Source organism: Amblyomma maculatum, chromosome 9, assembly GCF_055883805.1.
Source record: "Amblyomma maculatum isolate TAMU_Amacu chromosome 9, ASM5588380v1, whole genome shotgun sequence".
In the NCBI taxonomy this organism is placed as follows: domain Eukaryota; kingdom Metazoa; phylum Arthropoda; class Arachnida; order Ixodida; family Ixodidae; genus Amblyomma; species Amblyomma maculatum.
This window is the reverse complement of record NC_139352.1, coordinates 18,319,281-18,386,272: the sequence shown is the minus strand read 5'-3', so window position 1 is coordinate 18,386,272 and position 66,992 is coordinate 18,319,281. Positions and strand designations below refer to the sequence as shown.

At 44.5% G+C, this 66,992-nt stretch overlaps 3 protein-coding genes across 3 annotated transcripts; 1 reads left to right on the top strand and 2 right to left on the bottom strand.

The window, feature by feature from the left end:
* Window positions 1–11,218: 11,218 nt before the first annotated feature.
* LOC146178483 (uncharacterized) lies at window positions 11,219–12,471 on the bottom strand. The gene has a single exon (XM_084578304.1). It carries the CDS (start codon window positions 11,966–11,968, stop codon window positions 11,534–11,536), a length of 435 nt encoding a protein of 144 aa, XP_084434430.1. The 5' UTR covers window positions 11,969–12,471; the 3' UTR covers window positions 11,219–11,533.
* A 12,789-nt stretch (window positions 12,472–25,260) lies between these two features.
* Window positions 25,261–45,857, top strand: LOC146178482 (uncharacterized). The gene is made up of 5 exons (XM_084579980.1): window positions 25,261–25,598; window positions 40,051–40,254; window positions 42,510–42,705; window positions 44,223–44,431; window positions 45,151–45,857. Exons 1-5 carry the CDS (start codon window positions 25,261–25,263, stop codon window positions 45,509–45,511), a joined length of 1,308 nt encoding a protein of 435 aa, XP_084436106.1. The 3' UTR covers window positions 45,512–45,857.
* A 2,586-nt stretch (window positions 45,858–48,443) lies between these two features.
* Window positions 48,444–57,126, bottom strand: LOC146178481 (uncharacterized). Its single transcript, XM_084579979.1, has 6 exons — window positions 57,066–57,126; window positions 56,020–56,171; window positions 54,320–54,400; window positions 51,755–51,793; window positions 50,374–50,424; window positions 48,444–48,476 (listed from the first exon to the last, which is right to left on the bottom strand). The coding sequence occupies exons 1-6, from the start codon at window positions 57,124–57,126 to the stop codon at window positions 48,444–48,446; spliced, it is 417 nt and encodes a 138-aa protein (XP_084436105.1).
* Window positions 57,127–66,992: the final 9,866 nt, after the last annotated feature.

Here is a 66,992-nt window from a genome sequence, read left to right as displayed (position 1 = left end):
TTCAACACCTTAATATTCCAAGCTACGGCTAGGAATAATAATGGCAGCTACGCTGCTTCTCGATTGAGTTCTGTGCCATACTTCCAGTCTCGATTAGATTTATTAGTGTATTATGAAGAATGCAATGAATCCTCAAATATGAGCCGTCAATACGGTACTTTACATAAAAGTGGTGTTCTTAACCATTCTTTGATCACGCTGAAAATTGTACACCTCTGTATTGTAAACCTCACCTAAAAACGTGACCTGTACAATCCGCCTGGCCGTAGTGTGGACGGTGCCCTTTTTTGCACAGGCGTTAAGAAATTAGAGGAGAAGGCTAATTGTCGCTCATTTTTCTTTTGTCGCTCAAAGTGCACTTCTCGGCAACTCCACTGTTTTGTTTCACTTCGGCATGTTCACTTCTCCCATATATAACATGTTTAAATATGATATGCATCCAGAAGTCTAAAATGGCGATTTTCTTTTTCGCTAGAAGAAACTCTTTTCTTTACAAAAATAAGAAAAGGATTTGATTTTTCACGTTGCATTTAAGTAAGAGAGCTGTTCTTTGACGCTCAGTGTTTTATGAAATATTAGTGACATTTAGTAGAGAGTACACAGGCATACGCTAAGGGACAGCGAACGCTGTAAAATAGCGTGCTTCGTCATGCGCATGCGCCAAGCGCTATTTAGGCTCGAGCATTCACGTACAACCGCGTCACGTACGTCATTTGTCGAATTTAGCGTGAGCGCTCTTGTTCACGCGAGAAAAAATAGCGCCAACATGGCGGCGCCCAGGTCACCCGCCTCGGACAGAATTCGTCAATATTATTTAGTTTTTTTTTGTCTTATTCGGTGCCTTGAAATTAGGCAAATGACATTCGCGTTACTTCCTCTTGCCGACAGCAGAACGAATGAAGGATAAACTTGCCCTATTTTCGATTCTGTGCGACGAATCCGCCGTTCCTAACCCTAGCAGGGCGCATCGTTTTGTTGGCATGGCAACGGCATGCATGAATTTCCTTGGCTACATCCCGAGGGTGACTTGGATGGATTTGGCTTCCGAATAAAAAACCAATAAGCCCTAATGTGTTTTTTTTTTTATTTCGACTCTAGATGTTACCGATGCAGTTTGCGTACGTGTTTTAGAACGTTCTACTAAAAGCACTGATGCGACACACGGAGTGAAGTCCCGCAAATTGTTGGCGTTAATACTACGTAAGCGTTCACACACTATGCTGAAACTCTATTTTATTTAACGTTCGCTAGTCACACACCGTGATGTGCCTCTTTTCCGATTTCAGGGATGGCAAAATTCTTTTGCGGGCAAAATGTCGAGGTCATGGTAGCATGCATGCTCAGTGTTCTATGAAATATTTTCTGTAGCCTTCGCCAGTCAGCCTGTGTAATGCATATTGTTTGCGATTTGAAGGAATGTAAAATTCGCCTCAGGTGAAGACATCAGCGCCAGGTACTGCACGCCCTCATCAAAAGCTTTGAGTTCGCGATGTACACCACTGTGTACAGTGCCTCAAATGGTCAACCGTCGACCAATTAACTGGCTAGAGCCAATCTTACCGACATGAAGAAATAATAATATTTGCGGCTGTAGCACCAAATGATTACCAGGCGTAATGAGATCCTTTCTGGAAAAAATACGCTTGCGCAAGTTGGGGTACGCGCCATGGGCCTTCGTACAGGAGGAATAAGACTTCGCAACGCATTTCTACGAACAGCCATGGGCCACGGTGACGCCTGGCTGCCGACACGATCTTGCGTACGTTAAAGGCTAGGCCACACGTGCTCATTTGTATATGCGCGTCTTTTCTTCTGTTTCAGCGCTGAAGTATACGCCCCTGGCTCCCCGCCACAACACGTATACTACGCAGGGCAACGAGCGGGAAACGCGCCTGAGTTGTGTTAGAGGGGAGAGGCGTTCCCTACCCTACTCTAGCCACGCTCTCTCTCAACTCTCGCAAGTCTGGCGCATGACATCATGCAGACCCTCTGCAAAGGGAACGGCCCTCAAGCGCAGAATGCCGGAAGGAGGTCACGTGAATCCCAGCTCCCCTCTCCCTCTCTCACTCTCACTCTTTCTCACCCGCGCTCTGTTTATAGACGCGTGCCGTGCGGCAGGCTAGTCAGCCCGTCAAGGACAGACGGCTTCATTGTGCCGTGTTATGTATAAGGCGGGCCAATCTCGTCAATTTACACTTTCCCTCTCTCCGCTTACCATAACCCTGTAAGTGGAGGCAGCCGCGCACACTGTACGACGACAGGCCGACGAGGCTACTCTGGGGCTTCTGTCTCGGAACATTCCTTCGGCTTAAAGTCAGTCAGAGGAACCGTTTTTGGCCGTTGTGTATGTACGATTCAAGACAGCCGAGTGTATTTTTTTTTCTCCGGAGGCAGTCACTGCGAGGACCGTCTTAAGCAAGGTGCATCTCACTAGCGTATATTTCTTTGCATATTTCATAGAAACCTTTCGTCACCGCCTCAAGCAAGCACGACACAAGCAGCGGACGATGATGCCTACCGTTGCCCCCCCTGCTGCCTTCATCTTCATCTTTCTCCTTCTCGAAGGCGGCTTCGCCTCTAGGCCCACAAGCTCTCGTTCCAAGATGTCAACCGAGCATTGCATACCGGACCCCGAGTCTCCTAACATCGGTGACCGGGCCAGCTGCACGTTTACGCGAGTCGTAGACGTCGATCCTAACAGGTTTCCAACCAGGATACCCACCGTCAGGTGCAAGTGTCCGGGGTCTCTGTGCAGTCCGCTGGGCGACTTTCGCTGCCACGAGATTAAGGAGTCGCTGCCGGTCGTTCGTCGTGGGAGACGCGGGTCGCTCCGGAACGAGACCATGGAAGTCACGGTGTCTTGTATCTGTGCGCTCAGCCGTAGTCTTGGGGGCGACCGTGGATCCTTCAGGATTGTGAACCACACCCCGGACAGAAGGGATGAACCTAAGCTGCATCTGATTCGTTGAAGCTTGGACGATGGAACGACAGCGTCACGCATCTCTATGCGTGACTTTCTGAAAAAAAAAGCTTCAGTGTGTGCCAGTGTCATTTCGTTCCTGTGGACTCTGCCTCTTGTCTTCGCGGGCCTCTATGGAGCATCATTAGTCATGCTTCTCAGCGATTTTTTTTTCTTCTCTTTACATGTTTGATTGGTCTTTGGTCTCTGCATGTGTGCTGCGTAGTTTGCTTAGCAAATGTACCATGCGTGGCTGGGTACGCTCACCGGGACAATTCAATCACGTTGGAAGTGTTGCGGGTTGGACAAACATTTACCATCTGTTAACGAAGCCTGATGAAGTGCCACGCCCGATGCCTCTTATTCTGCGTAAATAAAGAGGTAGCCGTACTTTATACTAAAACAAAAGAGACCCAGCCTCGCGAATATTTTTAGAGATTGCATGGTATGTATTTGTGGCGCTGGTCGCAATGTGTTCTGTCGCAATTTACAAACAAGTGAGAAGCATGGATCACGACAGTCAGTAAAACCAGTCCTTGCTCTTCCTGACAGGGGTTCTTACTAGTATTAAGATTCCTTGTCTTATAGTATACTCAGCACTTTTTATGCTTAGTGCATCTGTGTTTATGAAAACTTAATCAAATGTGCATTACCCTATACTCCAGTTCTAGTCTTCATCTAAATTCTCATTACTACAAGAGTTGAGTTTTCAGAGACGCCGTAGTTGTGACGAAGGATATTTACCGAAATGCTTTGCGACTCCAGTTACTAAGGATTTCTTACAAAACACCTTGGTGCTTACTGCTGACAAAAAGTTTGGCGCAATGTCTTATTCGTGACTTTGCACCGGATATTTTGTGTTGTAGTCATTTAGGTGTTCGTGCTTGTTGGTAATAAACATTGCTTTAAATAGAGTTATATAGCGAGCTCTCAAATCAATGCTTAGTGCCGGGTCTCAATCATAAGGCTTAATATGCAAGTGCCATTTTTCCGTTAGGAATATCTTGTAGCAATCAGTCTGGGCTTAAGAAATTTACTCACATACATGCGAGAAGAGAGTATGTCGGCATAATCAGTGGGAAATGCTTGATGTCAAGCGAACGAAAACCAAATCTGTTTTTCATATCTCCGAACGTATACGCTTTAGTGTACACGCGCCACTTCTTCAGTAGTGAGAGCTGTAAAAAAGTGATAGCGAAGCGAAGTTGCAAAAGCGGCAAAAACAAAGCAGAGAGGGGACTGGCCATCTGTCCAAGTGTTCTACATCGGCTGCAGAGGTGGATGTTCGCCACCTGCTATGGACTTGTGCAGGGGCGAGGGCATCAAGGACACGGATTCTCCAGGAAGTAGGACTGTCGACGACGAGGGTGGGGGATTTCTCCAAGTGGCAAAGGAACAACACTAAAGGCAAAAGCCTTCTCCAGTTTCTTGCAGAAAACTAGTTACGTAACTTTCTATAGTATGCGTTATGGCAAGGTTACCTAATAAAAAAAAGCATGAACGGCATACAATTATGGGCTATTTACGCGAACATTTTCCACAATTTCACATTGCTTATGTGCTCACATATTAGGTGCTGTATTTGTGTCCCCCCCCCCCCCCCCCCCATGAAGAACTAATTCACTATAAACTTCGATGTTTGCGAATATTTAATTTAGATCCCATAAATGAGTTTCTCGCCTGCACTGCCTTTCTTGATGTGCGCTCACCAAGTGACGCACCACTCTGCGTTTCAGCATCAACTGTCCAAATCGTTCGGATCCTTCCTGACGTGGAATTCGGTCCTGATCAACCCCGTAAACTTTGCGGCGGTCTCGCTTCGGGTTATGGCACAGACGCAAGAGGTCGTCACGTCGATGGTCTTGTTTACGAGTTCCATCGGAGACTTGCTGCTGCGGTACGACACTTGGAGGCTGTCTTTTACCTCGACGCAACGAAAGTCGCCTTGAGAGCTGCACCGATTCCCTGGACACTTGCACTTGACGCTTGGGATGGCTGGAGGTATTCTATGGTTGTCAATGTCTACGACCTTTGTGAAGGTGCACGTTGCCCGACTGCCCACACCGAATGACTGCGGCTGTGGGGCACAGATTCCAGTGTTGTCCTTGTGCAGCGCAGCTCTCGTGTTAGCCACCAGAGGGAGAGCTACGCAGCAAACTGCGATGAGTTGAAGAGGAGTTCTTAGCGGTGGCCGATACATTGCTCTAGCTGCGATTTCGTGGAATCTGTATCGGGAGTCACACAGTGTGTTCTTGTGGAGGCCGTCCTCTTCTCTTGCACGTAACTTGATAGTTTCGATGTGTGTCTTGTCCTCGGAATTAGCAAAAGTTCCTTAATCCGTCTTCGAGAGCGAGTAGCAAACAACGTATGGTCATTATGAACATCGCTTATATGACGTAAAGCTTCAACATCGCGGGGTACGAGATGGATCCGTGAGGCAATGGAGGAAGTACGGCCAGTGGGAACGACGCTGGATAGCCTCAGTGGAATTGACGTCAAAGCGTGTCCTTTTATATGCGATCTCAAGGTCAAGCAGAGAAGCGCGGGAAAATCCAGCCACTTCTTAAGAACCTCTACTCTGCGCTCTGTCATATTCTCTGTGCGCACACGCGGAGGTGAAATTTTGCAACCAGGCGGTTAGGAGTCGGTAATGAGCTTTGCTTTCTTTTTAGCAGAGGTAAAAGCGTCGCAATACAGGGAACAGATATTACGCCACCGGAGTTCCTATTTTCTCGTGAACAGCCTCGCTGCCGGCAGAGAGCAAAGATGACCGCGTGGGTTACCGCATGCGCGTTGGCGCGGTGAATGCTGAATTCTCTTAACTAAGCTGATGGCTTAGTTAATAATCCGATGTCTTGATAAAGAATGCAGGAGATAAAAGTGAGCAGCAAATAACGAAATCAGATAGCCGCAGGATCCAGAGAAGACTCCCGTTGCGGTTGTGGCCTGCGCGAAGTGGAGGGCGACGGATTGCAGCAGGTAGAACAGCGTGCCTTCGAATTGTGGCAAGGCGATCGGAGTGATATCGGCCGACTGACTGACTCCGGCTGCTACTGGCCATCGACACAGATGTCCGCCAGGAAGCGATGTCACGCAGTGCAGAAAGCTGTGTGGAAGGGTTTAGATAGGCACATGCGAAGCGATTGATTTGTGAATATAGTGCCACCCTCGCTCGCTTGCCGTTCCTCACCATTTAACAGCATATCGTTGCATCGACGCATGTAAAATTAGTCGACTTTTGAAAGGCGCAGGAAGAGACATCATGTGCACTTGAGCGGAGGACAGAACAGGCGATACGTCATGACTGAAGGGCCCGCGTGACTGAGGTTGGTTGTTGGCATTCTCTTGAGATATCAGAACACCACCAGGTGCTAAGACGCCGAAACCGAAAGCACTCAGTGGAATAATGCAGTAATACATTATTTGCCGCATACATTGAATTTCAGATGTTGAATCACGCGTTCCGGGGCTTTACACGACTTTTGAAGCAAAGAATGAGCCAAATGAAAAAGTGGTGTTCCCACCTTTTTAAAAGAGCCGCGTCATCTCGAGCGGACCACTTTCAGTTTGCTTCAAAAAAAAAAAAAAAAAAAAAAAAACACCTTAATCTATGAGGCTTTGATATGCACTTTTGTTCTATAAAAGAAAGGAAATTTTGTCCAAAGATGCCTGGACTTCGGGGATATTACTGCTAACTTACACTGCCTTATATATCGCCGCATCGCGAGCGTTAAGTCACCTACAAGAAAATATTATCTGCTTACGTGTTGCTTCGCGTACGGTCGGAGCAGGTATGTACGGTAAACTTAGTAGAAGCTGGTAAACTTAGAAGCAGACAAACATTACTGCATTACTCAAGCGTCATGTGCGGCTTCAGTGTAAGGAAGCCAGAGGTTGAAATATGAAAATAATGTGGGACACATTTCATAGATACACTTCCTTCGTCTATCTGTACGCCTACACCTCGAAAAAAAAAATGACTATGTCAAGTGTGGGATTATCACTTCTGAGTAGCGATGGAAAGAAACTGTGAGACAAAGATGCTAAAATTATGAATAGAAAATTAGGACGATGCTTAAGCTTCGTCTTAATAGTAGACTTAGTATTACGTTTTCATTCCACGCATTTTAAAATCGGTATTTTTTTTTCCCTTAAAATATTTATGTTTTGAGTTGTTATTACTGTAACACCAGTGCATATATCCTAAACACATGCTAGTAATTCATAGTGTTCATACGCACTAAAACTCGTTCACTATGTGCCTCTCTTTACATGCTTGGTACTAGTGGTCCTTCGTGGCCTATTTTTATTTACGACTCAGTTCCCCAGTCTACCCGCCTGGCATGCAGAGAGCTCCAATGGCCACAAATTAATTTGTTAAACATTTTGAGAAATTTAATAATTAGAAGAACGTCAAAACGTTAGCTTCATTTTGGCCCTCCCTCAATTCCTTAGTTTTATTTGAAGTTAAAGCGGAAAGCAAAGATTGCTTGTTTGCACATAGGTTCTGTCTATGTTTCGACAACTCAGACAGACGAAGACAAGACGAACTGAAAAGCTGCTATTGACAACTGAAATATTTATTTGAGGAACACATTATTTATACTGCGAAGGACGACATAAAAAAAAAAAAAAGAACAACCTCCTCGCCCTTTCCCAAAGCGGCATGCGAACACTATCAGAAACATCCAAGGTGAGCATCTTGAAATGCATTTTCACTCGCTTGCAGTGGTAAGGAAGGCTTGCCCCCCACATGTTCCTTCATTTTTGATTATCAGCGATACTAGTACTAATTCCCGGCCCTCTCAAGTGTGCGGTACAGTGGGACAGCTAGAGATGCTATTCAGGGGTTGTTATACGTCGCTGGTAAAAAAAAAAAGAAAGAGAGCTTGCGCCCAAGCAATATATGACTCAATTTATGCTTTAATAAAGCCGAAAGGTTAGTGGTTTCGTCCAGTGTAGTATCGACGTAATTATAATAATGCTCAAAGGACTCCGAGGACTTGATTAATTAAAGAATTTATTTTCTCACAAAATAACACTCGTATGAAAACTTGCGGCTATTTACAATATTATCCCTGAGAACAATTCGAGTAGTGTTCTCACACAGCCCCCCCCCCCCCCCCCCCCTCTCTCTCTCTCTCCGGACTATGGCTCTAGTACGGTGGAGGCGGTTGGTGAATTAGTTGAAGCGTCGCTAATCAGCAGAAACAAAAGTGCACTAGTAGAGGCTGATCAGTTAAATCGAAAGATCAGGCATCACTATCAAATGTGCGCTGAATTATTAAAAGCATCGCTGGTCAGCAAAAACGGGGTCACGTGTGCGGCCAAGCCTTCCCTGTCACCGCAAGCGAGTAAGAAGAGCATTTCTGGAGGCTCATTTGAGATGTTCCTGAAAGTGTTCGCATGCCGCTTTGAAAGAGAGGGAGGTTCTTTTTGATGCCGACCTTCTTCGTCGTATAAATTCATATGCTCTCACGATAAAGCTTTCAACTTTCGAAGATAGTTGTGTGATGTACTTCTTTTTTCCCATATTCTGTTGGCGCTCGAAATATGCGGCGCAGGATTTATTTGAAACTTCTGAAATTTTTCCTACCACCACGGGAGAAAGACGACGCCAAATTTTCAGCAGAGCGCGCTCCTTAGCCTTCTCGTTACCCTCCACCCCCTTTTCTCCCCCAAAAGAAAGATAGCGAGAAGGAATAGAACGTCGCAGAACCGTTGACTTATTCGACGTATTTCGGGGAAACGTAAAGGAGCGGCCCAGTAGTGTGCGGAGCAGACGGTTTATATTGGTGTTCTTCGTATACAGCAGACTGCTCGCGTTCTCACGTTTCGCGCACAAGCGTACGCAGTCCACCATACGACGACAACCAAGCGACTGGAACCTTGGCCAATGGCCACTTTCTCCTAGAATATAAGCTTTCCAAAAACCTGGAGCCACACCTTTACGCACTTGGACGCATAGTTGAAGGCAAACAATTCTGAAAAGGAACAGGCGGGTAAGAAAAGTTTAAAGCCTACGAATGTACAGAACCTCACGCGGTGACCAAGAGCACACAGCTTTGAAATGTTGCAGCTTTTTTGAAGCGTCCAACAACCGCTCTTCACACCCGACGGCGAGAAAATTGAAGCAGGAATAGCCATGAGGTGTGCTCACTGATATATGACTAGGATATCTGATCCACGGATCACACGAGGAACACGTTGCTGTCAGGGAGGAAGATGTCATCAAATACTATTGTTGCTACTCTCTGTATTATTTTTTTTTTTTCAAAAAGTTTGCCACAAGGCATAAGTTGAGAAAGGGGGAATGGGATGCAGGAGATAGAAAGTTAAAAGAAGGAGTGAAGTCCAGTTGCGCTTAGGTATTCGCACAGGTTGGCAGTGTAGTGATTGTCTATTGTCCACTTCTCCTAATCACAGTCGAGGTTCCACCGTAGGCCCACCTTCATGAGTAGCCGTTGCCTAACTGTAGTCGTTGCTGGACACGTCCACAACAAGTGACGCCCATCACAGATCTCAGGTGCAGTGTAACAGTGAGGGCACCTGTCAGTCACTGGAAGATCTTTATCACGCCAACGATGTCGTACAGATGGGGTCAGAGCCGTCCCTGCCCGAATCCGGCGCACTGATACCTCCTCCTGCTGAGTAAGATTACGGGGGAGAGGGTGCGAACACGGAGGAATGAGAGCGTGTGTTCGCTGGCGCAGAACTTGAGTAACGGAAACGTGGGACAGGAACGGACCTGGGGGAAGAGGGGAAGGTGGTGGATCGCCTGATGTGTTTATGTGCGTCATAACATCCGCTTTAATATTATGTGGATCGCGAGCATGGCCGCGAATCCAGTGTATGCGAATAGGACATGGGTACTTTGAACATAGCAAATGAATGGACTCTGTTATTTGGAATGTATTAATATTAGTAGAAGACCAGCAACAGGGGGCAACATTGCAGCGCCATGGGGAGGGCGGGTTGCTTTCCTGAAACCGGAAAATGGAAGGGGGAAGTAAAAAGTGGTTCTTTCTTTTCTTATCTTACATAGTGGTTGTTCCTCCGTTCTTCTTTCTTCCAGCGAAGTACTGCTTAAGTAGGAAGTCTTGCAGGAAAGACAGGGGTCTCTTTTCGAGCACTGGTATACAGGTTTTATATACACAGCGGACTATTTATATAAAGTGCATACATGGCAGTGCCTACATGGAGTCCGCTAATCGCCTCATTACTCCTCCCTTAATCTGTTACCCTGATATCTCCTATATACTCACCGCTCAAATTCACGGTAACATCAAGTTGTTTGCAGACGACTGCATCATTTACCGAAAAATAGACAATCGTAAAGACCACATTGCGCTTTTCCCGTCGCTTGATGCAGTGGTGCACTGGAGCGAGAGATAGTAGACGACTATCAATTCTAAGAAAAGTACAGGACTGTACTTAACTTCGCTTAAGAGCTTAATACCGAAAGCTTCTATTCTGACTAGCTCTATTCTTTCCCTCTAGTTGTCTTTATATTTCCATCTGTCACATCCCAATAAACAGTTGGTAGTAGCACCTGTCTTTCTTTCATCGTTTGTGCCGCTTCTTGTGCTAGTCTAAGGTTTTGCGCAAACTTCATCTACATTATGCAGCACAAGCTGTCCCGACAACACGTACTTTAAAATAAAATACACGACTTCCCAGAACAGAACATGTTGGCGATGAAATTTTATTCATGAATGAGCAGGCATTAGGAATGGAGTTGCGTTCTGAAATACAGTTGTGTGAATGCACTGCAGTTAGATACAAAGGTAGTCATGCTTACTATATGCCAGCCTCTGCCACAGTTTGCCTAGCAGACGACGCTACTACGCAGGTGTCACCTGAGGAAGCGCTGCTGGTGTCTAAACCGGTGCAGTCCACCAGACGAAGAACGTGGGTACCGTGCGCCGATCTCTCCACCAGGAATGTTTCGTCAAGTGGCACCCGCTTGCACTTCGGCGTGGCTTGGCAAGCACTGACAGTGGTCTCGAATTTTTGGTTCAGTACATGATGCTAAAAAAAACGCATATACGTCAAGCAATGTACAGTCGTGAGTAAAAGATAGCACAAGTGACTGATGACCGCAACTCTGATATCTTAGCACGCAGCGCCGCGGTTGGCAGACATGTCTATTCGGCCACTTTCATTTTTGTAGTAAGGGGGGAGGGGGGGGGTAGCAGAAAGTCACCTTTATCAGCCTTTGTCAAAGTGCCCATCTTAAGTGGCTGTCCATGTGGCGTTTCTTTTTGACTCGGTCATCATTGCAACCATGACTCCTTTTTTTTTTTTGTTACTTCACTTATCAAAAAATGAAACAGTGGGCGAGAAAGAAAAATTAAAATTTTATGGACCGAGAAAGTTCGCTGAACCCCTTATACAGATAGATGAGAACAGCCCGGCGCTCTCGTTATCACCCTATTTGTCGACCGCAGCGCCATTCGTTGTCATTCTCCTGATCTGGTGATCCGTCACGTGGGCTAACCTTCTCCCTCGTGACTGTACATGGAAGACATACGCAAACGTTCGCTCCACGCAAACTTCTCTGATCGGGTTAAGTTACTTCGATAACGGCGGTTTTCCGAACTTTCCTAGATCTTGTGTGCGGGCGCCTCCAGTTTGGGCAATGCTGGACCTGCTGACGACGCACACGCATGAAGTGGTCAAGTCCACAGTCTTGTAGTTAAACTCTGGAATGGAGTTTCCACCACCGACGCGGTACGCCACCTTAAACGTGCTCCGCACCTCCTGGCAGCGGAAATCACCCTTATCGCTGCATATGCTTCCTGGACAGTTGCACTTCATCACAGGCAGTTCCTCAGGGATCCGGCTGGGGTCCTTGTCCATGGTCATCGTAAAAGGGCAAGTAGCACGGTCACCAATTTTGGGAGCTTGGGGCACCGGTGAGCAGGCTCCAGCCGCAGACAGTTGTAACTGAAGAAGCGGGCTCAATCCGGCGAACAAGAAAGCGAATACGATGACTACACGAGGCATCTTAAGATGATGGCTTCACCACAGTCAGACTACAGGAGTAAGTTAAACTTCTCATAAAGCAAGGTGTCGGCGTGATTATTGGAAGGAATCCAAAAGCTAAACTCGTTGTTGCAACAACAGCACGTAGCCGCAAGAAGAGAATGGCGCACGTTCAATGCAGAATAAGGTGGAAACTAAGTCTGTCAATTTGTCCTTCACGTCACCACGAACACTTCACTCTTGGTATAATTTTTCTCGGGTGTGTCTTTTGTCTTCTTGCAGCATTCAATCGCAAGTAAAACTGCACTGTGCTCACGATGATCTTTATGTCCTGTCTTTGCACTGGAAATGTACGTAAACTGGCACTGGTGCGAGAATGAACGGCCCGCTTACACGTTGGTGAGAGCAGCGCATGTTAGTCTGCCGAGAAGCTTTCGTGGGCACGTTCTTTTGACGCCCGCCCCTAGCAACACGGGAAAGATTGTGCATATTTTACGAGCGAGCAACCTTGCTGACGGAATGGCTACACCTGACCGGTTTACGCCGGGGAAAAACAGTTAAGATGGAAAGAGAAACAGGGCAGGGAGCGGTTGCGCTGTATGGGCATGGATGCCGCGCAATGCTGCGCACGTGCAACCTTGTTCTCGCTCTCGCTGTTCGGCTGTTAGTTTTACGTGCATAAAAAGCCAAGCTGATCAGATATGCAGAAAACCCGTCATGCCTGACACCCTTTGTTTTCGTGGTCACCGCAGAGAATTTTAAGCGGAACGTAAATAACGTATTGCAGGCATATATTGACACAAAGTGTTATATGTGCGGGAAGCATATTCATTCTGCAGATGCGGACTGTAAGAACTAAGGTCCAAGTATGTAGATAAGCATTGCAATCTCACACCTTCAGTTTTCAGCTTTGATAACCTATTCGGTTGACTTTTTTCTTATGTTTAGCCAGATCCAATGGTCGAACACAGGTAGGATGAGCTTCAGAATCAAAATGTCGTGCTGCACGCGTGATATTCTTTTATCCGCCAACTGCTGGCGCTGCAGCGGTGGCAGGAATGAAACTCGCCAACGCTTTCACTAGCGATAAGCATTATGCGCTGAGGAAGCCTTTGCATAGCGGCGGAAAAATATCCGTATTTGACGATTTCCCTTAAACATTCAATACCCATAACGATGAGCTATAAAATTTAATGTGACAGATAGAAGTGGATGTATTTAAACACACCTTTTAATAACAGCAGAAGTTTGTTTAAAGTGTTTCTTGTATTACTACTATGTTTTATTTTTTAATTAGAAAAGTGAAGTCATAAAATTTGGCTATCCGACCTGTTTCCTGATTCTGCTTTCAAAGTACCGGTCCAGGTGAACCAGTGGCCTTAGGTAAGTAAGCCTGCTAATACCGTACAGCTAACCGACACGATAACGACCATTCCGACAACAAGACATACGTAGCCAAGTTTAGAGTATTATATAGTGCTCCACGTGCCTATTTATACAGTAATTTCTTGCGTTAAAATTTGAAACCCTTTTATGAGGAAAATGCGCTTATTATTCAATAAAAAAAGAGCGTTGACATTTTGTATCTTTGTAAATGAATAAGCTGAAAAATATAAAGGCTTGATTAAAATTACTGTGTTTTAGTTAACAGTAAAGATAGCCTAGTATTTTCTTCAGTGTGCAAATATGGCAGCTCATGACCACAAAGGTCATTTAATGATCTCAGCTCCCACAATGCTGAGCTTTAGAGGCGCATCATCTGAGGATTATTTTTTTTTATCTGTATCATTCTTAACCACGGTTGATCATTACACTGCACGTATTCAACAAATATAACATGAAACCTATTCGACCTTTTACTTTTAAAACCCCACGACCAAAACCTTCAACTTCTGCTCTTTAATGTACTGACTGCGCAGAGTGTCTGGGCATAGCAGGTAAGATTTGGTGTTGTGTGCGTGCACTGAGTTTCATTTCTTTCGATCTGCTAGTCGATCTGGTGTCGTTATTGATAAACGCTTGCGGGCGAGAACACGGAGTAGCCTTACACTGCCTTTGTCAAAGGAATGGGGACGTTTTGCGTACTCCCTAGGCCCCGTACGTCAGCATCGTAATGGTGTGTCGCCGATCAGGCGCTGTATCCATGCAGCCAATGAGAAGGGTTCAACGCTGTTAAACCAAATATGGAGCGAAATCATTAGCTGCGGGTGAACGAGCATTCTTCTAGTTGTTGTTGTTGTTGTTCTTCTTCTTCTTGTTCTTCTTCTACTTCTTCTTCTTCTCCTTCTGTTCAAATAAGGTTGGTTGGTTGGTTTGTGGAGTTTAACGTCCCGCGGACACGGCACGCATCGATGAGCGATTAAACCTGGCGTAGTATTGTTTTCGCATTAAAAAAACTAAACAAAAAACAATTGCATGACCATGTCAGTATGGACGACGTTGCATGGAATTCAGTTCTAACGATCAGTTCAGATGGTCTTGTTAGTATTGTCACTTGGTAGTGACAAGGCCGTAGGCACCTAAAAGCGTAATAGCACTGAAATAATTTTTTTTATTGGGTTGACTTGCGTCCGCAAACAACTAAGCGACTTGGCGGCGGCGATACCAAAAAGCCTAATTGTGTACTGTTGTGATCCTGTGTTCATCACGTGTGTCTTGGCTGTCACTGCCTCCACTTGGCAGATGTGTCGGATTGAACGGGGCAAATTCCCGGCCTCGAGGAAAACCATACGCGAGAGAGAACCCTCGATCCGTATCTCGGACATTCTACTCCGCAGGCGTACCGTTACTACTAACACCAGCACGACAATGCCGACAAGCTGATCCAGGTATAGGCGATAAGGAGTGTCGCGTTGATGAGCGTAACAGCGCCAGTTTTGGAAACGCCCATTAACCTGGAGATTTGGTGGTACTGTGGTGGTCTATTCGGAAAAAAGGTTTGCCCCAGAAATTGGTCTGCCACTGCAGCAGGTCCTAGCATCATTTATGTAATCAGCATTATTATTCATTGCGCAACTCATGACTATCGGCATTTTACCTGTGAATGGTGAAGTAGTTTAAACGGGTTGTTTCAAGCGGCAATCACTTGTGGGAGATTAATGGCATCGCAATATTAGCTGAGGTCCTGGGTTTGTAGAAACTCTCGCTCATCAGCCCGAAGCAGCTCGCAGGACGACCAAATGCCGAAGACTTTGCGGGTACGTAACTTCCATTTTGGCTTTTCTTGATTGGCGGTATAATAAAGAACTAAAAAGATATCCTGTCTTGATATTGCTAATTATTGTAGAAAAGACCGGGAAAACTAATTCTCCTTGCAAATATCTGTGCCGCACAGTGTAGTTCGGCAAATTTGTTGTATGACCCTTAGAAATACTATATCTTAGCAGTATTTTGATCAGTGCTTTCGTCGCACTTCACGCTGTTTAAATTTAAAAATGGCAAAATAGAATAATTATAGTTTTGTGGTAGAGCGATTTTACCAAACGATGAAGCAACGGGACGAAAAGTAGATCAAAACGCACCCCTTTTTTGCTGAGTTGCGTCGCTTCATGCGGTTTACTCTAACAATAGGCGATTACGTCTTAATCGCCTGAAGCATAGCAAAAAAACATCCCACCATGAGGTTAAATCTTAATACCTTCCATTTACGCGACTGTTTTTAACTCGCCCTACAGTATTTTCGTGCTCAGGGGCAAACGTGACGGCAACAAAGGAGCTGACGCCGATGAGTCGAAGGGGAAAACGCAAGGGATGATATATAAGAAACTCGTGTTCGTAAAAGAAGCGTATTCATTTGCATTCAGCAGCTCATTGTGAGTTCAAAAAAAAAAAAAATTCCTTTCTTATAACAACATTTTTTATCCTCGCACAGTATAATTCTCCAACCACATTTCCTTCAGCACTCCACGTGTAGTGGTTGAATAAAAATATAAGAATGAAGAAGTAGAGATTCTTATGAAAAACAATTACTGATGTGCGTGTTGTCGGGCCCCTAGTTGGTTCTGTGGTATTATTAATTTTACTAATGGTTAGCCCCACTTAAATGGAGATATAACGGGCGGAAGCTCACGCCATGGTGTTTCTGTGTTACCTCCGAGACATCAGTTGGACGGGCTACTGTATCGAATGTCGGTTCATTTGCCCGCGGCAAGTTTGTGGACACGCAAATGTTACACGATTTTTGCCTTGTTCAATGTCTTCTATTTTGATACGATTCGAGTCGATTTTTTTAAAGCTTCCGCACTGAAAATCGAGTCGCATCTTCGCAAAAGAAAAGGTACGTCTTACAGAAAGATGAGGTCGCATAAATGACCACTATGCGAGCCGCTCAGGTAAACATGCAGTAGTGCACAATGGTCTGACCAATGCATTGTCTTTCGATAAAGTAATGCTGCGCAACATCTCCTCGTGAACTGCCATTGGCTGCGCAAAGAGTGGAGCCCAAACTCACCGGCTCACGCATCACTCACTCAAGCGCTGACAACGACAACCACGCAGGCAGGACAGCCTACCCTTTCCTTTTGCCCTATGGCCACGTTCTCTACATCCTTTGCTCTTAACTTTCCTACGCTTAGCGTCTAGTATCCTGTGCACGTTAGCGAAGTATCTGACACCCAGCTTTGTTTTGACTACTGGTTTTAGCAGGACGGGGCTGCAATGTTCTTTGTCATTTGCATACACATTCGCGATGCACCTTAGTCAGATTGCTATTTGAAAGGAGAAAAAAACCACGTACACTGCACAATAAATAACGGATGTGCCTGCTGAGAGTGTCGATTCGCTGTCTGTCGTCTCCGAAGATAACAGTGTCCTACGTTGCGATGCAGGTATCCTTGCTGATCTCCGTGGTCATATGCCCTTCGCCCTTCCGTTATCAGCCTACGCACTTAAATGAGGAGTTTCGCCACCGACTGAAGTCTCAAAGCCCACGAGAGCCGCTGAGAACGATGGCATGTATCTTCGCTGCAGCCTGTTTCTTCATCTGCCTCCTCGTCCTCGAACACGGTTTCGGGTCCCGCTCAGTGGGCGCTCTCTCTACGGAATCGCCGCAATGTATACCGGATTTGACGGCTTTCTACATTGGCGACAGGGCCAGCTGCACCTTTACCGAATCCGTGGACTTCGACCGAAACAGGTTTCCGCACAAGATTCCCATTGTTAGTTGCAAGTGTCCGGGGCAAGTGTGCAGCCCGGAGGGCGACTTTCGCTGCCACGAGGTTAAGAAATCGCTGTACGTGTTGCGTTTGGGAAGGAACGGGACGATCCGAAGAGAGGAAATGAAATTCACAGTGTCTTGTGTTTGTGCGCTCCCCCGAATCAAGGCAAGTGATCTCGGCGGCCGCTTTTTTGAACGCCCTTCGCGCAACATCAGCCGATTCCATGCAAGTGATCTCAACGACCCCTAGTTTGTACGCCGCCAGTGCCACCACTGAAAGCTGCCTACTGAGTCGAAAAAAAGAACGGAACATTTCTGATGGTGTGTAGTCTTGCCGCATTTTTGACCTTAAGTCTGGAGTTCTGTAGACTATTGTTCTGTTGTCTATAGTTTTGTTTGCGGCGTTCATTGGGTGTAGTTCTGTACTGTTACGTCTTGTATCCTATTCTTATGTATTGTGACTTGCTGCATTCTGATGTCCTGCAATCTGACACTCCGTAGTCTGATGCTCTGTAGTCCGAAGGTGGATGATTATTTCTATGGTCACTTCCTTCTCTCCTAATGTCAACATATTCTGCAATTATTTCTATGGTCACTTCCTTCTCTCCTAATGTCAACATATTCTGCAAAATGCAACAATTACAGAGTGGGAAAAAGTTGTCTGGTGGGATCATATTCATTTTGTTGGCTACTTTGCATCGACCTGGCTGCTCAGCACAAAATGTGTGCGAGCAAGCTAAGACATGCGAAACACCCGTGAGAAACCACCTGTTTTTCGAATTCACGAAGCAGAACTTTCCAGGAGGCGTTTGAACGTGAACACCTGAATCACAAAAAGTTGCAGTTTCAATGAAACATTAATATTGAAATGTATTTCATAAGAAGTGGTCATGAAGGAAAATGGGTATCTGATATTTAGAAGCTGACTGAAAATTTAAAGAATTATTTCCTGACGGAACCTTCACATTCAAAACACTGGGCTTAAAGAATGTTGTAGTGGTAGGTGCAAGAAAGTTTTAAACCTCACTGTGCTCATTATGCGGCTTAAGATTGCACAGCACTAAGCCATTTTCGTATGTCAGCTCCATCAAGTGATAGCCAGTCTCGCCTGGATATAATCCACGACGTCGACATGAGTGGTCGAATGCCAAAGCATTAAACCTTCATATCGAGCATTAAATCAATATTTCTCTGAAAGCTAATTGAAAAGGACTAAAACATTATACATAGCACGTGTTTAGCCAGCGCCTAGCCATTAATACACACAGGTCTGCACAGGATCCATCAGTACGTAATGCTTTTATAGTACGGCTCATGCAAATTTTTCACCGCTAGGAAACACGTCGGAAATTGTCATAGCTTTTATTTCTTACTCAAAGCTTTTATTCTAGAGAGCTAAGCAACACGTTACACCAGCTGATTAGCTACACCTAGAAAGAACACATAACTCTACTGCAATAAAAATGCTGTGCATACATTACTCTGTCACCCTCTACAAGGAATAAACTGTACGGCTTACCCTAGAGGGATAGGTGGACGCATTTCTGTGCCAAGTACTGCGGCATCATCTTGTAGCGCTTGACCACCTCTTATTTGTCGCAACTCACCTCCTTCAGCAAAATCCAGGAGTCGGCAGAAATAAAATCATTAATTATTTGCTAAGCGATGCTTCTTATTTTGCAAAAACGCCAAAATCACAATTTGGATGACAACATTGAATATTCTACAGAAAAATCATTGCTCAACTGGAAGCAATCACCTACTACTGAAACACTCTTTCTCACAAAATACAATATTGCACGTGTTAGCATGCTGAATTACAACTACTGCACTGACTGTGGTCAGGCAACTGCTGTATAGATTTCCAAACCAGCAACACATATTGTTTAGTGCTGTTAAAATTTGCAGCGGAAGGAATGGAAACATGGCTTTCTTTTCATTAGCCCAGTTCGGCTAGAAAATGACACAAAACTGCTAGCATAATTTTTGGTGTTTTTTAACCAACTTGCACACTGAACCAGTCATCCACTGATGATTACAAAGCCGCTTTGTTGGGTATTATCGACCTTCGCCTGCAGTGTGTTCCAAGCAGCAGCCATGGTCTCTAAGCAGCGTGACTTTGCAACTTGTTGATAGCCACATTCATACCATCACCGGCATACCAAAGCAATACAGTTGCAATCATATTTTGGGCAGCAGCCACAAAGTCAAAAGAAATCCTTACTTTAGTTCATGGAAAGATGTTTTTATTTACTTGACAGTGATGCCACTTTAACAGGGTCAAGTGGCGGGAACACTCTTGAGATGTGTGATGTCCCGGTTATAGGGCACTTTTCGAGGTCGAGAGCAGGGATCACACATGAAATCAGAGCTGGATTCCCCCGCTCACCCGACGGTCTTAAAGCTGCGTCTGGACGCCATTGCGGGGATCCGGGGCTTGAGTTGGGAGATGATGGCCATAGCTGCAGGCAGCGCGGATCAACGTATAGAACGCGCTAATGATGACGGTTTACACGACGAGCTGAATATACGCGCTGGCCGGACTAGCGAGCCCTCTTCGTATGTTAAGTCAGTCGTCCCTCGTGAGACGAGGTTGGGTCGACCTGCTCTAGCGTGTCTCTCGTTCCTAAATCCCATCTGCCCCAGCGTCTTCTGCCGCTTTCCTTGTCACCTCTGGTCCTTTCTTCCCGTTCTTGGAACCCTCGCCATCCTCGCAACAAGGTCCATGTAGCCACATTAGCACGTCGTCCCCGCATTCCATCGTTTAGTTCAGCGACCCTTCTTCGCATCCGGTTTTCGGAAAAAAGACGACACGAGCAATCAAAATTGTGGAGAGGTCCGATAACATCGATGGCCGTTCTCTCAAAAGGTGCGCTCAGCTCTACAAACTCCTGAAGCGGAGCGAGTTTCCTGTTTTTCAGTGTTTTTCGTAAGTGGCAGGATTTGCACTGAGCGAAGTACTCGGCATTCGACTTCCTCATTTCTGGCCAGGAATACTTCAATTTCATTGATATTGTGTAGCCATCTTCTTCACCTCGTTCTACCGTGGACACCGCATATCCGGAGCTTCTGTTTCGTATATATAAGGAATTCTGTAAGCTTATTTTTGCTCGCTACTTGAGAAGCAAAATCTTTCTAGTTCCATTGTGTTTACACCGCATTGTCAAAGGCACTAAATATGCAGTCTTCTGCAGAGATGTATAACCCAATTTTATATTATTCTTGCACCAAGGAGAGGATTTCTCAAACAATCTAGTTAAAATCTATTAGTACCCGATATTTGCCGCCCGAAGGAGTCTACTTTTGATCGAGTTTACTTGTGCCTCTGCAGTTTACGTGACTTCGAGGCTGCTCTAAAGTGCAAGAATCAATATTAGAAATCAGCGCCTGTCTTTTAATTTAGATTCGCTTACTCTGCACAGGACCGCTCAAACACTCTGGGCAAGTGTGATCGAATCTGTACACAGAACTGAAAAGACACCACTGAAAGTAGCGAACATCTTTGCTTAATTCAGCAGGACGTTCTCAGTTCAGGAATTACTGTCAACTTCTTAATAAAACTTCCACTCTTTAGGCTGCTTACTTTGCGAATGCACGACTGCGGAAAATGCCTTCTTGAATCTGGCGACGAATACGCACGCATTATCGGCACCAAGGAAATCCTGTCCTGTGCCTCCTCTGGGTTCTAACTGGTCACTACAGAAATGAATGATTGTGGGTTGTAAGCAGGATTGCATGGATGCTGAATATACTACGCAATAATCAGTAACGCAAGAGGGGGTATATTTTGTACCAAATGTGAAATAAATACTTGGCATTCGCGATCTAATGTTCTGTCCATAAACAAACAATTGTAGAAAATTTTGTTTTGCTGAAAGAAACGACATTGAAAAACACTGAATCATGAGTCTTTGCGCGAATTAGCCTCCTTTCAACAAGAATGTGACCGTAAAATATCACCGCGGGTTACTGTCTCGTGGTATTCTCGAAGAGACCCAGGCCTGTAAACTAAAGGCCGTAAGTATATGCAGCCGTATAACTATTGCATACTTCACATATGAATACTTATCCATATATTGCTCCCCGCCGGAGTGGTGCAGTGGCTAGGGCCCTCGACTACTGTTCCCAAGGATGTGGGATCGAATCCCGGCCTCGGCACCCGCTTTTCGTTGGAGGCAAAAAAGCAAGGTGCCCGTGTGCTGTGCGATGTCATTGTGTTTTAGTTAACAGTAAAGATTGCCTAGGTATTTCCTTCAGTGTGCAAATACGGCAACTCATGACCACAAAGGTCATTTAATGATCTGAGCTCCCATAGTGCTGAGCTTCAGAGGTGCATCACCAGAGGATAATTTGTTTTAACTGTACCATTCTTAACCCTGGTTGAGTATTACACTGCACGTATTCAACAAATATAACATGAAACCTATTCGACCTTTTACTTTTAAAACCCCACGACCAAAACCTTCAACTTCAGCTCTTTAGTGTACTGGCTGCGCAGATTGTCTAGGAATAGCAGGTAAGATTTGGTGTTGGGTGCGTGCATTGAGTTTCATTTCTTTCGATCCGCTAGTCGATCTGGTGTCGTTATTGATAAACTCTTGCAGACGAGCACACGAAGTAACCTTACACTGCCTTGATCAGAGGAATGCGGACGTTTTGCGTACTTCCTAGGGCCCTTACGTCAGCATTGTAATGGTGTGTCGCCGACCAGGCGCTGTATCCATGTAGCCAAAAAATGAGAAGGGTTCAACGCTGCTGAACCATATATAGAGCGAAAGCTGCGGGTGACCAAGCATTCTTCTTCTTCTTTCTTTTTCTTTTTCTCTTTCTTCTCCTTCGTCTTCTTCTTCTTTTTTAAATAAGGACACGCACACGACACGCAGCGACGAGCGATTAGATCTGGTGTAGTATTGCTTTCGCATTAAAAAAAAATTGCATGACCGTGTCAGTATCGACGACGTTGCATGGAATTCAGTTCTGACGATCAGTTGAAACGGTCGTGTTAATATTGCTACTAGATAGTGACAAGGTCGTAGGCACCTAAAAGAGAAGACATGTGTAATACACTGAAATCAATTTTTTATTGGGTTGACTTGCGTCCGCAAACAACTAAGCGACTTGGCTGCGGCGATACCAAAAAGCCTAATTGTGTACTGTTGTGATCCTGCGTTCATCCCGTGTGCCTTGGCTGTCACTGCCTCCACTTGGCAGATGTCTCGGAGAGAGCGGGCCATTCCCGGCCTCGAGGAAAACCATCCGCGAGAGAGAACCCTCGATCTGTATCTTGGACATTGTAATCCACAGGCATACCGTTACTACAAACACCGGCACGACAATGCCGACAAGCTGATCCAGGTGTAGTCGATATGGAGTGTCGCGTTGATGAGCGTAACAGCGTCAATTTTGGTCAAGTCCATTAACCCGGAGGAGACTTGCTGGTGTTGTGGTGGTCTATTCGGAAAAGAGGTTTGCTCTACAAATTGGTGTGCCACTGCAGTAGGTCCCAGCGTCATTTATGTGATCAGAGTTATTATCCATTGCGCACCTAATGACTAACGGCCTTTTACCTGTGAATGGTAAAGTGGTTAAAACGGGTTATTTAAAGCGAAAATCACGTGTGGGGGATTAATGGCATGGTAATATTAGCTGAGGTCCTGGGTTCGTAGAAAATCTCGCTCATCGCCCGGAAGCAGCTCGCGAGACAACGAAACGCCGAAGGCTATGCGGGTACGTAACTTCCGTTCTGGCTTTTCTCGAATGGAGTTCGTTTTCGTGTCGCGTGCTTCGAGCGAAGAACCTGCAAATCCTCTTTCGGTCTCAACCGTGCGCATGAGACCATCGAGATAGTGGATGGAGGGGATAATAGGGCAAAAGAAAAGCTGTTCAGGGGGGGGGGGGGGGGGGGTATCATCATCATCGTCAGCCTGACGATACCCACTGCAGGGCGAAGGCCTCTCCCATATTTCTCCACTTAACCCGGTTCTGTGCTAGCTGCATCCACTTGCCCCTGCGAACTTCTTAATCTCATCCGCCCACCTAACTTTCTGCCGCCCCCCGCTACGCTTTCCTTCCATTGGAATCCAGTTTGTCACCTTCAGCGACCATCGGTTATCCTCTCTTTGCACTGCATGTCCTGCCCATGTCCATTTCTTCTTCTTAATTTCCACTAGAATGTCGGTAAGTTGAGTTATTTCTCTGACCCACTCTGCATGCTTCCTAGCTCTTAATCTTACCCCTACCATTTTTCGTTCCATAGCCCTCTGGGTTGTCCTCAACTTAAGTAGAACTCTCTTGGTTAGCCTCCACGTTTCAGCCCCATAGATGAGTACAGGCAGAATGCAACTGTTGTATACTTTCCTCTTGAGCGATACCGGTAAGCGGCTAGTCATAATCTATTGCTAATTATTGTCGAAAAGAGTGCGAGTAGTCACTACTTGCAAATGTCTACGCCTCACATTTTAAGTCGGCACATTTGTGCCTGGTCCCTTAAAATTGCGATGGATTAGCAGAAGTTATGATTTTCATCATTGCTTTTGCCGTACTTCACGCTGTTTAGATTTAGAGATGGGAAAATAGTATAATTATACTTTTTTGTTGCTATGATGCTACCAAGCGACGAATCCACAAGACCAAATGTCGAGAAAAACGCGCCCCTCTTTTGCTAAGTTCCGTCACTTATACGGTTTACCCAACTTAAACAACAGTCGATGGCGCCGTGATCGCCCGAGGCATAGCCAAGGAACATCCCTTCATGCGGTTAAATCTTAGAATCTTGCATTTACGCGACTCTCTGTAACTCAACGTAAAGTATTCGCGTGCTCAGGGGCAAACGCGACGGCCACAAACGAGCTGACGCCGATTGTGAGTCGAAGGGGAAAACGCAAATGATGATTTATAAGCAGCTCGTGGTCGTAAAAGAAGCCTAGTCATTTGCATTCAGCTGCTTGTTGTGGGGTCAGTAAAATCCTTGCTTATAACAATATTTTTGATCCCCGTTCAGTATAATTCTCCAACCACATTTGCTTCTTGGCTCTACGTGTAGTGGCCGAATAAAAAGATAAGAATGAAAAAGTACAGATTCTTAGAGAAATAATTATTGGTGGTGCGCGTTGTCGGGGTAGTTGGTTCTGTATCATTATTATTAAATTTACTAATGCGTAGTCTCACTTAAACGTGGATATCACGGACACAAGCTCGCGCCATGGTGTTTCTGTGTTGCCTCCGAGATACCCGTTAAACGGGGTACTGTATCGAAAGCCGGTTCATTTGCCCGCGGCCAGTTTGTGGACAAGCAAATGTTAGACGATTTCGCTATGCTCTGCAAGTTCAATTTTGATACGATTCGAGGCAATTTTTTTTACGCTTCCGCACTGAAAATCGAGTCGCAGCTGCGCAAAAAAACAGGTCTTGTAGAAAAATGAGGTCGCATAAAAGACCACTATGCGAGCCGCTCAGGTAAACATTCAGTTGTGCACGTTGGCCTGACCAATGCATTGCCTTTCGATGAAACAACGCTGCCCAACCTCTATTCGTGAACCGCCATTGGCTGCGCCAGCAGTGGAGCCTAAACTCACCGGCTCACGAACCACTCAAGCAAGCACACACAACGGCAACCACGCAGGTAGGGCAGCCTGCCCTTTCCTTTTACCCCATGTCCACGTTCTATACATCATTTGCTCTCAACATTGTCCCGCTTAGCGTCTAGTATCCTGTGTACGTTAGCGAAGTATTTGACACCCAGCTTTGTTTTGACTACTGGCTTTTAGCAGGACGGGGCTGCAATGTTCGCCTTTGCATACACATTCGTGCCGCACTTTAGTCAGGCTGCTATATGAAATAGAAAAAAGCCGCGTACACTGCACAATAAAAAACGGACGTGCCTGTTACGAGTGTCGATTCGTTGTCCGTCGCAGATCAGATATCCTTACTTATCTCTGTGGTCGTATGCCCTTCGCCCTTCCTTTATCAGCCAACGTACTTAAGCGAGGAGTTTTGCCACCGACTGAGGTTTCAAATCCCACGAGAGCCGCTGAGAACGATGGCACGTACCTTCGCTGCAGCCTGTTTCTTAATCTGCCTCTTCGTCCTCGAACACGGTTTCGGCTCCCACTCAATGAGCATTCGCTCTAAGAGATCGCTGCTATGTGTGCCGGATATGATGTCTTTCAACATTGGTGACAGGGCCACCTGCCCCTTTACCAGATCAACGGACTTCGACCCAAACAGGTTTCCGGCCAGGATTCCCATCGTCAGGTGCAAGTGTCCGGAGGAACTTTGCAGCTCGGCGGGCGACTTTCGCTGCCACGAGGTTAAGGAATCGCTTGAAGTCCTGCGTTTTGGAAGGAACGGGTTGTCCCTAAAAGAGCGCATGCAATTCACAGTGTCTTGTATCTGTGCACACAGCCGAAGCCTGGCAAGTGATCTCGGCGGCTCCTGGTTTGAACGCCCCTCGCGCAACATCAGCCGAATCCATGCAAGTGATCTCGACGGCCCCTCGTTTGTACGCCACCAGCGCCAGCCCTGAAAGCTGCCTACTGAGTCGAAAAAAAGAATGGAGCATTTCGGATGGTGTGTAGTCTTGGCGCATTTTTGACCTTAAGTCTGTAGTTCTAAAGACTATTGTTCTGTTGTCTATAGTTTTTTTCGCGGCGTTCATTGTCTGTAGTTCTGTACTGTTACATTTTGTATCCTATTTTTATGTATTTGTGACATGCTGCATTCTGATGTCCCGCAATCTGACACTCCGTAGTGTGATGTTCCGTAGTCCGATGGTGCATGATCTTTTCATAAACTCCAGGTGGCGTAGGGGTTACGGCACTCGACTACTGTTCCCAAAGATGCGGGATCAAATCCCGGCCTCGGCGGCCGCTTTTCTGTGGAGGCGAAAAGGAAGGTGCCCGTGTGCTGTGCGATGTCAGTGCACGTTAAAGAACCCCAGGTGGTCGAAATTTCCGTAGTCCTCCACTACGGCGTCTCTCATAGCCTGAATCGCTTTGTGACGTTAAACCCCACAAACCAACCACAAACCAACCATTTCATAAACTATTGTCGCTTTCTTCTTTACTAATGACAAAATATTCACACGTGCAAAATGCAACCACTGCAGAGTGGGAAAAATTGGTCTGATGGTATCATATTCATTTTGTTGGCTATTTTGCATTTATATATCGACTTGGCTCCTCAGCACAAAGAGTCTGCGAGAATGCTACAGACATGCGAAACATCTGTGAGAAGCAGTCGTTTTTTTGGAATTCACGAAGCAGTACTTTCGAGGAGGCGTTTGAACTTGAACACCTGAATAAAAAAAAAAAAGATGCAGATTCAATCAAACACCAAATTTGAAAGGTATTTTTATAAGAAGTGATCATGAAGAAAAATGGTTATCAGGTAGTTTCTACAAGAATGTGACCGTAAAATATCACCGCGGGTTTCTGTCTCGTCGTATTCTCGAAGAGACCTAGGCCTGTAAACTAAAGACCGTAAATATATCATAATCATCATCATCATCATCATCATCATCATCATCAGCTTGATTATACCCACTGCAGGGCGAAGGCCTCTCCCATATTTCTCCACTTAACCCGGTTCTGAGCTAGCTGCATCCACTTGACCCCTGCGAACTTCTTAATCTCATCCGCCCACCTAACTTTCTGCCGCCCCCTGCTACGCTTTCCTTCTCTTGGAATCTAGGATGTGGGATCGAATCCCGGCCTCGGCGGCCGCTCTTCGTTGGAGGCAAAAAGCAAAAGCGCCCGTGTGCTGTGCGATGTCAGTGTACGATAACGAACCCCAGGTGTTCGAAATTTCCGGATTCCTCCACTATGGTGTCGCTCATAGCCTTAGTCGCTTCGGGATGGTAAACCCCACAAATCAAACCAAACCAAACCATATATTGCTGAACTGAAATAAGGTATTCTTCAGCTCACAGAGGTGTGGTATGTGTGGCTTACATTATCCAAAAAGATATGGTGGACCACGTTTACTTCGTGTTGTGTACACAGAACATCTCTTTAACGATTGTACGTATGCATCCTTGTTCCAATGACGTACCTCTGTTATCTTTATTTTCTGCCATGTATCTGCCTTGTTTGCATAAACAATAAATTAAGAAGTGTTTCCTTCAATCTTTATTATATATATATATATATATATATATATATATATATATATATATATATATATATATGCATGCTAGAGGGCTTGGGAATGCGCTGCTCTTGGGCTTACTGTACGACTTCTATCGAGGATATCGGTTTCCCGGTCGCAATAAGTTTCGATTTCCTAGCAAGCTTTCAAACTTTACTAACAGGTTAGAGAGAGGAGGAAATTTTTAGATATTTAATGCTTACACCCATCATTTAGACGAGCAGGTTTGTTTTTGCGCAAAATAAGAAATTGGCTCCAAATTACGAGAGAAGGCCTCTTTTTGTACACCTCACTGCGATTGCCACTCTGTTCGTCGCCCTCGGTCTAATCTGCACAGAGTTAAGCGATTTAAACTTTTGTTGAAAATTATTTTTAAGAGGACTACAAAGGCCGCTCAGAATTGAGGATGGAAGGCTAGTCACATGTCAAGCCCGAGTCGGTGTTGTGTTAATTCTGTTATGGGTGCAACCATTAGGAGTGTTTCTAGTTGGTCAGGTCCTAATACGTACTACCCTGATAAGGCTGCTTTGGCTCCCATGGACACAGACATAGCCTCCTTTGGAGGCTATGACACAGATAAGAGCAGAGTTTGGGTATCCGTGAGCAGCTCACTACGCTAAAAAAAGTCAGAAACGAAATGTATAGACTGGCGCATGGATAGGTGACACCGACTGTTAGTTTTCGAGGATGGTTTATGGCGACATTATTTTTTATAAATAAAAATGGGGGGGGGGGGGGGGGGGACAAGAAAGTGGTGCCCGCCACCACTATTACTATTTATTATATTACGCACTCGAGGAGTGCCCGGTGGAAGTAAAATGGACAAGTACAATACAGCGAGGTGAGCTACACAGACGAGCGGTAGCGAGAAAGAACGTGATAAAGTTATATGATTTATTTACAAAAATACGAAAAGTAAAGGTGATAACGCCGCTCGCATGGAAGTGTCCAGGCATAGTTTGAGTTAACAATGCGCGCAACGTCCACGGTTTACAAAATGCAAGTGAGGCTAACACACTCTTAGAACATGACCGGCGCGAGTAGAGGAAAGCTAACCACACTTGTCCACGCTCTTCGCTCTTCGGGCTCTACGCATGACCGCTTGCGCTCCTGACTTACCCTATCCCTTAAACCGGCTGGGGTGTTTAAATGTCTAAATCTTCTTACTCTATATAAACACCGAGTGAACGATATATCCTATCACGAATGAATGACGCACGCAGCCCAATACAACTTGGGTAGGTCGACTGGCTTACGCTTGTCGGAAGTCTGCGTCAATTTGAAAGCCGAATCTTTAACCGAAGCCGAAATTAAAGCCGATGTACTAGCGCACCAATTGTCATGGGCCCTAAGCACGCTGAATCATCCGTTATTTTTTCGCGTCGATAGCACTTAAAGGCATGCTTTGTACAACTGCATCTTTGGGGCCCAACGAGAACTTGTGACAGCGTTCTGATTACAAACAGGTTCCTTTCTCCCAAAACGGTGATTCAACATGGTAGAAAAGGGAGGAAAATAATAAATCAGTCTCTACCTCCTAGCGTTTAAGCGCTCAAATAGTGATGGCAATGGCATATTCTTCTATACGGACTGCTTCGGTACATGGTGTGAGGCGTTTAGAGCTAAGTGAAAATATTAAGGATCTTTTGCGCTTTTTGGTACCGCTGAAAATCAACCCATCCGCGAAAATCAAATGAATATATTTTACAAAGATAAAAAAAAAAAACAAAAACAGATGGTTGTGTCCTCTACGTACCTTTAATGTAGCTATAGAAAGGCCCAATGCAGCTGAGGAGACTAAATTATTTTCAATAGTCAAGTCGCAAAATGCTTATTTTTTTTTCTTACACGCAGCTTTTCAGGCAAATAAACTATAAGCACACGATACGCAAAACAAATCCTAACTCTACCTTCAGTTCTGCCTCCTTAATTGCCTCTCTTTTCAACTCAATCATAAACTTCTTGCAAAAAGCGCTAATCTAAAAACTGTACCTATGCAGCTATAGAGTAGGCCTCCTGATTTTCCGGCCATTTATAGATTAATTTATGTACCAGGCCAGTCAGCAATCATTTAAAAAAAATTCAATAAAATAATCACAAATTTAATACCTGGGCTGTCGGAAGCGGAAGCCCCAAAACAAAGAAAAAGAAGGTGATTGTGACGCCATTGTCTTTATGTAGGCAACTGTGAATCCTATCCCGAGGACAGTCTTTAGGCGCATATATATAGCTCGCGCTGTCAACGAATGTGCCGTGGTATTGCGCGATGCGCAAGAAAGCCACGTGATGAACAATACGACAGGCGTTCGTGAAGAACGGCTAATAGCTTTTGCTTGCTTAGCGTTGCTCACATGACGGCCAACGAAGAGGCAATCGGCGCGCGCCGTGATGCAATGACGACCGCACCGAGCACGTGGGCTGCTTGCTGTTTACAACATATCATCAAAACTTTCCATGCCTCAAACCATGATGTGTTGCTGTATTCGTTTGGCAGGTCTTTGCGAAATTGCAAACTTTCCTATAGGAGTGTGAAATGTCCTTAAGGAATTGACTTTACTTTCAGTTTGCTTCAGGTCTAAGAACGGGACACATTGGGCTGTTCTCTATCCTATTCCAACACGTGGCACCACAACCGCAACTTCTCAATAAATTGTAGATGTGTAGCCTCGCACCAGTCTCGTTACCATCTTTTTGCGGAAAGACTGCAGAAAACACTGAAGTCATACACACACTAACTCAGAAAGCTACAAGATTTATGCACGACAGAAATAGAAGCGCTTTTTTTCGACAACACAGTGACCATACGGGGGTAACATGGTGATATACAATGAGGGAAAAAGCGCAGCAGACGTCTCTTGTGTTTTTGACCTATCAATACATCAGCCACTCGCGCATCTAGCCTCAGGGTTGAACTTCATTTCCAAGACTTTAGTGCTCACCCTTTGTTGCTTCTTTCTTTAGCGTCTTTTATTACTCTGTTCCTCTAATAACGCGGTAGCCAAGCATTGCACAAACAGCATGCACAAACAGCCTTGAATCACTTGAACGACGCCAGTTTTCCAGTGTTTCCCCTGTCTTGAGTTCTTGAGCCACCTGTCAGCGCTATTAGAGACTTACTCACGACGCACACACATGACGTGGTCAGGTCTACGGTTTTGTTGCTCAGCTCTGGAGCGGAACTTTTCCCGCCGACGTGATACGCCACCTTAAACGTGCTCCGCACTTCTTGGCACCGGAAATCACCCTTCTCGCTGCAGATGCTGCCTAGACAGTTGCACTTCACCACAGGCAGCTCAGCAGGGATCCGGCCCGGGTCCACGTCGACTGTTACCGTAAAGGGACAGGTAGCGCGGTCACTGATTTCGGTAGCTTGGGGTTCCGGTGAGCAGTGACCGGCCGCAGATGCTTGGAGCTTAACAAGCGGGCTTAATCCAGCGAACAGGAAGCATGATATGACGAAGGCCGTACAACTCATCTTGAGATGATGACTTCACTAGAGCCTATGTTTTCTAGAAGTGATGCAGCTTTCAATTAGAGAAACTACCGCTGGAACGAGTTGAAGGTATTCAAAAAGAGGAATCGTTACGGTACTTCCACCTTTTAGCACGTCAGTCACGTAAACACGAGAACTGGGACACGGTTGAATGTAGAGCGTCGAAAACTACAAGCCACCACAAATAGTTGCCTTGGGACGTATATTTTAGCGTTTTGCAGATAGGGCGAAATTCATTTGTAGTACATCCCGCACACACATCTGTAAAATACTTTACACGCACTGAACTGGGTGTCTTCTCTTTGGCGATAACACTCACGAACACTGGCGCTGCGCTGAGAATAGGCGCGCCTGTTGATGATATCCGCAGACGTGTGCCTCAGAGCTTTGTTCGGCGAGCTCCTTTTATTTGCCTTTCCGTAGCAAATAGAGGAGAAGGAGTCTGCCAACATACGAGCGTCTAACCTTGCTGCATTCGCTCAGCCAACCGGTTTGTAGGAGGAGGTGGGAGGAGTCGAGACGTGTCTCTTTCACTGGAAAGGGAGTTAATGTAAGCTAGCATCGCTCCTCCACGGCGTGGCGTGCCAACAACCCTTCCACGCTTGCAATCTTGTTTTCGCATCGCTATTTGTTTTTGTTCGTTTTCACATTTCACACTCTTTTTACACTTTTCACGTTTTGGTAAACTTATAAAATCAAGTCGATCAGGCATGCTGTCAGGACATTACGGCGCAGTGTACGGCGTCTTTTCGCGCCTGAGCTTGTGTAAAAAGAAAGCAAGGAATAAACTACAAATGTATATCTGGTGGACTACCGAACGCACTTTCTCGTCATTTATTTCTTAGTAGACCAGTGGCACCCTCTATATGTGGAAATTGAAGAGCTAAAGAATAGTAGTGTGCGATGAACACGCTCAAGGAAGCCTCAGTGCGCTATTGTTTTGACATCAAGAAATGTCATTTTCGGCACCGAAAGGAGAAGTCCGCTTAGCGAAACGTTGGCTGGCGCAGTGGGGATTACCCTCAACCCTTGCTTAGTTTGCTCAGTGTTCCACAAGAATCCCGTCAACCTGTCGTCAGCCTACCAGAGTCGTGTTCTGTGATTGTCGAAAATTTCCTGCGGCTATGGCAAAAAGCAGACATCTCATATTCACATTGTCCTTGCTGTGTGGCCTTTATATGTTATCTGCACTAATGCATTCCTGTCTCAAACAAATGGCGCTAGTCGTGTTTCTTAACTTGGAAGTTAGCGACTGATTCTCATGAACCAGTGCTCTGTGCTGGATTACGTGTGAGTGGAGAAGCAGTAGTGTGGACAACACGGTGTTTTCTTATTTAAAAAGAAATATGGCTAACCAAGAGAGTTCTCCTTAAGTTGAGGACAACCCAGATGGCTATGGCACGAAAAATGGTAGGCGTAACATTAAGAGATAGGAAGCGTGCAGAGTGGGTCAGAGAAATAACTCAAGTCACCGTCATTCTAGCGGAAATTAAGAAGAAGAAATGGGCATGGGCAGGACATGTAGTGCGAAGAGAGGATAACCGATTGTCGCTTAGGGTAACAAAGTGGATTCCAAGGGAAGGAAAGCGTAGCAGGGGGCGGCAGAAAGTTAGGTGGGCGGATGAGGTTAAGAAGTTCGCGGGGGTCAAGTGGATGCAGCTAGCACAGAACCGGGTTAAGTGGAGAAATATGGCAGAGGCCTTCGCCCTGCAGTGGGTATAGTCAGGCTGATGATGATGATGATGATGATGATGATGATGATGATGATGATGATGATGATGATGATGATGATGATGATGTGGTTATACGTCTCATTCTGCATTTGGTCATCTTCGGGGTCGTTAAGCGTAACCGAACCGCTGCCCTTTGGATCACGAGCCGGGCGCGATATTATGCAGGCATATATTCCCCAAAGACAAACTACTATCTTTCTTTTTGTTGCCAGATAAACCACAATTATCTCTCTAAACGTGAAGATTACCGGTGTACTCGTTTTGGTATTTTTTTTTTCGACACAAGGTGGTACACGTTCCATGTAGTTTGGCTTTGAAAATATCGTTCTTGGGGGCTAAACAATTAACGGCACACAAGTGAGACATCGAATCTTATTCATGAAAATCTCAAAATTTTATACCGCGAGAATGCAAAATTCTATCTGTAAGAATTGCCTACTCTTGGTCCTTAACACCAAAGCCACCAAACACCAAAAAGAGCTAAAAAGAAAATGTCAATTAGCGTAGTTTTACTTCCAAACCCGCATTGCACAGCGGCGGCTGTTTGCTGTAGCACGTTCGGACGCAAATGCAAGGATCAAGTCATTGGCGAAGAAATATCCAAAAATGCTAATTGTAATGGTACCGGTTAGATACACAATGTCTGTGAAAGCAAAGCGGAAACATATGACATGTACAACACGGTAACAGCTTGATAGCTCCGTCGCAGTATTGTGATATGGCTCATTTCAAAATCTGATGGCGCTGCGTGTGAAATTTAAACGGGCTATATGGGCTGCAGAGGTCTTGTCGCGTTTTAGCTTAGGTCATGCTTAGCCTTGATAGTCTTGAATCAGTGGTTTAAAAAAGAAAAAGCTAGACCGATAAGCATTGTTTCGGCCTTTAAATTTTTTTCCCCAAACTCTGCATTAGATTTAAACATTAGAATTCCAAAAACTGTTTTAAACCCTCCCGTATTAAACATTTTCTCTGCTTATCAACTGTATTTGCTCAAGTATATTTGTATAAATGTTTTTTACCCATCAACAAACTTCGATTGGAATGCCATATACCTTAATCGCCACCTTTATTGCTAAAAAATGTAAATACAACGGGCTTTGCTGTGTTTTGGTGTCTTATTACAACTACAAGTTCACTACCATAGCCTATAGACCCTATTCACTATCAGGTTTAGCAGGCGGCCGTTGTGGCAAACCCTGCATTGAGAAGACGCCATAACGTTGGGTGGTTCGAAACTCCTCCTCCTCCTCCTCCTCCCTTCGTCCTCCCTGCTGCGCGCCGCTCATTTGTCGGACACTTGAGACGCCGTTTGGAACGCCGTCCATCCAGAGCTCGGATTTCACCAACACTGTACCCTGATTCGCCGTATTCCCTATCTCTCTCTTTCTTTCTCCCTCTCTCATGTTGCGTTGTGCGTGCCATGGTTGCCAGTAAAGCAGCAATGACGTCACGTGAATAAGCTCTATACTAATTTTTTCATGAGACGTATGTATTCTTTTTTACTGAACAATCCGCTTTGGGTGTTTAAAATTCGTTCAGTCGTTTAAAAAAAAGGAAATGCTGGGCCAAACAATGCTTGCATACCTTCTCAGATTCTATTTGGCTGATGTCAAAAATAGACAATGATCTGCAACTGCACATACATATATACGTACATACATACATACATACATACATACATACATACATACATACATACATACATACATACATACATACATACATACATACATACATACATACATACATACATACATACATACATACATACATACATACATACATACATACATACATACATACATACATACATACATACATACATACATACATACATACATACATACATACATACATACATACATACATACATACACACATACATACATACATACATACACACACACACACACACACACACACACACACACACACACACACCACACACATATACATACATACATGCATACATACATACATCTCTCAACTCAATATATCGCAGAAATGCTTACATAGCTGCGCTCAAATTTCACACTAGAGAGTATCGTAATGGTCGTAAGAATTTGCTGTAAAACTAAAAAGGTTCACGAAGTCTCGTGCTTCAGGCGCACGAGAACATACCTTGCGCGAAGAGAATGAAGATACTTGCATTTGGTCGTTCTTCCACGGCAAGGCATGAAGGGGTCTGCGTCCCAAACCAAAAAGCTGAACATTCCCGCTTTACATCAGGATGCCGTAAAACAATTATCAGGAAGTCCGACAGAATGGTACGTGAGTACTTGAGCTTCGGTGTTTCACGCCCTGCTTTGTTGGTTACTAGCGATGAGGCTGTGTAGGATTCCAGAGCTTCAAAGGCCTTTGTTTAGCGTTTGTAACGTCGTTGATGTTTAGCACAAAGCACGCGTTGCTAGGTTTCGGAATGGTTTTAGGGCTTGTCTTCGAAAGCTATGCGCAGGTTTCAACTGGAGGTAGCTGCCTTACCGGTGTACAGTTTAAGACACGATCATAGCACCGTGATGAGGCAGCTCACCGAGGCTCAGTAGCTCTCCTCATCCTCCTTCCCCTTTCACCTGATCACCCGCCTTATTTCTTTGTGTCCGCCTACCTTCCGAGTGCACAGTAGCGCTTCAAAGTTAGCTGGTTCACTGCCTACTACTTCTTGAGTGACCCCGAAGCAGAGAAAAATGGTGTGCGGTTTGAAGATAATTTCACGTGCCTAGTATCAGTTTATCGCCCGTCTCTTACTTAACAGAGGGTGTGTGAAGTTCATCCAACCTAACGCAGCACGCAAAAGAAGAAGCGACCGGCAAGGCGGGCATGTGCTCTGCAGGTTAGCAACATGTGTGCTGAGCTGCAAAGGGTTGACATCATCATCATCATCATCATCATCCGCCTGACTATACCCACTGCAGGGCGAAGGCCTCTCCCATATTTCTCCACTCAACCCGGTTCTGTGCTAGCTGCATCCACTTGACCCCTGCGAACTTCTTAACCTCATCCCCCCACCTTACTTTCTGCCGTCCCCTGCTACACTTTCCTTCCCTTGGAATCCAGTTTGTTACCCTGTTATCCTCTCTTCACACTACATGTCCTGCCCATGCTCATTTCTTCTTCTTAATTTCCACTAGAATGTCGGTAACTTGAGTTATTTCTCTGACCCAGTATGCACGCTTCTTATCTCTTAATGTTACCTCTACCATTTTTCGTTCCATAGCCCTCTGGGTTTTCCACAACTTAAGCAGAACTCTCTTGGTTAGCCTCCACGTTTTAGCCCCATAGGAAGAAATATTAATATAAACCAAACCGACCGCATACAAAGACGTTGGAACCGAAAACCAAACTTTCTACTCCTGCCGAACAGTTCTTTCCAACACGAATATTCTCTCTCGTTTTTTTTTTTTTTTTTAACTCTTGGAATATTTACCGCCATGGAATATAAAGCATGGCTTAGGCTCGAGACTTAAATGATGAAGGGAGCGGTGGCGGAAGTGCTTCGTGTACAACGCACAGTAAAACGTGTTGCTAATAACACTGTTCTTCAATCATTTCTAGTATACATTTGTGTTGTAAAGTCCTGCGATATTTGTGCAAAGCATTGACTGATTATCATGTGTTTCACACTTCAGTGCAAGAAAGGTTCAGTGCTATATCAAATCAAACTTCATATTATGGCTTCTACAGCGCATCTGCGCTGTATAAAGCGCAAGTACCTTGCACCAATAATTGAGTGGAAGCATCAAACGTTCGAAGTGGTGTAGCGTCCGATGACCAATAACACTATCTGGGAGTAACTACTGGTAGGTATTGGGCTTATTGCAGCCAGACAGGTGCGGTGCAAATATATATACTCCCCTTATAGGAACTTAATTCGCCCTTGAATAAAAACGTGCCATTTTAAGAAGTCTTTATTCGAGCGCCATCTTTTCGAGAAGTCTCTATAATCTCGACATCTCCACTTTCTCCACAAGCCCAGCCACTACTTCATCGAGGAAGGCGAATTGATAACTATAGTGACGCTAGTCATCATCATCATTATCATCAGCCTGACTATACCCACTGCAGGGCGAAGGCCTCTCCCATATTTCTCCACTTAACCCGGTTCTGTGCTAGCTGCAGCCACGTGACGCTAGTGGTTTGAGATAAATGTTTTGGGGAACATCTCAAATGCTGTGTATAATTTGGTAAGAAAGCAATTACCTATCAATAGATGCATTCGCACAACCAAATGAGTACAATCGAGCAGGAAAGCCAAGCCTCGCAAAAAGTAACGATTTCCTTACCAATACTTTTACCATCGCTGATGCTGAAGACGCGCCAGTTAAGAAAACTCTGACGAATACTAGATGGCGGAGTAAGGTGGAATAATCAGCAACTCAAAGGGAGACTGTTGTTAGTACAAAGAACACAGGTTCAACCCAATGGGGAAATAAGCTTTTAACTACAGCGGATCGACCGATGGACTGCAACACATAATCGAACTCTATTCCATTTTTTTTTTGCGTGTTCAATGAGTTGATAATAAATGTCAGCTGGCCACACGGCTACCACTTACATTGTATAATGGCATTCGTTATTATTTATTCAGACATACCTCGCTTTGCCTAAATGCGTTTAAGCTCAAGAGAAGGGGGCTGAAACGTGACAAAAAAAATAAAAAAGATCTTCGTTATTGCAGCACATTTGGTTGAAAGATACACGACTCCCCTCTGTTAGTTCTCGCAAAAAGGGAATTGGCGTAAAAGCTCATTCTGGCCTGATATTCTTGTATTTAAAGTCATGACCTGCTTATTTAGATATATAGCGCGGTTGATTAAAATAGGTGTATTTGTTAATCCCAGTCTTGTTACCGATTATCTGAAATAATTTCAAGCGCAGCTTTATTGGTCTTAAGGAGAGTGCTTCCCATTCCAGTTCAGTTTTCATTTTCATTTTATTTAATTTATTCCTCTTAAAGGCCCCTTTAGGTGTATTACATAACAGAAGTGGGGGGGGGGGGGGGGAGGGGTCAGTAATCACCATGTTCAATCACAGTTCTACACATTGCCACGTTATGCACGCAGCTCTGCCCTCATTTGTACCCGGCTAGAACGAACCTTGCCGCTCCATTTTGTATACTTTAAATTTGGTAAGATAAAGTTATTTGGCGCTGGCTCCACAATCAATCATACTCCAGGATCAATGGAACAAATCAAACATGAACAGCATTTGTTATGGCAAGAGCTGAGGATTTGAGGTTTCGGTGAAAGAGAATATGCGCTCTGGAATTCAAGGCATTCAAGGAAGAATTGCTTGAAAACGTCGTACCCAAATAGTTATACATATATGGCTGGTTAATAGTATCATCGTTAAAAAATAATGAGTTTCTGTGTTTTCTTCCCTTTCGTGAAAGACAGCTATGAACAGATTAATTGTATCTGTTCCATTTGCCAGTCCTCACACCATGAGACAATGACATTAAGGTCGATCTGTATATAAGTGAAGAGAATCCCTTTCATTTCTTACCTTTTTTTTCTATAGGACGCAATCATCGGCAAACAAACAGAAACATGAAGGTAGGAATAACGTTAATGAAAGGTAAAAATGACAGCCTCCCTAAAACTGAGCTCTGAGAAACACCCGATGTGACCTCGATCATACAGGGAAGTAGCGCCCTTCAGTATAACACATCGACGACGCAGCTGTAAAGTGGCTGGCGATCCATTTGTACACCTCCTGATTAACATTTGCGTTGTAAAGCTTGTGAAGCAGGAATGGGTGACGAACTGTGTTGAAGACCTTCCTTAAATTAATAAATAAAACAAACGCTGTATCTCAGTTACAAAGTCGTGATAGAATTCAATCCTTTGGTGTTGTAACCAGACAGTCCCTTACGTAAACCGTGTCGACCATCAAGTAATATTCTGTTCTGTAACAAATGTTTCATTATTTCCTTGTATAGAACACACTCTAATATTTTGCACGAGACGAATGTAAAAGAAATAGGTCTATAATTATTTACTTTTTTTACTGGAACTACGTGTGCCATTTTTCAGTCTTTCGGTGGCACACAATTAGAAAATCAATTGCTGTATATCAGACTAAGGCAAGATGCGACGGCCCAGCTACGGCGTTTTAATATGCGGGAGAAATTACCATTTGCACCGGGCGCCTTAGTTTAATCTGTACTTTCGAACAAAGCTTCGTTGCCGCTCACAATGAGTTCTCATAAATGCTGCGCTGCTTAGTTGTACACGGACAAAGGAATTAGACAAACGCTGAGGTTGCGCTTAACCTCAGCGTTTGTCCAGTTCCTTTGTCCGTGTACAACTAAGCAGCGCAGCATTTATGAGGAGATGTTCCAAATAGCCCAGTCCCAAGCACTTCTCACAATGAGTTCCGTGGATGATATTATTGACTCATCACCCACTAACTCTCCGAAGATTATTTTTGGGAAAAAACACCTAACGAAAAAATCTATGAAACCTTAGGTGTATCATAGGTGAAGATCTTATTTCTGTGAACATTTCCATTTATTCCTGCGTCAGATGCGCATTCCGTCACGTATTTCCAAAACGCCTTGGATATTATTTTTCATATTGTCATTGAGTCGGCTGGCGATCGGATCTTGTGCACTACGTACTTTTATTTTGTGTTCATCAGTTATCTCGACTAGCCTGTTGAAATGATGGCTGCTTTATGTTCTTTACAATGTCAGATATACGCCTCTTCTCCTTATAAGTTGTAAAATATCGGGCGCCACCCATGGCTTTTAGCCCTTTTTGCGTCTATCTGAATCAGTACCTGGCAAATACTTTCCGTCAATTCTACCATTTAAAAAAAAAAAAAAAAAGACCGCAGTTCTACAACTTCAAACCTTTTGCCCCTTATAAAAAAATATATACTCCTTCTTCGATTCGCGTGCCTTGGCTCGTTTTTAATGCTAAATACGAAAGCGAGATAGTCCCTTATAGCCGTGACACAAGTGACAGAATCTACAACATTAATTGAGTTATCCAGGAACAAGTCTAAAATGTTGTTACGAGGCACACTTACGTGTTGAATCAAGCCGAATTTGTTAACAATAGTTTTCATTTCTAAATTTGCTTTACAGGTAGTCATAGCTGTACAAGATGCGTAATGAGCTTGGTAGTTTTTTTATAATGCTGCCTTAAAATAAAAACTAAAAAATAAAAGCAAAAAGTTATTATTACAGGATTCGAACGTCTGTTTCACGCGCTTAGTGCTTAGCTATGTAGTGTCAATCAATTGCGCCACTGAAGCAACGAGGTCGGCTAATTTTACACCCCGCTATTATTCATTTTTACAATATTTCCGCTATCTGTCGCCATGTGACGCTGCTCAGAGGACCCTACCGTTGAGGGAACGGAATCATGCGTACAAGATCCGTTAGACCGATTCTAGTCCGGTAGGGTAAATTAGCGGCAAGAATTATCTCATCCTTCTGATTTATTTTTCCACGACTTGTTTCCTTACCACTCTTCACTCGATGGCGATTTTCTCAATGTGCGTTTAAAAATAAATCTACGTCCCTGCCTAAGACCGAGTTTACATTGCTGCCCTCGTTTTATTTGCGCAGGGGGATTCTGGTAGACATCTTCCTGTCACTGTTCATTGCCATCAACATGTGCGTGATATTCGCTGCTCTCTATGGGCCTAAAACGCGAGGACCATTCATGGAGCCCCCGATAAAACGTGAAAGCCGCCCAAGAAGTTTTTACGACGCCGACAGCTCTGCTGGATACCCAACCGAAATCGTTCCGAATATCATACATGTTATCAGGTAAGTGCCTTCACTGGGACGTAAGCTCAGCTGATAGTGTATTGAAAATAATCCTCCCATGTTTTGTGGTAGGGTGCACTATGTAAGAAAATGGTAATGACTGGCATATATCTGATAGCAAACCTTTTTAATAATCTAAGTTGCGACTCCTCCCAAAGGGTTCATGTACAGAAAATATTGAGTTTTTTTTTTTTTGTGGTCAAAATTCGGGTGCTTACGGATAGTGGCGGCGCCCGCGGTCATTAAAGGAAACTGCGTATAACTTCGAAATTTTCAGGTTATTCATAAATGGGACCACTGGGAAAATAAAATCGCTCGAAAAGTTGCAATAGCGAACATACTTATGTATAACACAGTACAGATAATTAAGAGCTAAACCAAACAGAAAAAAAAAGGATCTTCAGAAGGTTATGACGGCAATAGCAAATAGCTTTTGCTGACCGCTTTAGATGGCGCCACAGCATATAACCACTTGGAAAACTGCACAGTGAAACTGGTCACTTTTTCAAGTGGATTTTGCAGACTGGTATGGTCAAAAAGCTCTCATCTGACGGACGGAGCCACGTGCTTGTTTCTGTTGTTTAATGCTTTTCTAGAAGCACATATATTTTTACATTCATGTACTACAGGGACATGCTCAGAAAGCTTATAGTGACCACCTTTGTCCTCTGTAACTGGTTTTGTTAGGCGTGAGGGTCCCATGTAGCAGAAAAGTCGGTGTAGCAGTCAGCATTGTTGACCACGAGGGATATATTCTCATTGATCGACAAGGTCATGAAGTCGCAGGTACACGACCTCGGGCGAGGATCTCAAATGCAGCATAGCAGTCATTTTAAAAGACCTCACTTAATTTGATATAGACGTATTGCACACATCATATGTTATGTGAAGCAATGTCGCGTCATATCTCAAACCATTTAAATGGAAAAGGTAATTGATCTCGACTAACGAATTCAGATGTAAGTTGGGATTCGAATGCTATAAACATTTTTTAGCAAGCCATAGACTCTGCAGACGATATCACATAAAGCGGTATTTTGCAACTGCATCCTTATCATGCAATTGTAAAATACCACTTAATACTGCTTAATGTGTATCATTTAAGAAGACCATATGCTGCTGTCGCTTGATACCCTTAGGGCGTAGCTTAATCTTCCCCGGGCTTTTGAGGTGAGTACATTATCTATACCTCTTAGCTGAAAACTTTCCGAACATCGATAATAGGAACATTATCGCGAAATAGAATGTTCAACCGGGGTTATGTTATTCTTGCACGAAAAGCTAACGCTACAGTAGCTCGTGAAAATTTGAAAATCTACATATTTATGACAGTTCACTGCACCACAGGAAATGAACAGCTCACTTCTGTGGTCATCAAACCAAGTTTTGTAATTGTTAGCCGCTGGCTGGCTTAAGAGCGTAATAAAGAAAATGTTTTTGTTTATACACAATTTAGAGCGTTCTTAGCCGCAGTGGAGCAACCCAGGTAACGTTCTTTAGCGGAGGCTGCTTTCACTGACGATATGAAATGTAAATCTAAATTGTTTAAGTTACAGGAAAAATGAAATAGCGCAGTATCTGTCACATATCTCTGTGTACACCTGAACAGCGCTGTATGAGAAGAGAGAGAGAGGGGGGGGGGATTGAAATAAGAGAAAGAAGCGCGTGGAGATCTCCGGAATAATTTCTACCATCTGGGGATCTTTACCGATCATTGACATCGCGTAGTAAATGGATGCATTTGCGTTTCGTTTCCATCAAAATTAACGCTGCTGCCGCGGTCGGTTCGAACCCCCAACTCCCGCTCAGTAGGCGAGCTTCTTAACCACTGAGCCACCGCGGCGGGTGAAATGAAGGTCTCAAGCTGCAAAGACAATTATAATATTAGAGCGTCTCCTTAAAACCAAGACCTGCGCAAATGACAAATATGCAAAGGAAAGTAGACAAGAGAGTGTGGGGTAAAATATTAATATAACTTGGATAAATCAGCACACAGTTCACTGCTGAGCTGGTGTTAATATCAGTTGAGAGCTATAATTACGCTCTGTGCAGTTGAGAAATTCTTCCCTGAAGCGCGAAGCAAATTTTCCAACACATGTACGCTCGAATCGTATCAGAATGAATAAATCTTTCTCTGAATAATATGCATGTCTTCGAATTAGTACGAATGAGATGCGTCAGGTCAAAATAGTGGCATTCACACTCGACGACACAGCTGGAGAATGATGATGCTGTTAAACGTGTTCTGGATGCAGGTACAACGCGACCAATCTGACCATCACGGACGTGGTATTCCTCCGCTCTATGTACCTGAACCAACGACCCCGCACGATCATTGTTCACTGCAGCCCCTGCGGCTTCACGGGGCCTTTTGTGAACTGGACCGAAGGCATCAACTTCACGTTTGTGCCGCTCGAGTCCCCCAGGGAGGTCTTCGAAAGGAGGAATAACGTAAATATTCAAATTTAAATTTTCAGTGAGACGAGCTCTCAACTTCGCCAAGGAAACATTTTCATGCCTTTCAGCACGTCCCATTAGGACAAAGTATTTTTAAATGTTACAACCTATAAAGCGCACTATTGCACTAGTACTCGCTCTGACTGCTATCACGTGAAGCTGCTGGACAGGAACTTGCATCTCAGAGAAACGTTTTTCAACTCGTCCATATAAAATTATGTTCACGGCGGATAAATTATCTAAAAGCATGTTTATTTTTTATTTAAGGCAAAGTAGTGGATGAGTATATTGGCCAACGCTATATCTTCAAAATTATGCTGGTGGTGCTTCCCAAGAGTAACTTGATAGCTTCTTCTTTTCCATGATCCAGAGGTCAAAGTAAACGGAAATCAGTTGCTGTTATCGGCGGCAAAGGTATGAGAGCTGCGGCATTCAGGTGACCGTGGCGAGAGGCTGGTAACACGTAGTGGTTAACAAATAGTCGATATGCTCTGCGCTGGCCTCCCCACTCTCGGCGTCAGTGGCCATCACTTGAAAGCCGTTCACGGAACTCTGTCTCGACTCTTATTCTGATAAGCAGTTCCCTTGTAAAAAAAACGTTTTATTGCAAACTGCTCTATCAACTACAATCTGTCCTTGTGGGGTCAAGTAGCCTACGACTACGTCTAGAAGATGGATGAATAGCAAATGTCCCGTATAAAATGTCTTTAGAAATGGGCAGCCCTTCATCAATGTCGCTGGTCACAAATGTCAAAACTGATATCACATGCTCACACAGCGTCTACAGAACCGATGGAATTGAACACTGTAATATTGCTCAAAAGAAACTCGAATTCCGAGATTCGACACGACAGTGAAGAACGTAGCTTCGCCATTCTCGTAGTAGCACATCTCAGCAGCCGAAAGCGCACCTTTGGTCTTAACAGCTGGTATAAAACAGAGTCACACTCAGAAACTCATGTGCACATGTTTTATTCTTAATCTATGTTGCAGTATTGTTGTAAAGCTGGTTACGTGTAAGTCTTTGTAACGATGGCATCTCTGGAAGCGACTGCCACACTTTCTCTGCCATAAATACACGTAGTGTTGCCGTCGGGTCCACAATATAAAGCTACAAAATGCATACGAAGCTCCACGGAGGCTTCAAGAAATGGTCTCAGCTGGACTACTTGGTTCAAATGGCCAAAAACCAGAGCAGAGAACAGATATGGCAGAGATAAAGCGTGTGTGGCTGTCTGCTTCCCTCTAGTCTGATCTGTTTCGCACGGTTCTGTCGTTTCCATCAGTACGGACGCTTCTGGGCATGTTTGCTTTGTCTTTGTTCGTAATCTAGAAAAGTGTACTTCACGTAAAAAAAAAAAATTCGGTAAACACTGCAACGTGTTTGTGGGTGCGGAGGTTTGACAAAGACGTTCCACGCGATGTTTTTTTTTTTTGTTTTGTTTCATCATGTGAAGACATTAAGCGTTTCTGGTATGGCCATTTTATCCTGACTCATTATTTTTTTCCAGAACCCGACCAATGGGTCCTTGGCTGACATCGTGAAACAGTATGGTGGCATCTACCTGTCCAGAGACGTGTTTGTGGTGCAGTCTCTGAGTCGCTACATGCGCTACGAAGCAACGCTCTCGGTTCCACCGAGAGAATACATGGGCAGCAGTGTCATGATCTTCCATGGGGATGCTCGATTCCTCAAGCTCTACAGGGAAATATCCATCCAGTGAGTGAAATTTCGAGAGGCTGGTTCTATTCCCCCCTCCTTTTTCCTGCCCCCATCTTTCTCTTCATATATATATATATATATATATATATATATATATATATATATATATATATATATATATATATATATATATATATATATAGAATACATGATGTCACACAACTTTCCCGATTATCCTATTTGATTCTAACAACAGTTTCGGATGGTGGCCTTCTGGTAGAGCATCCATTTCGCATTCGGGAGATACAAAGTTCGATCCCTTGTGCCGCCGGGTACCCGCCGATTTCCAATGGGTACAAGCTTTCCCCCGGCCTGGTGCTCGGCTGGCTCTTTGGGGTGAAGTGCTTGGGAAAGGGCTATAGGTCCCAAATAGTTGCGCCGATGGGACAGTGATCCGTTCCGCCACAGACTACCATCGATGTCATCGAACACATAAAGAAAATAAGCAAAGCTGAAATTACACTATATGGAAGCATTATGCATGAGTGCTCTTTCACTGTATCACTTCCATAACGAGTGATCTGGAGATATTTCGATGCAACATGCGTGATGGTTGGAACACAAGGATTAATAATACAATAGCTAAATGCGTCCACAGTTTCCACCCTTGCAGTTGGTTATCCGTTTTGTGCTTTTAATTTACCCCTATCTGCGTTTTTTGCGCCGACAATGCGGTGTGGTACCGAAGTCTCCAGCAAATCGAATGTCTCATGCAGGTACGACGACGCTTCCTGGCTTTTAACCGCTGGCCATCTACCTACTATTACGTTACTGCGCCAACACCCGCATCTCTTCAACCTTAGGGTCGAGGGCCTGGAGGTCAACCTGGACATGCTCAACGCGCTATACACGCCGCTGTCTTATCATAACTGGCGCAACGCTTACGTAATCCACGCGCACTTAAATCTGCGCCATTTGAACACAGATGACCCTTTGCGCAACATTGACTTCACCGAAGAAAACATCAGGAAAGTCGACAACACTTTTGGGCAGATGGCACGATCCGTACTCTTTGGTACATCAAACATCGTCGGGTCGGATGTGCCTGTGTTAAGCGTCCACAAATTGACCGCTTGAGAAAAAAAGGGCGAATATGTTGCGAACATGAACCCTGTAAGTGAGGTGCCTAACCGAAGAAGGGACACCACCACTTGATGACGTTTCAATTTTGCCTCTTCCACAATTTGTGCGGGATAACAAATTACAGACTGCACTCACTCTCTTCAGCGTCGTCGGTTGGAGCACCGTTTCATTCGTGTGCGTTACAGTTCCTTGTCTTGCGATCGCCCTGTCTGAATGAAAACAACAGTTAAAAAGAAACAGCGCCTGATTATTTTCGCAACCGACGAGAGTGATAGTAACAGGAATTTTATTTAACGCGTAAGCCGTTATAAGGAGCGCATCCTTAGCCGTCGCGTGGAAGTAGTCTGTCTAAGACCACCGTTAAAAGCGGCCATGAAAGGTAAACCAAATGGAAGTAAATATAAGAATAAAAGTAAATCGAAGGACGCTGTCATTGAAAGAAGAAAAATACTGTGGTCTGAAGCACTCCACTTTACCACGCCAGGCTCTCGCTATCGGCGCTGTGTGAGGGTTTCGAGGGATGTCATCCTTAACACGAGAGTGCTACTGAGTGCCCTCGCGTATGCTATCTAGTTCCCCACTATATATTTTAATGTCGCGAAATCAAGGTGGGACGCGAAGTGCTCCGCATGACTGCGCTAAGCTAAGAGGGCAGCCGAGGATAGCTCTGCAGTGCTGTTATCAGTTATGTGGAACGGTTCTTCGCTCACAAAGTCCGGGGTCCGGAGTAAGCAAGACGAAGTAGCGCTCCCAGTCGAGCGAGGAGACGATCATCGCCTTAGCAAGAGAAAGATGGCGACGATAGCCTGGCAGCATAAACAGCGGCGTCGAAGCGATTTCATAAAGACCCGGTCCTTTAACTATCAGAAACACAGTCTCAGACAAAGTCCTTGTGAGGCGGGCTGCGCTAGAAATATGGCACAGGGAGCTTCTGAGCGTAAAAACTGTCCTATGCATTCGGGTTAGATTGGTCAACGAAGCAGGTGTTTAGTATAACCTAATATATTGCTGGTAGCTTCCCTCGAAATGTCTCTGGCCAAACCAAAGGAAAACCAAGCTCTACGTGCATCATTCGTAAAGATTACCTATGATGGCGCCATATAGAAGTGGTCAATACGAACTATCACCAGTTCACATTTTCTTCTACAATTTTGGCTTTAATTTTGATCAACTCACACCGCCATTATTTTATGCATGAACACTGTCTGTAGAGCCAGTTAATAGGATAGCGGTGCTGCCTCCTGCATCCAAGGACGAATGGCTTGTTTCTCCTGTTGCATCCCTCAATGCAATGAAAGTCCCGTATCTGTCACACTTGCTCTCTGCACACCTGTACCGCGCCGTAAGAGGAGGAAGCAAGGTGGGAGTGAAAGTGGAAAGAGAGAAAGAGGAGCCGTAGTGGAGGGCTACGGAGTAATTTCGACCGCCTGGGGATCTTTAACGTGCGCTGACATCTCACAGCACACGGGCGCCTCTTCGTTTCGCCTCTGTCAAAGCGCAGCCGTGTTTTTGTTTTGCCTTTTTTGTTTTTACACGCCCATTCTGCACGTGCGCGCCTCTCCTGCTTCTGTTTCTGGTTGAAAACAAACTGCATTCTCCCACTGTACATGCGTAGTTCATGTTAGGTGCCAGCGTGTACGACAGATGGCAGCAGCTGTCTGGCACGTGCTAGAGTTACTATATTTGCCAGAGTTGCGCGAAGGTGCCGCATAAGCAACCAAGTTGTGCAGCGAAGCCATACGTCTTCTTTGCAAGTGCCGATCAGCCAGACCGGAAAGCAGTTGATAGATAATTATTTAATGAGTGGTAATATATGGCTGTCCTCATAGAAATAAGTCACCGTGGCCACAGCTTGCATACAGCCCGCCACGCCGTACCCACGACGGATGATGCAATGCAACCGGTGTGCCCGTCGAGCTGGCTTCACGGTGCTACATGGCTGCTTGGCGGTGAAAGAAAACGCGGAACAGGCACCTTGCCACTTAGCAGAAGCAGTTGGCTCCTCAGTAATTTTTATTGTGCTTGCGTCTCCGACGTGCGTTTGTTTCCAGCCAGCAAGAGACATAATTTTACCACTCCACAGAAGCCGCCATATATAATGAAAAAGGCGGATGCTCCTAAATCCACAGCTTTTTAATGGTTTTGGTTATATTCTAACGCATTTAAGCTTAATCTGATTTATGATATGAATACTGTGTATTATAGGGCTCTCCTTCCTAAAAGCTGCGCATTTCTTTTATTAGTAAGGTCTACTGTTCCTGGGATTCTCTTCGCGATCACTTTAATAAGCGCACAATGGAGCTTCCAGGCAAGGGAAGGTGTAAGAATCATTGGATGGCATACGGTGTATAAGTTGATCTCGATGGTAAAAGGGAAAGCGGTAAGCTGATCAGGTAGAAGCACACAAATTACTTTTAAAAAATAATATAAAAAGAAGTTAGCCACCTCGCCTCTAACACATGCTGTATATCAGCCTAAGTACGCGACGTCAGCGTAAAAGCCAACAATGACAAATTTATGAATACAGTCATGAAGTGGTAAAAAGAAGATAATACTCTGACTAAGCAGGATTTTGGAATAACATCTCCCGAATCGTTGAATACGGCTGCTCCTAGCAGAGAATAGGCGACGTAATTATAAAGCAGCTGTGAAGACCTTTTTATTTATTTTTTTTGCTTATATACTATTGTGGTGCTGCCTGATGATGACACTGACGTCTGTGAGATGAAAGAAATTGGCGGAAGTAATGTGCGCTGCATGAAAGTGGGTTGAGGTTATTCTAAATTATTGCCCGACAAATTCAGAACAGCCAGGAGTTTGTTTATTAGTCCCATGTTTGTTCAAGTAGTGTCTCAGGAGAAATGCCTGCGAATGCATTCCCCTATGGTTCTGGAAATGTCTCCAGAACAAAGCCGCCATTTCGTGGTCATGAAAAGCCCAATGCCTTCTTTAAACATTCCTGGAAAAAATAAAGGAGGAATTAGTCTTAACTTTCGGGTTAGCTCTATAAGGGCTTTGCTTAGACGTATGCCGCGCACATAATAGCAATAATATGCTTCAAATATGCCCAAAGACGCCATGTCAAACGTCATGATTATTTGCCGGAAAACAAGACTCATGCACAAGAGATTTAGCAAGCGCGGGTGTCGTCAAGACACGGTGACAACCGCGAAGTTTCATATGAGAATTTTCAGAACTTTTCTGTCACAAGCCATTTAATTCAGTCTGTAAAATATGAACAAATTTACACAGGCGCGCGTTCCTAGTATCAGATACAGTCTCCCTTCTATGAATTAACAATTCATCTTATGGTGCTTTCGTTTAGCACATATTTACGCTGGCTACCTCAACGAAACAAGACGTCCACTTTCAACTGATTTCGCAAGCTCCAGAGTTACTCCATACCGCCGCGTGCACCGCCTATTGGGGCGTCACTAAAAGCCTCCGGCGGTTGCTTTAAAAGTCTTTCCGGGGTACGAGTTGCGGTTGTTCATGCGTCGCTGCGGGGATTGCCGATGTTCACGGCGCAGGTTCTCTTTTTGTTTCTTTTTTTTTTTGTAGCACTGTGCTATGTCAGTGCAATGGCAGTGATCGTAAGAAAATGCACGATGATGCGCCAATATTTTTTGAAGCACTTTCATATCGAAATATAAGACAGGAATGTCAAGCGGCTTGTTAACGCGAAGTGAACTCGAACAGTACGCTCTCGATCGTATTGCTTGCCGAGCTGCGACGACTAAATACAATCTCCAGCGCATTTTTTTATAGCTTTCGGACATTTACCCAAGCAAAAAAACTATTGCTGGAGATGCCCCATAGTTTGTGTCACAGTGCATTGGCGGCGGATGCTGTTTATGCAACGATGCAAACGCCGCTGGTAAACGAATTCATGATGCGAGGACTGCATAGAAACACACAGCTATAGCAAACAACGCGGCCGGCTCCACTCCCGTATCTACTTTAAACTCCGGCACCAGCGACGTAGCCATCGCTTTGCACGGGGCGTATATTTGATTGTACTGTTTCAATTAACTCTTATAGGGTATTGAGCGAGTGGTAGTGAAATATTCGTAGCATAAATTTAGTTCAATCATCTATTGCTATATCAATCTTTCTGGCAGACAAGCCCAATTAAAAGGGAAAACAATCTAAAGGAATGTGTAGAGCATTCTTTGCCACGGCTGTCTTGCAGGAAATGCCAGTGAACGCGAGCAGCACTAGTGTGGCAACCGACCGATATTTTTACTAGGTATACCGCAACCATTTCTTCTGCAGCACAAGTCAGGAATATCCTTTGACTGCCTTTGTGGCAGCTCCAGGGCCCGTATTCCGAGTTTGCGTCGTTATCGAAAGTGTCGCTATCTCCCCGACCTCGAGCCATCTGATTGGTGGAAACGCCGAAACATGATGCTGCCAGCTCTTCCGGTTCCGTAGTGGCAACACTCGGTTCCTGCGTTTCGACCAATTAGATGACTCGAGGTCACGTGATATAGCGAACTTCGATAATGACGCAAACTCGGAATACGGGCCCAGGCCTCAAATGCACGGTGAAGTACTCTCAACGTTTACTAAAGAATCATGTTTTTTTTCTCTTTAACGTTCACTAACCTCATGAGCAAAAAAATGAATTTTCAGCTTGCAGACTGTGCTTAAAATAACCATGGACAAAAATGTTCGTCAAGGAGCACCACGCATTGAGGCAAAATTTTCGTGCCAAAGGTCTAAACACGGGTTTTTCTGATTATAAATCGAAAATTTGTGCAATACGTCAATATCGCTGATCGGCGCTAAGCGCTGATGTGAGGAAGCACCCAATGTATTCGTATTGTTTCGCACCCCTGCAATGTGGCACTCACCATTCCGTCATCGAAAATCTTTGCGTCCTCATCGTTCATTCCTGTCCCAGCCTGCAATAAAGAAATTCGTAACTACAGTTGAAGAGTTCACAATGCATTTCTAGTCCAGAATGGCTGGTACTTAACCGAACGAGATTCAGAAGATTAAAACAGCTGTTTTTGGTATTACAGAGACGTTCTGTATAAACATCCTGCCCAGTTTGAAGTGAAGTGCAGGAAACCCAGGGTATGCATTATGCGCCAAGACATTATTGATGAAAAAAGAGGGCTATGTGGAGATTACCTTCTTGAGGATCGCAATCAAGACTCATGTTACCGAACAAATAATTGCGGCCTAACAGCTGTCCCAACAGACTGAAAATTTGCTGCTCCTATCAAATTATATGCGACGCACTACTCATTACAGTAAGGTGACTAAGACAATCCCTCGGTTCAGTTTTCGTTTGATCCTTCAGATGCTTTTCATTATAGATGCTGCGAGGCTTCAAAAGTGTAAAAAAAAGTTGATAGGACACTTAAACGTTGCCACTAATTGTACGTCGTGACATAGGTAACGGATCCCGTCTGCATGCAACTGCCTTTGCAAATCCTGGTTCGTGCAAATGTCATTTTTCAATGAATTAACGACGAATCTCCTAATTTGTACGTCTATGTTATCACCCGTGCTTCTTAACACGGAGTCGTACGCTGCCACATTATGTGTAAGACCACCGGACATAGATAGATATGAAGCCCCCCGAAGCTGTATGAACGTGCCTGCTTGGCCTAGCAGAATTGGAAGGTCTCAGAGGGTTCGGTTCTCATTCCCCTCTCGTCTCAGAGGATAAGTCCATCTAGGCAAGCCACGCCAACGCGGAAAGGTCGTGTGGGTTCATGACCTCATGCAATCCGATGGACAATAAGTGACCGACCATTTCGGTTGCAAACTATCACTTGCTTGAGATATAACCGGGATTTTTTGCCCTCGACGCCGACGTCGACAGCGCCTACGGACCGAACATCCGGATTTCAGGAGAATGTAGCATTTAATACTACTACCTCGTTAAACTCAATCACCTGGAGGCAGCAGCCTTTCCTCAGAGTCGCGGCCATACTTCAAGTTCTATGCTGCCATATGTTTAATGTCAGAAATTAAGGAAAACATATATGCTATGAACTCTGTGACCCGAACACTTCGGCTTCGTTCAAAAAGGAATTTCTGCATTTCTGCAAGGAGCGGTTATGTATTGCTACCCGGCCGTAAAACTGGCAAATATACTTGGTTTTCATAGCAAAGTTTGGGGGTTCTTCAATTAATCTCCACATAGCTTTTCGTTTGCTACGCCTCTAGGTTTCTGCCGGAAAGCGCTATACTCCAGGAGCTTCCTGTCGAGACGCTCACCTTCACTTTGGCAACGGCCTCTCCGGTGCAGTTCATGTACTGTAATCAAAGCGGAAAACAATAACAATTCAATTAATCTTTCATCTCGTGACGAATATTCTTGTTTCGAAGTTTTGATACGTTTGCCTTCTTTTCTCTAGTTGTAACCGACATTATGAAAACGTTCTTTGTATCAGCATCGTAACAATTCGAAGCAGCACGCGCGTAAAATGTCCCTGGTATTCGACAGGAGACATTCAAAATCTTCGACCGAAACACGAGCCCTGCATGGCGCCCACGCTTTGCACTTCAGCGCAGAGAATCACCGAATAAGGCCATCATTTACTAAACATCATTTTTTGGTGCCATCCGTCGGCCGGAAGCAGCAAATAATGTGTTACATCATCATCATCATCAGCCTGACTATATCCTTTGCAGAGCGAAGGCCTCTCCCATATTCCTCCAATTAACTGGGTCCTGTGCGAGCTGCATCTACTTGACCCCTGCGAACGTCTTAATCTCATCTGCCCACCTAATTTTCTGCCGCCCCCTGCTACGCTTTCCTTCTCTTGGAATCCAGTTTGTTGCCCTAAGCGACCATCGGTTATGCTTTCTCCGCGCTCCATGTCCTATGCCTATTTCTTCTTGATTTCCATTAGAATGTCGGTAACTTGAGTTATTTCTCTGACCCAGTCTGCACACTTCCTATCTCTTAATGTTACCCCTACCATTTTGCATTCCATAGCCCTCTGCGTTGTCCACAACCTAAGTAGAACCCTCTTCGTTAGCTTCCACGTTTCAGCCCCATAGGTGAGTACAGGTAAGATGCAACTGTTGTATATTTTCCTCTTTGAAGTCAAGAGTTTGACGGAAGCCCGTCTGGTCGAGATGGGACATGACGAAAAATAAACGACACTGACCAAAAGAAGAAAGATGGAATTTTCTTCTTTTGGTCGGTGTCATTTATTTTTCGTCATATTTTCCTCTTGAGCGATACCGGTAAGCTGCTAGTCATAATCTAAGAATGTGTTACATAAAGGGGGTGATTCCACATTAAATAATAAGCACATTTAGCATACCATGCACCGTTCTACGGTTCGCGTTATCGGAATATATGGAGCCCTTACGCCGATAGCGGGCCCGTTCTGATTGGTCTAGACCCGGCGGACGGATCGGTGCCAGTCAAGTGTGTGCGGGCTGGTAACGGGCGGGCTCGCGGTGCTCCATTAACGCAAGCGGTAACACGGTAACCGGTATGCTGAAGGCGTCTAATGCTGTCAAGCGTGTTGCGATGATGTGCAAAGATGCTAACAGGGATGGCCTACTTTTCCTACGCCTTGCAAACTCAGTTAGGGCATGATTCTAGCGGTCGCATGTACTAGTTTTGAAGGTCATTGAAAATCGCTACATTGCAAACATTCAAATTTACCATGCAAAGTTTGGATTTTCAGCCCCACGGAGAACAAACTTGGTGCCGCCGAGGATTTGTAAGGTTTCGTCTAGACTTTTAATCCGGCGGCATTATGCTGACCGTTTTAGGTGACCTCAGCGACGTTGCCGTGGTTCCAAGTTATTAAAGAAGTGGAAAAAATCTAAAATAAAAAAAAAACTCCGTCGGAGCGAATTTGAAACCTGGAATTTCTTTTTAGGAGTACTAAACATTATATCCAGGATGGAGCTGTATTACTTGAAGGACAGAGGGCATAGCTGTGTGTGTGTTAATATTAAGTAGTGTTGTAGTAACAGGAAGTTATAGTGTTATGCGTTCAGGTGGCATAAAATGCGATAAGGAAATAAAGAGATAGTGATAACGATGCGACAGAAGTATTGTTTGTTGTCAATGTTGCGAAACACATGCCTTGCGAGGTAACGACACGGTTCGCTAAATTGGGCAAATGCTTTGGCTTTTCATTACAAGGCCGTACTCAAATCTGACCCAGGCCACCCTGACTTGAATTGGTTGAAATGTATTTTGAAGGAATCCTAGTTATATATCGTGACGTGCGAACACTAAGACTATACCAGGCCACCAAACAGTCGTTAGTTGGGGCAACTGCTTGCTAGCGTATTCCGACCTCACTGTCGGAGAATAAGTCTTGTCATTTTTCCAGGTTTCTCTTCTTCAGCAGTGAGCAAAAGTGGCGTTCCTGAGCGAAAATTAATATAATTGTTTTTTCATGCCTTAAATCTTTCTAAAATAGTGTGCACTGGATTCAGGATAAAATGTACACTAGCTTTTACCTTACTCAAACACCCGCTTAATTAAGCATTGGTGTATTGAACTATTTAGTGGCAAGGCAATAGGGTGTGCATTCATTTTAGGTATGATGCCAATCGCAATGAAAAAGCGCTGCCATTATTTAGTAGTGCATAACTTTTATGTCCTTTACTTCTAGTTTCTAGGCGCAGTTTACACTATATTGCTTCACCATCAACGAGCCCAATACCATACCTAAGCATTCTGCTCTTGTTTGGCGTTCTGTTCGCCAAAGCAAAAGAAACACACTACATGCCTCGAAACCAACTCGTAAGACAGAAAAGTCACTGAAAGTCACAGGTCACTAGAACACTCATTGATTCCTTTACCACAGCTGCCTTTTGGTCATCAGCTTCCGATGCCAGCTTCCCACCGCATTCATTGAGGGCCGGCACCATCTGCTGGACGACCTGTAAGTCGGAGAGAAAACATTACACAGCATTGCGGAATTGTATTTATATTGTTTTTATATTTCGAAATGGAAGCGTGGTTCGAGTCAGAAGTCTACTGGGAACCGGCACTAAATTTTGACGATATCCTTGCCCAAAGTCACCAAAGCCAGCTCATCTGTCGCCAGCCAGCGGCTATAGCCAGACCGGCCACGTTGGCGAAATGGACTTGACTGAATGCCGAAAGTTGAGTATAAGCAGCTCAAAGTGTTAATAGCTGTGACAGCAGAAATGTAATGCACGTATTATATAGTCTAGTATCAATACAGGGAGCAAAATTACTATCGTGAACGACTATTACTAGTACTACGAACCTTACACAGGCGAAAGTGCAGTCTGTCTGCGCAGCGGAATACAGTTCACGTTATACAGTTAGTATTTCCGTGTTACGGTACAGTGTAGAGGTAAAATCGTTTTTTTAAGCGACAATGCTAAAATACTTGCAAATTCTCATTATCGGAGAGTTGCAGTAAACAATTAGAGGGCTTCAACGCCGCTGAGCCGAATGTAGGGCGAAAGAGCCATGAAAAATATTTAGTGCAATTTTTTTTTGTCATCCACATAACTGAGCGGCTGACAAAGCAGCCTATTCAATCGTATGTTTCAAAATAGAGTTTGTTACTCTACCTACCAGTACCAAAAATACAAATTGTTTCTGAAGACTGTCCCTCGAAATGAGAGTTACGGCAACCTATGAACATTAAAACTACCAGGTCAGTTACCATTCACATCACACTGCGCACAATTTTCCACGAAGTACGGGAGTTCCACTGCATTCGCGCTGAATACATTGTTTCTTAATTTTAACAACAGTTTCACATATACAAAGAAGGCCAAACTAAAGTTTCACAAGGAACGTTTCGCAGCATTTCGTCTTAGGTTTTAGACCACTAGCGTTTCTGATTTCGCTCACTTGCCGGCGCTGTCCGCAGCACTGCCTTTGACAATCGGTACGTAACGGGGAGGAGTGTTTATATTTGTATGAGAACACCGGCAGCGGCGACCCGCTCGGTGAACATCGCAGCGCTCCAAGACGCTGCAGCCCAAGGAATTTGATTAGACGGTGCGGAAGGGCCAGGGTGGGCAAGGGGACGCGTGTTGCCTTGGGGGAACTATTGTGAGCAAAAATAAGAGACTTCGCCAAGTGCGTATCGAACAGTGCTGAAATTCATGCGGGCACTATCTAAAGATGTATTCCTCGTGTCGAGGTAGACGTTACTGCGCCGGAGGGCATCGTCAAGCAGCGGACCATTCGAGCTTGAAGGAGGGGCTAATCAGTTGACACGCTACGTGAACAGATTAAAATTATTTGCTCTCACACCACAAGTAATGTTCAAACATTTGCTTGAAACAATCGTAGCAACTCCGTAAGTTCATTTTTACGGTATCATTGTGTGATCACACGCGGCTCCATTATGATTGTTTATCGTTGTTAGTAGGCACTTTAAAATGATAACGATGCACAGGTGCTCTAGGTTTTTATTAACACGGGCGTGGACTTTGATGAGTCATTCATTCTGGCAAATATATCTCAGTCCTTCAGTGTCATGCCCAATTTATTATTAATACGTTGCGCTCACCTGCATGGCAACGTTTGGAGTCATCGATGCCATGTCCAAGAGGCAGACTTGCATGTCCGAGAACTTGCTCGAAAACAGCTCTTTACTGTACGGGTCCGTAACCTTTTCGTCGACTATTTTCTTCAGCATCTCCTTGAGGCCTCCCTCCTGACCTGCAGGTTGCCAGTGTAGGATGGATGAAATTTCTACCAATGACAAACTGCTATTATTAGTATTTTCCAACTAGGTAAATGTCCGACCTCTGCTTCTTTATATGAAGTTTGTAAATAATGAGTCCGTAGACTGAATCATAATACCTCTCTGCCAAAGATTTTGCGCCCCGTGTCGATTCAAAGCTGATGGCGCAAGCTTTTTTCTATCACCTGCATGGTTTAATAGCTAATCACCTTCCTCACACGCCACGAGTGGGCTATCGTTTCTTCACCGCTGAGGCAGGTGGTCTAGAGCCATTAAAACCCGTTCATTCCTGTCAGATGATTATGGGTGTTGGTGTAATTATTATTCGCATTCGGCTTAATTGAACGTAGATCGTCAAGGCTTTGCCTTTTGCGTGACTTGGCCGCAAATCATAAAGGAACAGACGCAAATGATTTGACACTGGCTGAAGGTTTGCCATATTTAAGACATAACGCGTTCATTGAAGGAGTGGGATGAAAAAAAAAAAACAATAAAAAAACGACGCCCTAAAATGCGCTCAAAGACGATAGAGCTGGAAGTAGTATAGACACTGGCACGCTTTTAAAGATAACAGCAAGCCCCTTATGCGATTGAACTTATTTTGCCCTTTCTATAAGAAAGCTATGTGAACTTCGAGTACATCTGCGCTGTGGCTAACGGTTTTAGGTGTGTATAATCTCTATAGATGGAATTCAAGTGCTGAAGTCAGTCTGTCTCCACAAAGCACTTCTCCCTCAGCCTCTAGGATGTTCTTGCATTCCGTATGCGCTTCTTTGCTATTGGTCTTCGAGCAGCAATCAGCAATGGTCGCATTGAAATGAATATTTAAGCACGTGATTTTTGTGCGTGCGCACAAAGATTTGACTTACCTCGTCCAAGTCCCGTGCTAATGATGACAAGGAATAGAGAAGCGAAGAACTTCAAGTCCATGATTAGTTCGGCCGAAAGCAGCACCCTCGATGACCAGGTTGCCTATGGTGTCGGTGCTTGAACAAACGACAGGCCCCGGTCCTCTGAAACCTTCCCTTAAAAGGCGGATCTACTCGCCTGAATGAGCACGTAGAAATAAGCGCAGTAAGCGACATTCGTTCACGTCATGACGATCAAACATATCCGAAATCACTTCAGACAGACAGACGCCGTCCTTGAGTCACGACTCTTGAAAAATGGTCCGTGATGGCGAACTAAGTGATAACACTGCGGTTTATTCACTGTCTCCCGGGGCGTGCAAAGTTGCGTGAAAGGCGGTCACGCTTCTCTAAGTTGGAAGCTTTCCTCGTCCCGTGGCTCGCGTGCTATGCACAATGCATTCCACATATTTGCTTTTCCTACTTTTATGTGCGAACTGGGTCTGGTCACCCACCACTTTCCTGAGTCTCACAATAGTAATGTGCGTGCTGCTCTCCAATGTGATTGAATTTCAGTTGCATATCATCATCAAACCTACGGCAGGATATAGTGCAGATATCAGTCGTTATTTTAACTAAATGTTTTGCATTTAGTTAAAATAACGTAAATAAAGTGCCGTTCAATTCCAATTAAATCTTACTGTGCTCTACCGTAGTACCTTCCTCAGGAATCATTTGGTGACAGAAGGGCTCTGAGCAGCATTCTGAATATATAGCTCTTTATGCATCAGCTTCCAGTGTCAAGACGCCACATTAAAAGCAACGTGGCTTGCCGCTTCGGTGCGGATGCATCGATTACGCATTATTACGCATTAGATTTTAAATATGATTACTGTTTAAGGCACGTAATCTGTGAGCAAGTCACACCATTTAGGTAACGAAAGGGGTAACGTCGATTAAGGGCTCGTGGGTGTCTGAAATATATATTTTGAAACATTCTGCTCACGCATCATGCCTGCATTTCTCAGGATAACTCGAATATACCTTCGAAACTAGCTGAGACCTGAAAAACCTGAACATGATCAGAGCCCATTACGGTCCAGGTATGTTCAACGATCTTGTGACTGCTTTCTTACTTAGTTAGTTAGTTATATGGAGTTTTATGGCGCATAAGCAACTGGTTTCAATTCCTTTCTTACCGATTGCCTTACAGCGCTGTCACCAATACGTGCTAAATAATGATATGTTCTGGTTAGAGCGCTTGCATATATAGCTGGAAATACTTCTTAAATCTCACATAAACCCATTATTATTAGAGCTGCCTTGGCATCTATACCGAATGGAATACAGTTCTGAAGCATGGATACGTGATTAGATTTTGACAAATAGGTAAAACAAGATTGAAGTGCTAACTAATCTAAACGAAGAGAAAATAGTGCTCTAGTCTGTCACTGTATGGAATGTGCTGTATAAAAGGAATCCAGATACTTGCGCTGCATTGCATTCTATAATTATGAGTCGAGCTACAATAAATTTTGTCCTTTAAGCCAAATGCCCCCTTCCATCACTGTCAGATGGCGGAATCACCCGCTTGAAAAGGTCACGCATGAAGCGCGTCGTTGACAAGGGGGTTTCCCTACAAAGCGAGACCTTGGAAACAGTCAGTTGTCGCCAGAAACGCAATTGCTTCAAAGCACTGCAACAGCACAAGAAGAAACTCGCACCGAATATTGCAGTTCACTGCCAGCAAACGTAGCATCTGACATCAACTGAAGGAGTACTGGAAAACTTTTTAAATGGAGTAAACGCTTTTCCCTACTCAGCTCGTCTACTCAGAACCTCCGCTCTCGGGCTAAGTCGAAGCGCAGCACAAATCCACTGCAGAGATTGGATGTGTCTACACTGTTCTGTGTGATATATTGTTACGAGCGGGGTTTTATTGGCCGGAGGACGAACGTCGCAAAACCAGTTGCGTCCACTTGCGAGTTGTTGTTGTTGCTGTTGTTGTTCTCCTCTAATGTAATGGCACATACCCACACAGGGGGATCGGCCAAGAATTAGGGTGCAGAGATATTAGATTTTGAGATGTATAACTACATCGCAAAAATAAAAAAAATAAATGCTAGGGAATAGAGAAGGAAATGTAAATATGATAAACCAAAATATAAAAGAGTAAATACTAACGCACGCAGTAGGAGAATAGTAAGATTTATATGTACTTGCGAGTCCATGCACGAGCTGCTTCTTCCTCATCATCATCTTCCCTTGCCTCTGTTCTGTGCGTCATACTTCCCTCTATGTAGTCTTTTTTTTTTATTGCGCAAGTTCGCCCTTCGGCATAAAGGTTTAAATATATTGATACAAACCTGTGGCAGCAATGAATGCCAACAGCTCTCGGTGGTGTGGGCCATGTGTCCATACCCCTGTGAAGGCGCGGCATGAAGCTAGGGTGACGCCGAGTGCCCGCATCTCTCAGTGTCGAAACGGTAAAATACAAAGCAATACAAGGAGTTTGTTTTTGGCTGTATTAAAACGCAGTCGACATAAAAAGTCAATTAGCAACATCATATCATTAGAGCATATCGTCATAACGTTCTCTGCAGTACCTATTTTTGTCTTCTTAAAAAATGAGCAAATGGTGCGCCTGCATGCATACCTAAGCAAAACTTTACATGAAACACATCACATGTTGCAAGCAGACACGTGTCATGTACATAGCACATAAATTACTTTGCTAAAAAAGAATCTGTTAGTAATTTTCTTGCTTCTGCAATCGTGGAAAGGTCCTTCATTGCAGCAACTTTGAAGAGAGCGCATAGTGCTGGACGAAAAAGGCAGTGTCTAAACACTGCCTTTTTCGTCTAGCACTATGCACTGCACTAGGACTGCCTTGAACATAAGTCCTAAGACTGATGTTTAAGGCAGTCCTTGGTAATCCCTCGGTGCCTGTCGCCGTGATTGTTCTTGCGAAATCACTGCACCATATTCCTCCTCAGGTTGTCGCACTCACGAACCATCCGGACAGATTATTCGAAAGCATCGCAGTGCTCTCTGAAATGCCTCGTCTCGTGCAGATCGGCCCGCTTGAGTTAACAGAACGCCAGTGTGGCGCTTGGCAACAATCGTGCGGATCGGTGGTTTCTTTATGAGGACAAAACGTTTGCAACAGGAAAAGTGCTAGGGCCCTCGCGCGGCTGTACATTTGAGTCTTCATTATTAATCATCCAAAATGAAGTTCGTAGCGGAAAAGTACCCTTTATGACGTCGTTTCAAGGTTTTCTGCAATTACAACACTCCACCCAGAGTGAAACTGTGTACCAAACTGTGGTGAGCTAACAGCCGCCTATACTCCCCGTCGAATTCGCCATGTTTTTATGAGCTTGTCCACGGTATAGTGCTCTAGAATATTCTAGAGCACTATATACTCGGTGTACTGTGCGCTCGCCTCAATGTGTTCCCAAATATGGCACCCAATTTCTGACATTTACAGCAATGTCACCAAATCCTTTGTGGCACGAAACATCATTTTGACATCCCGTAATGTGCCCCGCCGGGGTGGTGCAGTGGTACGACGCCCGACTACTGTGCCGGCTGCGTTTCGATGGAGGCGAAACGAAGAGGCGTCCATGTGCTGTGCGATGTCAGCGCACGTTAAAGATCCCCAGGTGGTCGAAATTACTCCGTAGCCCTCCACTACGGCTCCTCGTTCTCTCTTTCCACTTTACCTCCCACCGTCCTCCCTTCCCTCACGGCGCGGTCAGGTGTCCACAGAAACAAGTGTGACAGATACTGCGACTTTTTTTCCCTGTGAACCAATTATTTATTTATTATCCCGTAATGATGTGCATGCATGAATTATTTCCCGCTGAACAACGTCAGCCACTGATATTACAGGAAGGCATGGAAGCACCTCGAGAATGATGCACTCACACGTTATCGTCTTTTTTGTGCAGCTTTTCGCTATCAACTACTGCTGTTTTGGTGCGGGAACGCCCTTCTTCAAACCTGGAGCACACTACACAAGCGAAAAGACTACTGGACTGGCTGAACAATGCTTCGTTGAATTGCCACAGCTGAACGGCATAGTCTGCTGTTTTGCCAGCGGGACTGCCAACCCAGGTCTTATTCACCGGAGCGCGGCCTCATCGACATCAATCAACACTTCGAGCAACGGAGTGCTCAAAAGCCGGCGCCGAGCGCTCCCTCGTCAGCGGGCATGGAAGCACCTCACCTCAAGGATGATGCACTCACACGTTGTCGTCTTTTTTATGCAGGTTAGTCATCCATTTCTCTGTACTAAATGCTTTAAATGAGATGATCCTTTGATTGTTGTGCTTCCATGCCCTGTAACACTGGTAGCGCCGAATTGCTCGCTCTTTCTGTTGATGTGCGGGGATGTGGAAGAAAACCCGGGACCGGGCGATAACGATATGGCCGATTTCTTCAAGATGGTAAAAGAAATCAATGAGAGATGCATTAGAATAGAAGCTAACCAAGCTACCTTGTCCCAGAATATTGCCGAAATTAAGCAAGAGCAGGTCTCGCTCTCCAGTGCCATATCCAAAATAAATGAACGCCTAGCAAGCGTTGAGCAGCAAACCACTTCACTCGAAGATATGAAGCAGCACATAGATGATGCACGAGGAAACATTAACCGCCTGGAACGAAATTCCGCAGTCTTTCGCGCTCGATTTGATAAAATGGAAGATCATTCTCATCGCGATAATCTGATTTTTTTTTTCGGAATAAATGATGACTCTGACGTAAAACTTGTTGCTGGGCTAGTTGGTTCATGATCGTGATGATCAATGATGACTCATCAGAAACGCCCCAGCAGTCAGAAGAAAAACGTTTGGCTCTTCTTTCAGACGAGCTTGAACTCCACTTATCATCAGATGCAATAGTGCGTGCTCATAGAATTGACCGATGCGACTCTGAGAAAACAAGACCGCTTATCGCTAAATTCGCGACGTTCAAGGCCAAAGAAACGGTACAGTCCAAGCGGCCTGGCCTTCGTGATAGCGATTTCGGCATAAGAGAGGGTTTTTGCCCAGCTACACGACAAGCTCAAAAGAGTCTTCTTAAGTTCGCCATAACGCTCAAAACAAAGTACAAGCTACGACACAGTAAATTACTTGCCGACGGCAAATGCTACGTTTTTAACGCGGTTGCGAACAACATTCGCGAGATGCCATCCACTAGCCAAAAAGTTGATACCGAGGCCGCACCTACCAAGGCTACACGTTCGGACCGCGTTTACTCTTCAAACCGTCAGAAATGCGCGAGGGGAAGCGGCTCAGTATCTAACGTTTCTGTTGTATACACCAATACTCGCAGCTTCTTTAATAAAAAGGACAGCTTTAACGCGTGTATTGATGCCTCGCAAGCAGACATAATTCTCCTAACGGAAACATGGCTCTCTGCAATCTTCAAATGAACTGTTTGACTGCAACAGTCGCTTCGTTACATTTCGTTTTGATCGAGCTGGTAGAACAGGTGGAGGAGTTCTAATTGCTTTCAGTGAACGGTTTCAGTGTTTTCCCATTACGGTTGTTTGTGACTTAGAAATAGTTTGGTGCTGTATATGTATTGCTTTCAAAAAATTTGTCATTGGAGCTGTTACCGCTCTCCCAATTCCAGCACAGTTTTCTGTGAAGGTTTACACAATTGTTTGAACCAAAACACTGTGCAATTTCCTGGTGGGACTATATTTTTGATTGGAGACTTTAATTTTCCAAGCATTGACTAGTCCGATCCTTGTGCTTGTTCTACCGCAACTGAAGATTCCAATTTCGTTAATGTTTGTTCTGATTTCAATTTATCGCAAATTGTTAAGCTACCAACACGTGTAATACCATAGTCCTTGATTGATCTGATCCTAACATCAGCTCCTGATATCAGATCTGTGGTATCTGATATCAGGCCTGATATCAGGCCTCAGCGACCACGACATACTACACTTCTCGTTTTCAGTTCCATCCATGCGATCAAAGCGACAAAGAAAGCTTATCCGAGATTACAAAAAGCTAACTTCAATGCTGTGAACACGGAGCTTTTCTCGTTTCTCGACGCCATTTTGCCAATCTACTCGAGGCTTTCGAGTGCCGAACTTTGGCCATCCTTTAAAAGTATACGTCTCCATCTGACTGACAAGTGTATTCCATTAAGAACGATACATCAGTCATCTAACTCCCCCTAGTACAATACTTATCGAAAACGTTTATCTAATAAAAAAAAGGCTCTTTCGCCAAGCTAAGATAAATTGTAGCCCTACCCGGTGGTCAGCCTACAATATGGCAGCTAAAAGCTATGTGAACGCTCTGAAAACAGCGAAATTCAACTTATTTAACACCACGCTTCCTTCCCAAGTAAAGACAAATCCTAAACAATTTTGGAACATTGTCAAGAGCTCCAACGCTCGAACAATCACCGTGGTTGATGAATCTGGCGAACAGGCTCCTGAACCTTTATGGGCTGCATTAATAAACGACACTTTTTCCCTCTCGTTCTCTAGTCCCCCAGCCAGTCAATACCCGCCTTTTCCCTATGCTCACTTTCTCCCGATGGACCCCATGACATTTGATCCGGCCGGAATCAGAGCTATCATTAGTCAGCTGAAACGAACATCGTCATGTGGTGTTGATGGAATCACATCAAAAATCCTTGATACCACTATTGAATACTGCTCTATTTTACTGAGCTTCATTTTTACTTAATCGCTTAATGAGAGCTATTTACCAAAGGACTGTAAAACAGGGTAAGGTGTCCCTATTTACAAACCTGGCGACTCGCACAAACCATCCAACTATCACCCCATATCCTTGACATCAGTACCTTGCAAATTGCTTGAACACGTAATCTTCACCAGCCTTGTTAACTTTCTTGAATATAACCAGTTTTTCCACCCTTCACAGCATGGATTCCGCAAATTCTACTCATTCGAAACCCAGCTACTTCTGTTCACTAATGATCTTCATTCACTTTTGGATTCAGGGTTCAAAACTGATTGTGCTTTCCTAGACTTTTCCAAGGCATTTGATAAGATTAACCATCAACTTCTTATTCTAAAACTCAGTCGCCTTAACATCGATCGTGTAGTACTTAACTGGATAATTACATTTTTGTCCAACCTCAGCCAATATGTCACAGCTAATGATGTGGACTCCCCTCGGGTACCTGTCCAATCAGGGGTACCTCAAGGATCCGTCTTGGCTCCATTACGTTTTCTTACATATATTAATGACTTACCCAATTGCGTTTCTAGCTCCATCTGTCTCCTCGCTGACGACTGCGTAATCTACCGCAAAATAACTAACGATTCTGATATGATATTACTTCAGAGTGACCTAAATAACATCGCTTCTTGGTGCTCTCTTTGGCAAATGGAACTGAACGCTACGAAATGCAAAACAATGCGAATTTCTCGCGCTCAGTTATCCTGTCCCAGCTACTCTATTAATCATTCCCCACTGGATTCTGTTTCAGCTTGCAAGTACCTCGGCGTTCATATTACGAATAATGTTTCTTGGAAGACCCATATTGACTATATAACATCCAAAGACAATCGCATGATTGGGTATTTAAAACGGAGCGATTCACTTGCACCATCTTCACTGAAAAAACAATTGCATACTACATATGTCCGGCCCAACCTTAAATACGCCTCTTCCATATGGGACCCCGGCCTCGTATCATTAAATAACACACTGGAGAGTGTACAAAATCGCTCAGCTCGTTTTATCAGCAACGATTATCACCGTACTGCAAGCGTCACTAACATGAAGCTAAGTCTAAACTTGCAGCTTCTTACTGTCCGTCAAAATATTTCCCGTATCTGCCTCTTTCATAAGATTTATCACCACAACGACCTTCTCAGATCGAGCCTGTTTTATACAGGCCCCTTATGTTTCTGCACGTGTTGATCATCGCTACAAAGTTGCTATACCTCGCCTAAACACGCTGACGTATGGACACTCATTTTTACCAACAACATGCCATGACTGGATTGATTGATTGATTGATTGATTGATTGATTGATTGATTGATTGAATGTCCTTTATTGAATGGGAAGGCTCATGGCCACGGATGGGGGTAAAGGAGAGTAGACAGAATCTTCATTGTTTTAGTCGTCACTCAAATCCTATTGCTCTAACCAGGTCACTATGCTTGCCATACTTGGCAAATATCTGTGTGTTAGCATCAGTTTCTAGAAGGGAACGGTAGTTCAGGCGGTAGGGTTTGATCTCGAAGCGTCCAGTAGAAAAGCAGGGCAACCCCAGAGTAATGAGATGGAACAACTTACCTGCTGACCTGGTCGCTATCACTGACAACCATCGGTTTCGCATTTCGCTAACTTACTGTGAAACTTTTACTGCTCGCACGTCCCGTTCATTTTTTGTGTACTTCATTCCTACATACATTGGTACAGAAACAACTGATCTTACGTGCAACAACCTGTTCCGGTCAATTTACCTGATATTTTGCAGCTTGCAAGTGTGCTTAAAATAATTGCATTTTTGTTGTTTACTGTTGTTCTTTCCCCCATTTTCTTTCCATCAATCCAATTCAACGGTACCATTTGTACCTTTGCCCCAACCCTCTACAATGCTTTTGTAAGCCCTGAGGGTAAAATAAATAAGTATATAAATGAATAGATAGCAAACCCGCCTGGGTGGCGCAGCTTCTAAGGCGCTCGACTACTGTTCCCAAGGATGCGGGATTGAATCCCGACCTCGGCGGCCGCTTTTCGATGGAGGCGAAAAGCAAGGCTCCCGTGTGCTGTGCGATGTCAGTGCACGTTAAAGAACCCCAGGTGGTCGAAATTTCCCAAGTCCTCCACTACGGCGTCTTCCTTAGCATTAGTCGCCTTTGGGATTAAACCCCACAAACCAAACCAACCTTGATAGCAAGCATTACATTTCACCCCTTTCCTATTACAAGCAGAACGGATTTCTTCCGTACCATCTATACCGTTTTTCCCCAAGAATTACTCATATTTGCGACCGAGGCAGCATGAATAGGTGAGCTAAAAATGCGCTTCGGTGGTCACAAGGCCATTTCACCATCTCAGAATTTTGCGCCACAAATTTGAAATGTATCAATAAGGCAAACAAAATGGCGCCGAACAACGGCCATGCGTATGAAAAACAGGGCCCTTCTAACACCATGTGTGACTTCGCGATTCTCCAAAGCCACGTGACCACGTGACGACCTTTGAGCCGCGTAACCGTGATCAGGTTCGACCTTCGAGAGGCCGTGGCGGGCAGATCAGTGGCCGTGAGAGGTGCCGGTAGGACCAGACAAATCGTTCTTTCGTGATGTACACCTCGGTACCGGTTACATTTGTACAACTCGAATTAAGCATCTTAATCATACGCCTGCGGCGGGGGAGTTTTTTTTTTTTCTTTTTTTTTTTTTTACGGACGCATGTGGCAACATAAGCCAAGAAGGGAATGCAGCGAATAGCAGAAGGCATCGACATGTAGAAAATAGGGTAAGAATTGTAAAACACCCCGAAAAAAGTTTTCTGTCTGTATACTTTCATCAAAAGTTTCCATTTTGTTCATTTCACATGCACTTGATTGGCTTAAGAGTTATCTACACACAATCATACAAAGCAAAAAGCAACGACGGGTGTAAATTTTATCAAGATAGAGACGCACTTCTTCCCTTCGATTTTCTTGATTTGAATATAATAACTACTGCCAAGACCTTAATAAAGCGTAGGACAGTGTTTCGTACTGACGATATGCAGCAACGGTAAATATCTAGATCTTCATTCATGATGAGAAACCATTGTCTACTGATTTATTAGGCTACAGTCCAAGTAGCTTCGCCTTTCCTTCCAACGAAGTGTCTGTGATAATAAGCATTTGTTTAATTCAAGAAAGCACGTTAAACTGCGTACATCTGCCTAAAGAATTCTAAATTTAGATGATCTTAACGCAG

What these genes read in the sequence shown, in the direction of transcription:
- LOC146178483 (XM_084578304.1), bottom strand. Translation starts at nt 11,968, where the DNA reads ATGCCTCGTGTAGTCATCGTATTCGCTTTCTTGTTCGCCGGATTGAGC.
- LOC146178482 (XM_084579980.1), top strand. Translation starts at nt 25,261, where the DNA reads ATGTCTTTCAACATTGGTGACAGGGCCACCTGCCCCTTTACCAGATCA. An exon ending in AGTGATCTCGACGGCCCCTC is followed by an intron (nt 25,599 to 40,050) that starts GTTTGTACGCCA and finishes TTATTTGCGCAG; the next exon opens with GGGGATTCTGGTAGACATCT. An exon ending in AATATCATACATGTTATCAG is followed by an intron (nt 40,255 to 42,509) that starts GTAAGTGCCTTC and finishes TTCTGGATGCAG; the next exon opens with GTACAACGCGACCAATCTGA.
- LOC146178481 (XM_084579979.1), bottom strand. Translation starts at nt 57,126, where the DNA reads ATGGACTTGAAGTTCTTCGCTTCTCTATTCCTTGTCATCATTAGCACG. An exon ending in ATGACCAAAAGGCAGCTGTG is followed by an intron (nt 51,794 to 54,319) that starts GTAAAGGAATCA and finishes CTTTGATTACAG; the next exon opens with TACATGAACTGCACCGGAGA. An exon ending in AGATTTTCGATGACGGAATG is followed by an intron (nt 48,477 to 50,373) that starts GTGAGTGCCACA and finishes TATTTTTTCCAG; the next exon opens with GAATGTTTAAAGAAGGCATT.